This window comes from Lissotriton helveticus, chromosome 8, assembly GCF_964261635.1.
Source record: "Lissotriton helveticus chromosome 8, aLisHel1.1, whole genome shotgun sequence".
In the NCBI taxonomy this organism is placed as follows: Eukaryota; Metazoa; Chordata; class Amphibia; order Caudata; family Salamandridae; genus Lissotriton; species Lissotriton helveticus.
In genome coordinates this window covers 329,480,154-329,552,242 of record NC_136069.1, presented here as the reverse complement: position 1 = coordinate 329,552,242, position 72,089 = coordinate 329,480,154, and positions in this window count along the sequence as shown.

Sequence of the window (72,089 nt, the reverse complement as noted above, 5' to 3'; positions counted from 1 at the left end):
CTGGGAAGGAAACAAGCTTCCGGGGACCGGTTTCTGCCATTTCAGGCGTCTTCGGCCCGGCTTGCTTGAATCCTGATGGTGCAATGAGCAAGGGACTCACATCTGAGTATACCCTTCCACGCTTAGGGTGGACAAAATAATTTACAACAAGGGGTGGTGATGGACAGAGTCTCTGAATTAAGCAGAGTACTCTCACCCCGTCAAGAGATCAGGGCTAGATCCAACACCGTTTTTTAGCTCATTGCACCATCCCAGTTTCAGAACCTGGCTGTATGCAAATTAGTCTGTCCCTGGCCCAGTGCATCATGGGAACAGGGCAGACCAGACTACAAAAGCCAATTCTTACACTGGGAAGGAAACAAGCTACCGGGGACCGGTTTCTGCCATTTCAGGCGTCTTCGGCCCGGCTTGCTTGAATCCTGATGGTGCAATGAGCAAGGGACTCACATCTGAGTATACCCTTCCACGCTTAGGGTGGACAAAATAATTTACAACAAGGGGTGGTGATGGACAGAGTCTCTGAATTAAGCAGAGTACTCTCACCCAGTCAAGAGATCAGGGCTAGATCCAACACCGTTTTTTAGCTCATTGCACCATCCCAGTTTCAGAACCTGGCTGTATGCAAATTAGTCTGTCCCTGGCCCAGTGCATCATGGGAACAGGGCAGACCAGACTACAAAAGCCAATTCTTACACTGGGAAGGAAACAAGCTTCCGGGGACCGGTTTCTGCCATTTCAGGCGTCTTCGGCCCGGCTTGCTTGAATCCTGATGGTGCAAGCACACAGGCTCCCAGACTCCCTCAGCCAAACACCACGCTGCCTTACAGCAGCATTGTGATTGGTCTGAGCGCCGTGGTTAGGCCCTCCGAGAGGGAGTGGGAGCTTGTGCATGTTCTCCACCCAGGCTGTGCATTACAGCCAGTGGAGAGCATACAAAGTGCACATGACTGTTGGGCCGAATCAAGGCAGCCAACGAAACCGTCATGCACACTTTCTAGTGTGCTCAACACTCCTCCCCCTGACCCCTGCTCTAGCCAGCCCAGCCCCGCCCCTCACCGCACTTAAGCAGGAACGGAAAAGAAAATTGATAGTAACTTTGTTTATTATCATTTTAGTTTCCTTTTTAAACTGGTCGCAGAGCAGTGGGGCAACGCTCCTCCTCCTTAATGGAGGAGCCGCCCCTGTAATTAACTAATAGTTTTTTCAGACAAAAACCTCTGATGGATCAACACCACATTCTAGTCCAATGACCTTAGGAACCCACTCCATGTTCCTCCACTCATGACTTAATACCTTAATGGCTTTATCCTTGCCCTTTCTAACTTCACAGGTCCTGATCATTGGATTCACCCTTCCTACACTTATTGGTATCCTTCACTTCCCTGCAGTCTTCAATGCACATAGACCACATGTTAATAACGCTTTACATTTTATCGCATTTTCTTTTGAACCTACTTTACCTTATGTCACTCTTCCTGTCTACATGCTTAACCACAATCCTTCTGTCAGTCGAAAGTTCAACTATCCAGGGCATAAAACAAGAGTAGCCTATGTTACTTGTAATAGTTCAAATGCAGTTATCTCTGCAGTAGATGAGTTCTAGTTCTTAGCCTCCACAACATGGCCTAAGTAGCTTCTGTCAATAAACTACCACTCTTTCTTGACAACTGTATGCACTCTGAAATCGAGTCATTCTTTCCTCCAAGTTACTAAACCTCAGTTTGAGGATGATATAAAGCCACATGTAAATCATTAGTGGCACTTTCACAAATAATTTGCATGAAATAAACTGGGCTGCACTGTCAAAAACAATCTCTTTGCAGAGACTCGCTTGAGCAATTACATCTACCAAAACATTTAGCACAGCCAAGTATGCAAGTTGCAAAGCAAATATTACCTTGCATTTGATGTAGTAAGCTGCCCATAGCTGGATGGGCATAATATTAAATAGACCTAAGAAGTGAACTGCTAATTAATATTTATCCAGCAAAATCAATTCCTTCAACTGAGCCAACAGCATCTATCAACGTTTATCACTGGTGCAACAAGCAATACAAATCTCTACGTCATTAATCATATGGCCACCAATAATTAATCCACAAGTGCCCCTTTGATGGGATACAGCATTAAGGGCCAGATGTACAACGTGATTTTGCATGCGCAAACAGGTTTGCAAACCCTTTCGCGCATGCAAAATCACTGCTGGCATGTACAATTCCTAAATAGCGAGTCGCAATTTATTTGCGACTCGCTATTCAGGAATTGCCAGTTGTAATTAAGAAGGGGTGTACCCTTCCTAATTGCTTCCGCAATGCAATGTACGAATAATTTGTGACCGCAATTGCAAAACACTGGCAAATCACCACCCTCTTCAAGAGGGCGGTAATGGGGTCGCAAAAGGGAAGGGGTCCCCAGGGGACCCCTTCCCCTTTGCAAACACAGCGGAAAATAATTTTTTAAGGGCAGGCAGTGGTCCAAGGGACCACTGCCTGCACTCAAAAAATAAAACGAAAACGTTTCATTTTTTAATTTTTTAAATGCATCCCGTTTTCCTTTAAGGAAAATGGGCTGCATTAAAAAAATACCTGCTTCATTTAAAATCAGCCCCAGACATGGTGGTCTGCTGAGCCCAGCAGGGCACCATACCTGGGAGGGCTTCCCATTCCCAATGGGGTAGCAAATTGCGAGAGGCTCATTAATATTCATGAGCCTCTCTATTTGCGACCCCATTGGGAATCGCAAAACAGTGTAATAACACTGTTGTACATGCATAATAGCGCTTCGCAAATTGCGAGTCGCAAAAGACTCGCAATTTGCGCGTCGTACATCTGGCCCTAAATGACCTTGATGAGCCAAGTAAGCAATCTTGCTCCTACAACAAGAGGAGCTATACAAACTTGTAATTGAATAATGAGCGGCAATTTTTGAATCCCAACTCTTACACCTGATCGAAATTTTGATCACGTAGTCACCTCTTCACAATACATTCCAGTACCACTTCCAATCATTTGCCACAAATCTTGACAACTACTCTTCTTCAGAAAAACACTCCTCAGATTTAATATAAACATGTGCCACTTAACAGTTCACATCTATTATTACTGTTTTTACTCCTTTACCACACCATAGTTAAAATCAACAAGCAGTCCACATGTACATTTCTTCCTTCTGGAATATATTATATATAAAATTGGAAATGCAACAGTATAGAGACTAAACAAGCTAGCTGTTGAATTGCAGTCCGCTGCCCTTTAAATTTATTATAACAAAGGTTAAAGGTCTATCCTGATAGCAGTTCGATTCACCCCACTGTTAAGTGTATCCACTGCATATACAGTCTCTTTTTAATCACAAAATATTGCTTTCTAGGCTTCATGAATCTCTTAACGTCTGGGCCTCCTCCCTCTGCCGCCTCAAATTGCTGTGTCCTTATTTGGCTATACAAGGTATCCATAAGGTGTCCATATAAGGTATCCACACTAAATTTGTGTCCTTTTTTCCAATATCCTGGTGATTCTAAAGGTACTCAGGGTTTGTGGAATTCCCTGGAGGGAACCGCGAAAATAGCCAAAATATTGCTACAATTAGATTTTTTGGGGGAAACATTGAAAATAATTGCTCTGGATAAAACTATCTATTTTACTAAGAGGTAGCCCATTTTTTTCTGCTTTTAACCTACTTCCAGTTTGTGGTGGAAATCAGTGTGAAACCCATGAGTGATCCAGAAAAGCTATATATTTCTGAACAGTGGACAAGATTCCTAATTCAACAAGGAATCAAATGTGTAGATCCCTCAAGGTTTTCCCAAAGAAACTAAGGGGCCTATTATGATGGAGGTCGGAAAGCCTCCGACCTTCGGTCAGAGGCTTTCCGACCCCAATCATTGGTTTCAATTCTAACTGGCTGATTATGTATCAGCTGGTCAGAATTGAAACTGGTCGGTCATTCTGGTTAGCTCCGACGGGCTCAAGGGGCCAGTTGGCCAGTCGGAACTGGTTCGTAATCTCAAAGGGCGGGCCTTTCCGCCCTTGGGATTACGATGCATGGTTTACAGCATAGTTTCCATGCCAGCCTGTCCGACATGGAAACCATGTCGGAAAGCGTGTTTGGGGGCCCCAGCATGGGCCCTTTGTTTGTTCTGCCTCCGGTTACGGGCCAAGGGGGCACCTATGGTGCCCTGTGTTGATCGCTGAGCCCAGAGGCTGGCACCTTGAGGTGCCTGCCAAGGGGTGCAGGTATGAACAACAACACCAATGTCCCTATGGAGCATGTATGCAATGCATGCTCCCTTAGGGAAATGTCGGAATCCTAATGAGACGGTCAGTCCCATTTATGAGATGGTGTCCCCAACATCGTAATCGCCCCCTAAGTGCTGAATTAAAGAAATGTTGAAAATGAGTAGGAAACAATTGCCAATTGTGACACTGTCTTAATTTGTAACTTTGTGTCACAATGACCAATTTTCAAATGCAATTACATTTGCTAGACTTTTTTGCTTGTGGAGATAGATAGGGTTTGTAGGTTCTCCAAGAACTAGAGGTACTCAGAGCCCATGACTGAGCTGCACCCTACAATGGTTTTCATTTTTTACTGAGTATAGACCAACTCTATGGTGATATATGTAGAGACACTAAAATAAATATCAAGGTAACCTATGTATTTCTGGGGGAGTGGCCAAGCAACATGGCCTTCAGGACGTGAGCTCCTGCAGCTCCCGGCCGGCCCAGCCTAAACATCCTGATTTAAACTAGATCCTGGTGCAATTCGACCCGAGAAATTGTGGAACCGGATGCTCGATACCTTGGGGCTCTCTCCGGTGTCGAGATTGGAGGCAACTGAGTCCGGCGGGCCGTGTGGAGTGCCCAGGCTGCGGACACCCGGCGCTTTGGTTGCGGGAGGCCAGTGCTGCGGCCTATCGGCGACCCGCAGACGGAAGATTCCGGCGGTCGCCGCATCTCCCTGGACCGCGGCGGACTGGGAGCTGCACATCCCGGAACCCAGAGCTTAGTGTGATGGTGGGGGTTCTCCTTTGAGGCCCCGGGACCTGCTGTGCCCCGCCGAGTGGTAGAGCCACGGCGGCAGTGAGGCCTACTGCCACTGGCGTGGGAGCGTGGAATTCGGCCTGTGTGTACTGGGGATTGCGGGGGTCCCTATTGCCATCGGGGACCTCCTGCGGTGCCTGGCCCACAGTACCTCCTTGACGGGGTGAACACTTGCCTCCCCGGCCGCCTGGAGTGGAGGGGGCCGCTAGGGGACTACTGAGCACGCCCCGGCACCGACGGGTGCAATCGAGGGGGCGTAAGTAACTGAGGACCGGAGCGGAGCGTCTGAGGGGCCTGATTGGGCCAAAGTGGACTTGGATCGGCGCGCCCCGAGACCCGGGCTTTGGTGCGGCGGGGGCGGGTTCTCCCTGGAGCCCCGGGACCTGATGTGCCCCGCCGCGCGGTGGAACCGCGGCAGAAGTGCGATCTAGCGCCCCTGGTGTGGGTGCCCGGGACTTGGCCGGTGTGCGCTGGAGGTAGCCGGGGTCCCTACTGCCATCGGGGACCTCCCGCGGTGCCTGGGCCCCATCACGTCCTTCAAGGGGCGGACGGTTGCCTCCCCCGGCCGCCGGGGGGGTGGGAGGTCGCTGGCTGATGCCGGAGCACGCCCCGGTGCCGACGGCTGTACCCGGAGTAGCGGAGCTGCATGAAGACGGGAGTGGGGCGGCTGGGGGGCCTGGTGCTGGTCTGCGGCCCCCATTCCCTCGGGGACTATCGAAGTGCTCCTGGCCTGGAGAGGGGCCCTGGCGGTGCGTGGTCTGCCGGCGGGCTCCTGTGGGCTGCCCGTGGCCCCCGCCCCATACCTGTTGAAACCAGAGGGTGGAGGTGGCCACCCGGGGCCGGGCCCAGACCGCCCTTGGCGCTGTGGTTCTGCCCTCGTGGCCTGTGGGGATCTCTTCCGACTAGAGGTGGGGAGACGGCGGTCCCTCGCAGAGGTGTTGCCTGGTTGGCCCCCTCTGGCCGCACCATCGCCTCGGCTGGACGGTGGGAGGATCGCTTCACCCCACGGGCTGGTCCTGAACGAGAGTCGTGGCCCTGAAGAGCTGGACTTGGCGACGGAGGCCTCCCTGTAAGACGGATATTGTACAACTGAAGTGGTGGTGAGTGAGGCCTAGTGCTCTGCAGGATTCGGTGGAACTTCTCCTGGGACTGCCAGGGGCCCTTGGTGATCTGGGGCTTGCTCGAGGGCGCGTTGATGTGAGGGCGCCTGAAGGAGCTTCTCTGGGGCTTTGACAATGCAGAAGAACAGGATGGCCTGCGCCTCGCAGTCTAACACTATCACCCAGTACACCACGCCACGTCTCCCTTCGCAGCGTATCACGCGTCAAACCGGTCAGGAGGAGGAGGGAAATGTATCCGGTGGCCCCGGCGAGCCCACCAGGGCGGAGCTGCTGAAGGCCATACAGGGCTCCCACACTGCCCTGGAACGGCAGATCGAGACGGTATCGATTGACATAAATCTGCTGAGGGCGGATCTCCGCAAAGTCACAGATAAGGTTAATGAGGCGGAGGGGAACATAGTCCAACTTCAGGAGGAGGTGACATCCCTCAAACAGACGGTGACGCAGCTCTCGGCCACGATTGGGGAGCTGGAGCGCAGGGCGGAGGATGCCGGAGGGAGGGCGCGCTGCAGCAACATCAGAGTCCTCGGCATCCCGGAACGGGCGGCGATTGGGAATGCGGAGCGCTTTCTGGAACACTGGATCCGCTCCACGCTCTGCCCTACTGGACTATCCGATGTGTTCCTGATCGAGCGCGCCCATAGAGCGCTGGTCCCGCCGCCACGGCCTGGTGCCCCGCCACGAGCCCTCATCGCGAAGATCTTGAATTATCGTGACAGAGACTGCATCCTGAGGGTGGCGAGAGAAACGGCGAACCTCACCTATGAAAATTCTAAGGTGTCTGTATATCCAGACTACACCCGCCAGGTCCAGGAACAACGTGAATCTTTCTTGGCAGTTAAGCAGAAGCTTCGAGACATGAACCTCCAATACATGTTGTTGTATCCTGCAAAACTTAAGGTCCTCTCCCAGGGCAAGGCTCACTTTTTCGAGGGGCCTGAAGAGGTATGGGAGTGGCTTGAGATCAGGGGCGACGCACTCCCGCCGGCAGAACGGGGTCGATCCAGAAGTACGTGGGGGACACGTCCTGCGAGGAAACGACGATCCAGACGTGGGCGCTCAACTGGCGTCACTGGCAGTGCAGAGCGACGAAGAGTCACGGTGGGGGACGACGGAGCCCTCCGCTTGGAACCTGCAGAGGCTGAGGATCTCCTGGGAGCAAGTTCGGACCACCCACAGAACGATGTGCTGGTTCCGGACACCTTGCCGCCCCCTCTGGACGCTCTCCCGCCTACGGTCGACATGATCCCAGAGACACTTGGAGAATCAGCGGCTGCGGTGGAGACCCGGTCCTGAAGGACATATCCTTGCTTGCTGGCTGGACCCTTTACTTACATTTCTTTAAGGGGTATTGGGAGCCATGTCTGGTCTGGATTGGATGTGTGGGAGGGGTGGCCCTCAGGAGGGGTAGAGTCTCTGGTGGGCGCGTGTCCTTAATACCTAGGAGTTTGAGTGGCGCATGGTTTGTTGAATTGGCTGGCTGTGCTGGGGGCTGACTGGGGGGGAGGGGGTTTTCTTCTTTATTGTTGGGGTGGTTGCTACGTTTGGAGGCATGGGGTCGCTGTGTACATCCTGGCACCAGCAGGGGAAGGGCATTTCAGCATGTTTGGTTGTTGCAGGAATATTGCTGGGGGGAGGTGGGGCCGTTGCGGGGGGTTGTTGGGGGGACTTGTTTCAGGCATCAGTTGTATTACAGATCAGGCACGGACTGGGAGGGTTGCGGGACATAGAGCTGGGGTCCTGGTTGGGCCTTGCGACTGGCCATGGGATATAAGTTTTTAAGTTGGAATGTGAGGGGGCTGGGCACATGCGTTAAGAGACATAGAGTCCTCTCATTCCTCCGCCTACAGGAGACCCACCTAGGTGATGAAGGTGCCCGAAAATTGGGGAAAAAGTGGCGGGGCCAGCTGTTTCACTCTTCCTTCTCTACCTAAGCTAGAGGGGTCCTTATTTGGGTGGCGCCCGGGGTCCCATTTGCTATTCAGTACATGGAGTCGGATATACATGGTAGATACCTGCTTTTGAGGTCAAAACTTGATGGGAGAGATCTTACAATATTGAACTCATACACCCCCAATGTAGATGACCCCGAGTTCTTCCTGACCCAGCAAGAGGTCCTTATGCCGGATCTGGAGACCCCTCTGTTTTGATTAGGGGACTTTAATTGTGTCTTGGACCCTGTATTGGATAGACTCCCGCACCGCGCGGGCACAAAGCCGCGTATGACGAAGCAGCTCCAAGAGGTAATAGGGAACTTGGGGGTTATTTATGTCTGGCGCCAACGTCACCCACCCAAAAACTGTACACATGTTTCTCCCCCACTCATAACACTCATAGCAGGCTAGACAGGGTTCTGGTCGCGAATATAGATGCTTCCATCTCATTGGTGATCACTCGTCAGGCTCGCTTTTTGTCTGACCACTCTCCGATAGCATGCGCATTAACTTTGGAGGGACAACCCTGCCGCCCTCGAACCTGGAGGATGCCGGGGGACTATTTGCAAGACCCGATAGGGAGGGACCACGTGCAGACTGCACTACCAACTACTTAGATCTGAACTGGCAGGAGGGTTCCCTCACCTATTCCACCAAGTGGGATGCCCTGAAGGCAGTGATACGGGGTGAGTGTATGGGCCTCACTTATGGGGTCCGGAAGCAGCTTCTCCGCTACCTTCAGGAAGCGGAGGGCAACCTATTGCACCAGCAATTATTGCCAGACCCAGATGAAGCACAGCGGGAGACGGAACGGGCGGCCCGAGCCTGTGTCCACGACATCCTAGATCGACTAGATAAGTACACCCTAGGCCAATACAGGGAACGGCTCCACAGGGAAGGTGACAAGTCGGGCCGAATGTTGGCCTGGATCATTAGGCGGGAATTCGCCCTGGAAAGGATAGTAGCACTGCGGGGCTCTGCGGGGCAAGTGGTGCACTCTGAGGTGGCCATTCTCCGGGTCCTCCAATCACACCTGTGGGCGGTGTATGCTGCCGACCCCGCGATCACCGAGAACTCATACCTGCCGTACTTGCAGGAAGTGACCCTACAGACCCTGTCGAGGGATGCCTTGGAGGAACTGGACGCAGCATTGACGATGGGCGAGGTGCGGGACGCTATGGCCGGCCTCCCGAGGGCCAAATCCCCGGGGAGTGACGTCTTTCCCCCGGAGTTATACCAGGCATTTGGAGATACCGTTGCCCGTCCCCTGTTGCAGGTGTATATAGAGGCCTTTGAGAGTGGCGCCCTATCGCCTAGTATGAACCAGGGCGAAATCTGCATGATTCTGAAGCCGGGAGGAGATAGGTGTGACCCGGCGGCGTACCGACCCATCACCATGATAAACACTGACGTCAAGATTCTGACCAAACTCTTGGCGGCCCGGCTGGTGCCGCATATGGCCCAATTGATACACTCGGACCAGTGTGGTTTTATCCCAGGACGTAATACCGCCATGAATCTGCGGAGGGTAAACCACATTCTCCATGAAGTCCGCGATAGGGAGGAGCACTTGGTTATAGTGTCAATTGATAGAGCCAAGGCGGTTGATAGTGTTGATTGGGGGTACCTCCTGGAGGTCCTCCGCGTGGTGGGGTTGGGCCCCAATTTTTGTCGTTGGGTCCGACTATTATATACGGCCCCCTGTGCCAGAGTGAGGTTGGGTGTGGGGCGTTCGGAGGAGTGGCGTTTGGGTCGGGGGAGGCGGCAGGGGTGCCCCCTCTCGCCGCTCCTCTTTGCACTGGCGATAGAGCCTTTGGCAGTTCGAGTCCGCTCGGAGATGGCGCAATGGGGTATTCAGGTGGGGGACACATGTAATGTGGTCTCCCTGTACGCGGATGACGCCTTCTTTTATTTAAAGGCTCCATGTGACTTGTTGCCTCTATTGTTGCAACACCTCAACCGCTTCGGGGAGGCCTCGGGACTGAGGATAAATTATGGTAAGTCCTTGATCTTGCCTCTGGCAGGTTACGGTGTTGGACCGCTAACGGACCTGCCGGATCTTGGGCTGCGCTGGGAACAGGAGGCATTTCGGTATCTCGGAATTCAGGTGGCCCCATCAGATGCACAGGTGCTGGCTCGGAATGTCGATCAGATTCTTACGTCCCTACAACGCTAGGTAACCTCTTGGAATACCTTGCCGCTCTCCCTCATGGGACGGCTCGCTGTCGCAAAGATGGTGATGCTTCCCAGGACGCTTTATGTCCTTCAGAACTCGCTGTGCCCTATTCCCCCGCGAATATTTCGCACACTCAATACGCTGCTCACGTCTCTGCTTTGGGCGGGACGTCGTAGCCGGGTTGGGCCACTGAACGAACGTTACAGGTAGCATTAATGAAGGGAAGGGGAGCGGATGCAACCCTACCGTATGTGGTGCGCCTCACGGCCAGAATCTGGCAGCGGTTCGTGGAGAGGGTATTGAGACGTGCCCCCTTTCATAGGGAGTTGCCAGTTTGGATCTTGGCACCTATAGTCACCATGGAGGAGCACATGTCCTTTAGGGACTGGCGGTCGGGTGGCTGTACGACCTTGGCTGACCTCTACCCGGGTGAATCCTTTGTCTCGTATGAAGAAGCTGAGGAGGCCTTCGGACTGGGTGGGGGACAATACTTACATTATTGCGGCCTTCAAGATGTGGTGAGGGCGGCCTGGTCCCAGTTCCCCCGAGACACCCCCGATTTCTCATACCCTGAACATCATTCTTTCCTGTGGTAGGGGTCGTAGATTGATTTCCTTGCTTTATTCAGCCATGCGTCAGGATTCGGATCCACCGGTCCAGCCCTCATGGGGCGCCTGGGAGATGGATCTGGGAACGGCCCTGGACCAGGGGCAGCGCAAGCGTATAGGAAACCTCACACGTAAAGTATCATGCAATGCACGGTTCAAGCTCACACACTTTAATTTTATGCATCGCACCTATTTGACCCCGGTTTCATTGCAGCGCATTTCAGGCGATAGGGAGGACACCTGTCCCAGATGTGGGGCAGAGAGGGCGGGGTTCTTACACTTGGCCTGGGACTGCACCTTAGTGAGGAGCTTCTGGACGGATGTGGTGGGATGTATAGCCGCCACTACCGGCCTTAGGATTGACCTGACACCGCTCCACTGTCTGCTGGCTCTGGTTCCTAGGCCTAAGAAAAAGAACCTCTCCTACAAGCTGCTGCAGCTCATGTTAGTCCTGGCGCGACGTAGGGTGGCCATTACCTGGATGGGGCGGAGGGCTCCGGAGATCTCCACATGGCTTAGGGATGTCCGAGTGGTCCCTGGCGGAGGAGACTCATATGCAGCGTATGCGTAGGGATGAGAAACTACAAGGTGACCTACTGGCCTGGAGGGTCATGTGTACTGCCGGTCTGACCTTGAGTGATTCTGAGGGGACTAGTGAGGAACTGTTCACGCCAGAGGGGTCGGGCGCTGATGGGGAGGGGTAGGGTGAAGGGGACTGTTATATTTGACCTGTCTGTAGAATTCGGCTGCTTCCTCATGTTCATATTCTTTATCCTGTTTATAAAATGTCTTTTTTTACATTTCTCATGGACAAAAATCGCCCTGTGATACCTGTACCCCTAAAGTGCCAAAATGAGGTCATCGCTCTGTATGCAACAGTTTTTATTTGATGCCTGTACATTTTTTAAAACTAGACACTAAGGGGAATCAGGATGGGGTGACTTGCGTGGCTCTCACCAGGTTGTTTTTCTCAGAGTCACTTGCAAACCTCAAACCTTGACTAAGCAAACACATTTCCCTTACATTTTTGTGATGGAAAGTTCTGGAATCTGCATAGAGCCACAAACTTCCTTCTACCCACCATTTCCCTAAGTATTCTAATATAAATGATACCTCACTTATATGAGTAGGCCTAGTGCTCGCAACAGCAAACGGCCCAAAACGCAGCACTGACACTCAAAACTGACTTTTTTTTCGCAAAGTGCGTAGCTGTGGATTTTGGGCCCTAGCTCTGCCAGCACATGGGGAAACCTAGCAAACCTGTACATTTTTTAAAACTAGACATCTAGGTGGTTGCAAGATGGGGTGACTTGTGTGGCTCATCACCAGGTTGTTTTTTCTCAGAATCCCTTGCAAACTCAAACCTTGAATAAAAAAACAAATGTTCCTCACATTTCTATGATAGAAATTTTCTGGAGTTTGTGGGGAGCCACAAACTTCCTTTCACCCAGCATTCCCCTAAGTCTTCCAATAGAAACAATACCTCATTTATATGGGTAGGCCTAGTGCCCGCAACAGGACATGGCCCAAAATGCAACATGGATACATCAAATTTTTTCACTCAAAACGGAACAATTTTTTGCAAAATGGGTAGCTGTGGTTTGACAAAAAAACACATTTTCCTCACATTTCTGTGATGGATAGTTCTGAAATCTGTGAGGAGCCACAAACCTCCTTCCATCCAGTATTCCCCTAAGTCTTTCAATAAAAATTGTACCTTACATCCGTGGGTAGGCATATTGCCCACGGCAGGAAACTGCCCAAAACTCAACATTGATACATCACATATTTCCACTCAAACCTGACTTGTTTTTTGCAAAGTGGGTAGCTATGGATTTTGGGCCCTTGCTCAGCTGGCACCTAGGGAAACCTAGCAAACCTGCACATTTTTAAAAACTAGACACATAGGGGAATCCAGAATGGGGTGGCTTGTGTGGATCTCATGAGGCTTTTGTACCCACAATACCCTGCACACCTCAATCTTTGCCTGTAATCGCACATTTTCCTTACACCTCTGTGATAGAAACTTCCAGAATCCTCAGGAATTCACAAAATCCCTACCACCCAGCATTACCCCACTTATACTGATAAAAATGCTTCCCCACTTGTGTGACTGGGCCTTGCACCTGGACAGGAAGGGATACAACCATGGTCAATGGGAGCCCTTGTGTGGGGACTCCTATTGACGTTGGTTTGAACTTGATTTGCCTAGAGGTAAAAATTCTTTGTGCTCCAAGTTTCCAAACTACCTTTGTTAAAGCTGAAATTAAGATGTCTTCAAATATCAGAGGAGCTAATCATGTGGAATCTCCAATATCCTTTATTCTGCTCCCGCTGAAGCAGTGGAGTCAGTGAGCATTCACCAGAGAGTTTGTTTCAGCTTACAAATTACTCAGTTTATAGATTCAGATTTCTTTATTTGAGTGCACAAAATCAATCATAAAAGTGCATTATTCCAATTAAAACCATATGTAAAATTTCATACAAATCACAGTACATGTCAAAACATGTTAGTTCACATAAAGATACAGCAAAGTTACGTGCAGTAAAAACAATAGAACGAGATAAAAGATATTGAAAGATCACTCAAATTGCATGGTGCTACGTGACTATGCAGCAGATCTCATGAAAAATCCTACATAAAGACAGCAGTCAACATCTGCCAATTGCTGTAGGAAGGCATAGTTGGTCCTCACTGTCTAAAATTGCGTGATCTGATGAATGGGATTAAAAATTGTTTGGTGTATGTTATATAGAATTTACAAAAGAAAAGAAAATGTTACATTGTTTTAGCAGGCACCATCAAAACGACATGGCACATGCTAACACTTTTCTAAAAATCTAAAGGGAAACAAAGTAAGTACATAACAGTGGCAGCCCTAAAGTGAAATAATAAGGATTTTTCCAAGCATCTGTGTGCTTTAAATAGATATTGCACCGGCGCACTATTTATACTCAAGTGGGAGTAAGCAAAGACATTGGGAGCCTTTAGTCTTCAGTAAAAGTGTATTGGTTCATTTTGGTCCATGGGGTATATACATAATGAATCTACTCAGTTGCCTTTCCTGGGACCTCCCTCATAGAAAGAACCTTACTAGGGGTAGTGTCAGGCTGTAGAACTCTCAGTGGACCAGCTGTGTTTGTAGTAGTCCCATCCCCAAACAGTAAGTTGTCTGTAGCCATCTGAACTGTAACATGCATCTGATTTTGCATCTTCATTCTATTTTTCTTTTGTTGTGTTTTACCTTCCTTTATCTCTTGTTTTCATTTGTTCACCTGATCCCTGCATTCTCATACCTTTGGATACAATTAATCTATTCAACTCCTAGCTTCTTCCCTATCCCATCCTCCTTACACAGTCATTTGTTAATTCAGTATCCCATGAAGCAATGCTACTAATTGCTCCTTATCACTATGGTGCCGTCGAGCAAAGAAAAAGGCATCAGTAAGTGCTCGTATCCTAAATCTCCCATCTCATGCGCCACCGCATTAATTGTTCTTTCGTCAAATACAACTAGTACTAAATTATCTCCAATTTAAGGCAAATGTCGGGCTAACTCCCTCCATCTCTGAATCTCTTGTGGTTTCACTCTTCGACTTGTGCCACTCACTTTTTTCCTAATCCTACCTCTACCTTTGTTCCTTTTGACAACATTCTCTGTCTCTTCATCACCTGCCTTCGTCTCACTGTAGGAAGGAGGCCTTCTATCAAAATGTCCCTCTAGAAGTAGGTCTGCCTCCTTCCCCTTTTGTGGTGCCAAAGGCTGTGCCACAAAAGCCTTACTTTCTGCCAAAGCGTCTTCGCTGCACTACTCCTTACTTCAATCAATCAATCAATCAATCAATCAATCAATCAATCCATCAATCTTTACTGTATTCGATTGACATCAGCAATGATATAAGTGCGGTCAAAACAATCATAAAAGTATAATGAGCACATCAATTAATATCATTTCATATAATAAATACCATATGGATTCAGTCTCAAGCATAGGCATGGTACACAGTTATTAAGAATCTCGAGACATACCAGCAAACAGTAAATTATTTTTAAAATGTAGGTATAGTGTAGTGTAGTTCCTATATTCCCAATAGGCTCTATGCATTGGAATAATATATGCTATAAATTTGACGTAAGACTGAGGTTTACTAGGTCTCTATCGAATATACTAGATTTAACTGTGAGTGCCAGCTAGCTCAGAGGTCACTAGAAACTTTCTCGAATAAACAATAAGGGATTAGTTTCTGACAACCGCATAAACATGACAACTTTGTTTCCCAAGAATAAGAAATTTATCTCTAGAGTCGCGGAAACAATAGATAGTTATTTCACTCAGTCAATCGTGCATGCTTCGTTTCACCAGAGGTGCAGAGAAATAGAGAGACGGGCGTTTTCAATAAAAGGTATTTATTGAACAGTCTTCTGTCTCATGCAGGAGAAATGAACTGCTACAATTGTAATACTGTTTGCAAAGGACAATGCGTACAGTACGAAGAGTATTATAAAATAATACTATAAAAGCATGATATGGTTTCAAAGCCATAACATACATGGAATATGTACATTAATAAATAAAGACTAAAAGTACTCAACTGGTGCTTCTAAAATACGCCTACCCCAGTGTACCTAACCTATGTCTAGTACAAGGGAAGAAGTAAGTGAGGTGTAGCTTAGTTTCAGTATTCTTTTGCCAAGAATCTATCCAAGAATTCTCTAAGGGTCTAATCAGCTCCGTACCTTGGTTTTAGAATGAAGGAGGTCTGGTATCTCTCTCTCAGGACTCGATTTCCCAACAACCCGCAAGGGTAGCTTGGAAACACTGGAGCTGGATTTCTCGGCAACAGAAAAGACATCTTCTCTCTCAGTGCGTCTGCTGGAGGGTCGGCTTCCTTCGGCACTTGCTGCTGCGAGTTGTGTCGTGTAGGTAGATAGTCGAACTGCTCCAAACCACTGTGTGTTTGACTGAGCAAGTGTGGGCATATATATACCTTGAAGTTCCCTAGTTTGACGTAAGGTTGGACATAATAACGTAATCAAAGACTCAGTTCTTTGAAAACTCTTGGATAAATCAATATTCAAGCAAGGGGAAGTCCCTGACTGCTAAAGGTGGGTTTTTCCAAGAAATCGTTGTGGATTTTCGGAACTAGTGGAAGTAGCCATGCCATATTTGGACTGATAGGCTAAGTCTAAATACGGTTATGATTTCTATGCCTATATAAGGATAGGATGATTTATAACTATATATGGGCATGAATCGGGACAATTACACTAGGGTCCTCAATTCATATACAACACCCACTCCACTTTATTATGTTTAACATTACTAAATTATAAGCACTAAAGCATATCTAAAGCCTAAAGCATGTGTTTACAATCCCACCCAAAATACAAATAAAAATGCACTTGAAAAGGTTTGCACACGAAAAAATTAGCATTTGACTGTACGCATTTAAGAATAGTGTTTTCATATGAAGTATAAAGCATGAAAGCATTAATACTAACTACATCAATAAAGAAATGTACATTCATGAATTGGCTCTTAATAACAGAAAAAAGTCGAGACCATCCCATAGCAGAATAATATACTGTTTTGGTTATGAGGACAAGGTCAAATATTGTCTCTAGGAAGTATTCAAAAAGGGAATTTCTCGTTCTCGAAGAATAGTTCTACTTTAAGCAGATTACTTTGTGGCAAAAAAAAGAATTCTATTTTCAAGTTCTTTGGGAAAAAGTCAAAATTAGCTGTAGAAAAATAGAGTTCCAAAGCTTTGGAAGGATTGCTATGAAAAGTGAAGGCCAAATTCAGAGTTCATGGAACGCTGTGTGCAGATTTCAAAAGTTATTCTCAGTGTCAGGAGAAAACATCAAATCGTCTAGGCTGGCAAATAAATCGTCTACCACAGTAGGTGAAAGTGGAACTACTTCATTAAGTAGATCAATTGTGCACAGATGAGAAGCATCACTGTCAGCGTCAGCCGCGTTAGCAATGTTCAAATCAGATGGTACCTGTGTGCCTGTCGATCTGCGTATCTCACCTACAGTTGGATTTGTCGGTGAGATCTCAATGAATGCCGTCATCGGGTGTCAGAACCAAACTACGTCGTCCCTTACCTTGATCTGTACCAGAAGTTCTTGGATGACGCAGTTGAATTTCACAGAGACGCAAGGGACCAACTTCCCAAAACTCTAACTATAAACTTGCTGATCTTAATTTACAGCTAAGAGTAAAACTAGAATTTAGGGAGGAGGGCCGGTACTGGACGTTGTAGGTTTGGGAGATTCTTGCTGTCGACCTGCGAACAACAAGTAACAAGGATTTACTTGAATATCTACCCCTTTAGTGTATTACCTTGAAATTCCCTATACATCTCTACTAGACTTTGGTGCTTTAAATTCTAAACTGACTCCTACCTGCGATCAGAGTTGTCTTGTCCTTCGTCCAGTATTTCTTGTCTTGTTATGAAGGGTTGTCGTCTAGAGTTCTTGTTAAGTGTCTTTGTAGTCTTTTGTGGAAATGAATCTTCAATTATTAAGAAAAAAAAGGAAAACACCGTTACTAAATATTCCTTCACAACATTCCTTTTTTGACTCCTCTCAGTACCTTGACTCACTTGCAATTGCTGTCATCTATAGACTTATCCGGGATTCTGTATTCCTTAGTGCACAAACCTGTTGAATACACTAAAAGAAGAAAACACTTCCTATGCTGATAACTAGTTTTCACACCAGACTTCCAACCTTAAGACTTACTTATCATAAAAATATCACAATAACTTCTTGTAATATTCACAAACTCAAATTACAGATTCAGTTAGATTTGCTCATTCAAATGCTGTTGCATTGACAAATGGTCGATTCTTAATACAAAAGTCTTGCCCACAATGTCTTTCTTTTCTTCAGGGTAACTGCTAAGTTTTAATTATTGTCTCAGTCTTTCTTGCGGTGGGCGCCAGTTCAGGAAATAATTAAAATGTACTTAACTTTGTTTTTTCTTGTCTCTTTCAGAGTTCGGGATTGCTGTGAAGGCCTGAAGATGAGTCATGCAGCAGGATTCTTCTTTCCGGTGGGTCTGATGACGGAGCCTTCAGCCGCGATGCTTCCCTGGTAACCGGCAGTAGACAAAGCATCTTCCAGAAGCCTGGGTGCGGTTTAAATAGGAGACCGCACCCAGGAAAGAACGTGCGCAAGGTCACGCAAAGCCGCTGCGAGCAGATGAGCTCAAAGCGGCTTTAGCGTGAAAACTTCTGAGGCATTCTGATTACGTTCTAAGCACTTGAAGGAAATAAACTTCTGAGGCATTCTGATTACATTCTAAGCACTTGAAGGAAATAAAAGCAGCCATCTAGATTCTAACATCAGCGAAATACGATGGAAATAATACCTTACTGAAATAATACTTCAATAGTTTTGTGTGCATTAAGCATTGCAGAATACACAATAAAACAACAATTAGGATACACTATAACTCTAATCAAACACAGGACGTGCAGGTGCACGGGAATGGGGCGGGATTTTTATACATAAACCTGACCTTGCCACTAGATTGGCATGGCGTCAGTTGGAGAGTCATGACAATACTCCCTTCTCAAGATCCCCCCTAAAACCGGTGGGACCGGTTTCGGCTTATCCGGATGGCGTACATGAAAAGTCTTCACAATTTTTGGCGCATGTCTTAAATGATCCAATGGTTCCCATGATCTTTCTTCGGGACCGTAACTCTTCCAATCTACAAAATAGAAAAGTTTTCCTCGAACTCGCTTGGAATCCAGGATTGCTTTTACCTCATATTCTGGGTGTCCTTCTACTATGATAGACGAAGGAGGCTGAATAAAACGAGTTTGAGGATTAAAGGGTTTAATCAAAGAAACATGAAAACGGGATGAATCTGATATTTTGGAGGAAGAATCAATCTGACACAAACAGGATTTATGATCTTTTCGATTGGGAAGGGACCAATAAATTTAGGATTGAATTTGCGATTCCCCTTCAACTTTAAATTTCTGGTACTCAACCAAACCTTTTCTCCAGGTAAATAATCAGGTTGCTTCGACCTATGTTTGTCTGCAGATCTTTTTTGATTTTCTTTTGCTTGTGCTAAATTGTATTTGGCTAGATCTTGGATGGAAGATAATTTGGAAACATATTCCGAAATAGTTGGTACATGATTGATTTCGTTTATTTCTCTTGGAATTTTTTGGGGATGGAAGCCAAAATTACAAAAGAACGGAGACATTCCAATGGATGAATGATCCATATTATTATAAGCAAATTCCAATTGGCTTAACAAATCTGACCAATCTTCAGTTAAATTGGTTAACATACAACGAATAAATTGTTCAATAGTCTGATTGGTGCATTCTGTTAAACCATCAGTTTGAGGATGATAGCTTGAAGATAGTATGACTTCCATATTCGAAAGGGAACTCAAATGTCGCCAAACTGTCATGTATTCCTATCGGTTCTGAATCGATCCCCCTATTCCTGACCCTATTCTAGTTAAACAAACCAACAAGTTAACTAGCAGTCATCCCATGAGGCAGAAAACCCCCATGATGCAGATACCGTTATCTGACGCAGTCACACTACGGCACAGGAACGTGTTATCTGATTAGGTCCTAACGCTTGCGATCTAATTAGACAAGCGATATTCCTCCAGCCCCTGATAAGGCATACGGAGTTCTCATAACAAATCAAACCTATGACAACCTGGGCAAAACCCTGCGGCCATTGTTTTGATTTCACCGAGAACTTTAGTAAAGAATGTGCTAACGAGCAAATCGTATGACATCTTTATTGACGTATCTATGTCCATCCTTACGTCAATCTCGGCACCTTAAAGGTATAAATATTACCGATCTTGCCATATGCACACACACGCGTGGTGACGAGACGGAGCAGCCACACTTGCCGAAGCCGAGAGCAGAGCAGACCCCACTGGCAGCAGCCCCGCCTTCCTGACGCGCTGCTTTCTCCTGCCGAGAATCCAGCACCGGCGTTTCCGGGTAGCCCTCGCAGGCAGCCTGGAATATCGAGACCAGAGAGAGAGATACCATTCCTCATTCATCCTAACTTCCAGGTACAGAACTGAATAACCCCTCACAGAGAATTCTTTAGTTATTCACTTGGCAAAAACAAACTTAACTTAAACTGTAACTTTCTATTCCCGCCCACGCATTAGACTTAGGTCAGGTACACGGGGTAGGCGTATTTAGAAACACCAGTTGAGTACGTTTAGTCAAATGTAAATGTGTATGTAATATATTTTATTCATTTTAAAACATCATATGGCTTAGAAACCATATCAATGTTTTTACAGTATTACTTTATACTATTGCTTTTAATGTATGCACTTTACTTAGCTATAAGTATTGCAATAATATCGATCCATTTCTCTTGTACGAGAAAAGAGACTGATCAATAAATAACACCTTTTTATTGAACACGCCCGTCTCTTCCTTTTCTCTACATTCTGATGAGACTAAGAATGCACGTACTGACTGAGTAAAATAATTTGCCTTTTGTTCACACGACTCTCGAGATTGACTCTTGATTAGGGGAGAGCAAAGTTGTCATGTTCTATGGTTGTCAGAAACTAAATCCCTTCTTGTCTAATCAGGGAAGTTAATTCCTCCTTGAACATTCGAGAAAGTTTCTAGCGAACTCTGAGCTACGCTGGCAAACCCAAAACTTAAGTCTAGTATCGACAGTAGTAGACCTAGTTAACGTCTGGCCTAGGCCTTTACTGCTGTAGGTATTATTCCAATGCGCAGAGCCTATTGGGAAGATAGGAACTACACTACATGGCGCCCAACGTGTTTGGAAAGGGCGATAAAACTAACGTAAGACATTTAGAGTAACTCAGTCGTGCTTTCTCACTCAGACCCCTTTTCCCATTATACTCCAAAGACGTCTGGAGTGGGTGAAAGGTTATATCCTCCAAAACCTCGCAGGAGGGAACTCCTATGTATGGTTCTTGGTATAGTCAACGTTGAAGGATAAACAGTTCCAAAATATTGTGCATCTAATCTTTGTTTCCATAAGAAACCTGATCTGCAAACAAACAAAATAAGCTTCCTGTCGGTAAAATGGCAGAGAGTGATGATGAAAGAGAGGCAGTTAGATTAGCAACTGAACTCGCAGATGCTGATGCTACCATGCAAGCAGCAGACGCGGATATAATACTCATTCCGGTCATCAAAAGGAGATCTATAACTCTAAAACTTATAGAAAATGGACTGACACCTAGAGGTGGCACAGTCATATTCGTAATTGAGGCACACGAATATCGGCAGACAGAGGTATATTATTCATGGATACATTTTCCAGCAGCAAATGCTGTAACAAAGTACTTCCACTATTACAAAATAGAGGAACCTCCTAATGAGTACACTCCTTTCGAGGAGGTGGAAGTACCACTCAAATTCCAAGAGCATTTGCTCTTATTTGATGGCGCCCTAAAACATAACAATCACATCACCAGGCTCGGTCCTTTAGGTAGACCAGGAGCAACGTGGCCGGTCTTAGCCGGATACACACCACACCCAGACATCGAAGGGATGTCTACTGGAGAGCTGTTAATACAGCTAAAACAATTACTAAAAATTCACAGACAATTAGTCCAGTATGTAATGCGGACTTCAACAATTCAGCCAGCGATTAAACTTCCACAGCTGACCCCTCACCAGGGGAACACAAATAAGATTACACCACAGAACATCCAGTCTTGCCTAGGTAAAGTACCGGCTAAACGGGAACAAATACCATTCTGGTTGGCACAGAAAATTACCCAAATAGAGGCGGTGTTTCCTGACACCACCCCGCTAGAAAAACACAGGATTCTGACTATCTGTCTTCCAATGGGAATCGCACCACACATTGAGGACTGTGACACTTGGGGTACAGTCTTTGCTTCCATCTACACAAAAACGCACGGCGTTCCATCCATTTCGGTAATACCAGATGTGCTAAAACAAATTCAAGATGAATACGGTCCAGAACCTGCTTTAACTCTTGGTATGAAATTACTAAAAGACTTCAAGCAGGTCTCGGCTATACTATTAGCCAACATAAAAGGTGAAGCAGCAAACGTGGCGATCCGCCAGAGGTTAAAAGACACAGATATAGCAGACCAACCAGCTGAAATTGCCAGAATCATAGAAAAATCCTATGAGGAACTAGGTAGAGATAGTTTAGGTGGAATACCAGTAAAACCGCAACTGACTGAAAGTCCAGAAAAAATATTTTTTAATAATTCACCAAAAAAGAACTGGGATGGAAACAAACAATCCAATCCTAAAGAAAAGAAATTCCAGTCCAGAGGAAGGTCTCCTAGGCGAAGAGAAAAATCTCCAAACCGAAGACAGAGGTCACCGCAGAGTGACCCCTCTGGGAATAGATATAACCTTAGAAATAGGGATAATATTAAAAAACCTGATAGATATCAAGACATTGATACACGTCCCTCTCAATCTTTTCAGAATTCCTCGCAGAAATCGGAAAGAAGAGGACGATCAGAACAAAGAGAAGAGCACGCCAAGTCCAAAGACAAGGAACCTGCTCAACTAAAAAAGAAATTACAATTTCCAAAAAAGAAGGTAGCCAGTATCAAGGTAGTTAACAATGCCGAGAATACTGAGGACACAACTGAAAAACGGAGAGTGGGCTCAGACAATGCTAGACAGTGCAGCAGAAGTAAGCATAGCTCGCAAAGTCCTTATGAATCATCTGGAGACAGTGGACACGAATGAATATCTTCAAGTGGAAGCTGCAGACACCAGGGTTAGCAAACCCCACAAGATATACGAGATAACATTACGTATAGAGGGAGATAAGACTAGGAAAATAAGGGGACTATTTTGGGATAATCTCTCCAAGGGCTATGATATCCTTCTAGCTGAAAAAGACTGGCCACCAGAGTTTGTCAGGGAGTGCCCTCATGGCGAAGAAGTAATTATGCCTGCCTTCTCAAATCAAATTCCAATTCATAAAAAATACACACTTGCTAGAAAGTGGGCAGTGGCTCTAGCACCTGCTTTATATAAAAATCATGTAGGATGGGATGAGGATTCTCCTCCTCACAAAATCCAGTTAAAATCACAACCTACTGCACAAAGGCAGTACCCAATTAAGCAAGAAGCTAAAAAAACTGGTAAATGAAATACTAGATCAGCTAGAATACCAGGGGGTGATTGAAACTTGCACCTCACAAATGAACAATCCTTTGTTTCCGGTCTCCAAACCAGACAATTCATATCGTCTAGTTTTGGATTACCGACACCTTAACACATGTTGCAAAACTTTTGCAGTGCAAAACTCACACAGTGCTGCACTAATGAATAACATAGTGCACAAAAAATACAAAACAACCTTGGACATCTCCAATGGATTCTTTTGTCAAAACATAGCACCAGAGAGCAGATATTTAACTGCATTCTCAGTAAATGGCACTCAAAAGCAATTCTGTCGGTTAGCCCAGGGGTACAAGAACAGCCCAGGGGTATTCTCAGCGAGAGTAACAGAATTACTACAACTACATGATGATGAAGCATTATCTTATGTCGATGACATTTACTTAACAGATGATGACTTGGAGACTCACTTGAAAAGAGTGAACACCATAATACTTGGGTTCGCTGCAGAGGGTTACAAATTCAACTTTAAAAAATCCAGAATTGCCCATCTGGCAGTCCTGTTCGTAGGATATGAATTATCAAATATAGCCTGGTTGACAATTTTCTAGAACTAGAAGAATTAAAAAATCTAGAATATGAAAAAACATATCCTCTGCCAATCGACATTCTGCCTCTACGACATTACGCCTGTGTAATCTATACAGACGGACATGCTCAACCCCCCGTTTGGGGAGAACAGGCATACAACCCCACATGTGGGATTACAAAAGAAGTGTGGCGCGGAGGTAAACTGAAACCTCTATTAACAAAAACACACTCAGTAGAAACTAATTCGGAACAACAAACTGAAATAGTAGCTTTGAAAATGGCGCTAGATAATGCGGATCGCGAATTCCCGACACTTATAGTGTCAGATTCATATTACTGCGTCAAATCATATAACAGCGATTTGCAGACATGGATTCAAAACGGTTACAAAAATGACACAGATGCACCAATAAAGCAGAAACTGCTCTGGGAACAAATAGCTCTTTTGAAAAAAGAACTACCAAAGACTCACGTGACACACTCACTGAGTCATCAGCGTGATGGCGTTCACGTTGCAGGGAATTCATTGGCTGAAACAGCCACAGCGGCTGCCACTAAATCGGCACCCGTAGTTCGAAAAAAGCGTACATTAAAATACATTGACGGTGAAACAATGCTGGCGGTGAAAACGTCATCAAAAGGCGACTGCTCAGCATTACCGATCAACTATCCACTCAATTACACATACATAATCGATGCAAACTCCGTCCCTTTTGCTCGAATCCCTGGAGTGGGGGATAGAGTGATTCCAAACATGGACAGGAGAAACTTGTTAATCGCAGACGCACATATGGGCGAGGGTCTCAGACACCTCAAACTAAAAGATTCTCTGGAAGAATTACAATCACGGTACTGGTGGCCAGGCATGAGCCTACATCATACCATGTTTGTAAAAAACTGCCCAAACTGCAACAGAAATCGCAGTGGGGAGAGAAAAAATATAATACGGTGGAATCTGACTGCAGATAATATCACCAGTAAAAAGCAGGGCTTGCGATTAACATATACAGGCTAGTTCCACTTATAATGTAGATCACCAGCACTCGGCTGACGTCCGGACTGTTATACAAAGATTTGCGAGTCTAAATGGCATATACGCTAAGAGCATGCTACGTTCGACCATTGTTTTCACTCAGGCCCACCAGCCTGGGGGGAAACATGGCCAAATGAGCACAGCCCAGCGTGAATCTTCTCACTTCCTTCCTGAGGGTACGGGATGGTGTAAAGAAAAAACCAAGGCATAAAGCAATCTATAGCGGAAAGGATATTAGGTTCGGGAGCTGGGTGGGTCAAACATCTAATAAGTGTCCAACGTAGTCTCAATAACTTGCCAAGAAATTCTCTGAAGGGATTCAGTGCGTACGAATTATTATTTGGAACTAGGATGATTATCTCTGACATTGATAGTCAGACTTCAGTGGTGAAAGAAAAAAGCTTTGATATCAAAGACCGTTTGGCTATTTTGCAGGACTTAAACAAAACAAGAAAAGACCTGAGCAACATAAAGTTGAAACAACAGCCAACAACCACTGAAGAACCACCACCTGTCCCAGCAAGACCTGCCTGGATTCCAAAAGTTGGGGATCTAGTCAGGGAAAAGATCGCGGTAAAGAAGGAATTTGGGCCTTCTTACAGAAAAGCAGTTCCTGTCTTGTCTGTCAACGGGACAAGATCAGTTGTACTACCGCCACTTGCTGGTAAAAAGGAGAACCGAGTTGTATCCATCGACCTGGTAAAACCACAACATGTGGCCGATAACAAACAGTAGGCCAAGTGGACTCCCAATAAGTAGCAGAACACCAAGGTTTGCTACCAGTACAGAGGTCCTAACGAAGAGGCTCATCACATTTGAAACGCCTACAGAAGAATAACAAGCACTATGCAACAAAGCAATAGAACTCAGACCTCTGAAAACCCAAATAAAAACATTTAGCAGAGACACACCAATCTATAATGAAGTACCAAGTGAAAATGCAAGAAACAGAAATCCTGAACCAATTGGAACAATTGACAGAACTGCATCCGGCTACTTCATCAACTTCGATGATTCCTCTGAAGGCTTCAGTGAATCAAAGACACAGCCATCATCAAAAACCTTTAAAGACAAAGCGAAGGAACATTTGAAACAACTGAAAGAAACATATCTGATTTCTCCATGGATTGAATTTTGGGTGGGTTTTGGTGCATTTATCCTCATACTTTGGCTCATCATGGTACTTACTTTGGGACGCTTCATTGAGGGAAAATATGCTAAAATGGACACAGCAAGTCAGAACATCAACTTGATCCTCAAACCACACACCTCTTCACACATCGAGAAAAGAGAACTTTCTTCAGCTAACTTCACAGCCAATCCGATACCTGGTGGGGTAGCCTGGGACAACACTGACTATGAAATTTATGGTCCGGTCGAGATCCTGAAATATCCACACCAAATTAAGATCTCATTGAGTGACTTTGCAAAACCAAACTCTTTTGCTGATGATTGGGACTTCGAAAGCATTAATAATATGATGTCTGACTTAGTAATGTCTGCTAAATTTACCAAACATGATTATTTGCAGGGTTCTACAAATTATGACAGTATGTATTGCTATAACCACTATGGTAATCACTTTTTACATAGGTCTGCACAACCTAGAAATGTTTTAAATTATAATCAATGGGAACATTGTGCAACACCTCCAAAAGGGAGCTCAAGAACCGTCTACGACAAATATTCATATTTTTCAGGTTTTAACACTAGTAATGCTGAAACATTTTATTTTAAATTGTCAAACAAGACAGGAACCAAAACCATGATAACCAACACAAAATTGATATATTCAGACTCATTTTTTGCACAAATGAATACTTTTGGATTTGATTATTGGGACAAAAATGTTGAAATGAAAAGTGTTTGGGGTACAAAAGATTGGCAAGTACAGGGTATAGAAGCTTTGTTTAGAGCCTGCATGATCCCAGAACAAATGATATTTTTAAATGACACTGTTCAACAAACCACCTGTCTTGGCCTAGCCAAAATCAAAGATTTAAATAACCCGTCTATTCCAAAGCCAACAATGTTTAGCAATAGCTCTGATACAGATGAAGAGATAGACGTAACCCATATATTAAACCAAAACAGAACACATCCTGATTGGAAACAGTGGTTGATCTGGCCCACAGATACTAATAACTGTCAAGACAGATTCCTGAACAAAACACAGGGTTTCAAAATGACCAGGCCAGACCCTAGATATCCTCAAAGACATCACCCAGGGATAATAACCACCTACAGTGTGGGCAAATTATGCCTTCAATGGCTACAAACTTCCACACTGGCAGAAATTAAGCAACACCTAACTTTACTTACTGATGGTGCTGACTTGCGTGATTTCACTTTGGGACCACGCAAACAGCGTCAAAAGCGTTTCATAGCAGCCTCTGTATATGCAGCATACAATGAGGCCTGGAAGGTTAATCAAATTGAAACAGCAGAAAGAATACGGGAAATTGACCGTATCAATTTGGAAAAATCACTTTCTGTAGTGGACAATGGGTTAATGACTCTGTCCTCCAGAATTTTTTCATTGGACAGCATTGTGTCTTCAGCAATCGATATATTATCGCAAGACTTACTGTTATTACAACATGGTCAGTCACAATTGCGTTCTATTGTACAGCTTGGCTGGATGTTACAAAATCTGCGTTCAGGCTATGTGCCTTGGCGTTTAATCAACACAACGTCACTATTCCAAATCTTTAACCTTACTGATAGACAAATCGGTATGGCGCAAAAGGGTGCTGATTATACAATCTTGAGCATTGAAAAACTAGAAAGATTACCAATGACAATGTCAGAACGACCTGTCAGTGAATGGATAATACACGGAATCATAAATATTCCAATCTCAACCTTCAGGTTTCAATACTGCCAAAAATATATACAGGCTGGCATGTACGAGAAATTGGGAAAGGGGTACCTTAAAACAACTTGGAACCTGCCCTATTCACATGCATGTGTCAGTAATAAAGGACAGAAAGTGTTTCTTAGTGGCAACAATTGTGCGATGTCACTAAGCGGCACGCTTCTGTGTAACGGAATTAGTTTGCATGGAGCCTGTGAAGGGAATTCATACAACCTTTCATGTCACCAGCAAGGCGCACCTGCAACTGAAATAGAACCATTCTTTCAAAGACTCTATAATGTGAGTTACATTCTTATTGTAGACCGCAGATGTTGTAGTCTTATGCCCGGGACTCCTTATCTAGTTACTACGACTGCGAAGGTCAAGTGCTGTGGACGCTCATTGTTCCCCAGCTCCTTCCCAGACAGGGAGGCAAGGGCATGGCCCGATTTGAAAATTACTTCTATTCGAATAGATACTTTAAGCAGAATGAAAACAGTCCTTCTTCAGACGCCTACCAGGCTCTCGTCATCAAAAGAAACGTATGATCTATAAGTCGCAAGGACGACTGCAGAGATACATACATTATTATCAACTAATTCCCCCGTACATTTCGCGGAAATCCTGAGTGAAATCTTAAATATTTCTGATACCAATGGGGTCTCAAAGGTATTTAAGACAGTATTTTCGATGGCATTAACACCATTCAAAGCCATACTGGGTATTTTTCCAGATTTCGTCCATTCGATTTTTGGCGGACTTCCCCTGATCCTGGGACTAATTGCAGGAATCCTATTCTTAGTCCTGATTTTTCGTTATGGCAACCCATGTCACAGACAAAACTCTTGCGACAAGGGAAGAAACAATCCTAGCCATTGGATACCGAGACCGGATATCAAAAATCCTGGGACTCTCCCGGCTTAGAGACCTGAACATGACTTGGTTTCTATCATTTCGACCAATGTGGCAAAGATGTGTTTTACCTGTATTGAGGTGTCTGCTATGCGGAGAAGAATGCGTGTTAGACACCTGTCTGACGCTACAATCGGATGCGCCGATGGATGCAGAAACATTGTTGAGCCCGATCAAGGTTCATTCTTTGTGCTGCCCTCAAAGGCTACCAATCCTGATGACGGCATTCGTGGACGCTTCACCACTACGATTGATGGGTAGTGAAGTTCAAGATGAAAGCAGCATCGAACAGGTACGACCTTCTGTCAGTAATGCAAATCAGAATGTCAATGGAGACAATCATGCGCATGAATGCATGATTACACCTATTTCCGAGTTAGTGGAACTTTCCCAGGAAGCTGTTGACAGTTTTTTCGAAAGCCTAAATGATATGATGTTCTCACCCGAACAGAAATAGAGACTTTTGAGCAAGCTCGCACACGGCGTTCCCTGAATTCGGCCTTCAACTTCAAAAATAAAGTCACATGAACATTTTCGCTCCAGTTCACGGACAGCAGTTTTTTCAGCAGCCCCCAAATATTTTTGCATATTTTCCGGGACACTATCTTCTGCTTAAAGTAAGAACTATTCTTAGAGAACTAAGGTTTCTGAATATTAGATAGCTTATAGACATTAGCTGCCCGCTGGCATGTTCATAAAGATATTTTATTCTGTGATGGAATGGTCTCGAAACTTTTTTCTGTAAGAAATCATTTCATGTGTAATTCTCATATACCAAATAAGCAATAATGTATACAAATGCGATTACTTTGGCATTTTTCTACAGCTTGAGTGCATACAATATATATGTCTGCAATTTTTCCGTATATTTGAAAATTTCAAAATGCATTTATGTATTTTGGGGTGGTAAGGTATACACACTACTCTATAGTATGTTGTACTATGTTATACTATGCCTAGATTAGTAAATATGTCCATAGTTATCGTGGAGTGGGTGTCATGTATTCCTATCGGTTCTGAATCGATCCCCCTATTCCTGACCCTATTCTAGTTAAACAAACCAACAAGTTAACTAGCAGTCAGCCCATGAGGCAGAAAACCCCCATGATGCAGATACCGTTATCTGACGCAGTCACACTACGGCACAGGAACGTGTTATCTGATTAGGTCATAACGCTTGCGATCTAATTAGACAAGCGATATTCCTCCAGCCCCTGATAAGGCATACGGAGTTCTCATAACAAATCAAACCTATGACAACCTGGGCAAAACCCTGCGGCCATTGTTTTGATTTCACCGAGAACTTTAGTAAAGAATGTGCTAACGAGCAAATCGTATGACATCTTTATTGACGTATCTATGTCCATCCTTACGTCAATCTCGGCACCTTAAAGGTATAAATATTACCGATCTTGCCATATGCACACACACGCGTGGTGACGAGACGGAGCAGCCACACTTGCCGAAGCCGAGAGCAGAGCAGACCCCGCTGGCAGCAGCCCCGCCTTCCTGACGCGCTGAGAGACGCACTGCTTTCTCCTGCCGAGAATCCAGCACCGGCGTTTCCGGGTAGCCCTCGCAGGCAGCCTGGAATATCGAGACCAGAGAGAGAGATACCATTCCTCATTCATCCTAACTTCCAGGTACAGAACTGAATAACCCCTCACAGAGAATTCTTTAGTTATTCACTTGGCAAAAACAAACTTAACTTAAACTGTAACTTTCTATTCCCGCCCACGCATTAGACTTAGGTCAGGTACACGGGGTAGGCGTATTTAGAAACACCAGTTGAGTACGTTTAGTCAAATGTAAATGTGTATGTAATATATTTTATTCATTTTAAAACATCATATGGCTTAGAAACCATATCAATGTTTTTACAGTATTACTTTATACTATTGCTTTTAATGTATGCACTTTACTTAGCTATAAGTATTGCAATAATATCGATCCATTTCTCTTGTACGAGAAAAGAGACTGATCAATAAATAACACCTTTTTATTGAACACGCCCGTCTCTTCCTTTTCTCTACATTCTGATGAGACTCAGAATGCACGTACTGACTGAGTAAAATAATTTGCCTTTTGTTCACACGACTCTCGAGATTGACTCTTGATTAGGGGAGAGCAAAGTTGTCATGTTCTATGGTTGTCAGAAACGAAATCCCTTCTTGTCTAATCAGGGAAGTTAATTCCTCCTTGAACATTCGAGAAAGTTTCTAGCGAACTCTGAGCTACGCTGGCAAACCCAAAACTTAAGTCTAGTATCGACAGTAGTAGACCTAGTTAACGTCTGGCCTAGGCCTTTACTGCTGTAGGTATTATTCCAATGCGCAGAGCCTATTGGGAAGATAGGAACTACACTACAAAACGCGATAAATAAATTGAGATCCTCTGTCTGAGATTACCACTGAAGGAATTCCATGTAAACGTATGATGTTAACCATTACAAGATGTGCTAGTTCCAAAGCAGTAGGTAATTTTTTAATAGGAATGAAATGAGCCATACGAGAAAACTGGTCTACTATAGTCAAAATGGTAGTATAACCTTTCCTTGTGACAGGTAGTTTTACGATAAAATCTAAAGAGATTGTGTGCCACGGGTGAGGTGGAATAGGTAGTGGAGTTAATAAGCCACTTGGAGCCTGATGAGAAGGTTTATTCTGGATACAAACGCTACACGTTCCTACAAATTGTTGTACGTCTTTAAACATGGAAGGCCACCAGAAAGACCTTTTGATTAAATCGTAGGTCTTGACTATGCTAGGGTGAGGTGTCAAAGAAGTATCATGATGAAAATGAAGAATGTCTTTTTTAAATGGATCAGTAGGAACAAAGATGAGATCATGCATAACAATCAAATCATCCTTTTCCTGCAAATAAGGATGTTCTTTCTTCCATTCTTCCACATCTTTCTTTTCCATTTTTTTTTATTTCAGTTATAACATCACAAATCGAGAGACTGGCTTGAAATCGAGATGTTGGAATTACAGGATGTACTTCTAAAGATGGTTCTATTAGGTTTTCACCAATTCTTGATAAAGCATCAGCTTTTAGATTTTCTTTCCCTGGTCGATATGAGATTACAAAATTATAATCGTTAAAAAACATTGACCATATCAATTGTCTAGCTGATAAAGCCTTCACAGATCTTAAAGCTTGAAGATTCCTGTGATCGGTATAAATTGTTACAGGATGTCGAGCACCAAGCAAGTAGTGACGCCATTCTTCAAAAACTGCTTTTATGGCCAAAAGTTCTTTGTCTGCAATTGCATAATTTAATTCAGCTTCTGTTAGCTTTCGGGAATAGTAAGCTATTGGATGCATTTGACCTATGTTTACATTTCTTTGTGACAAGATCGAATTGCAGCCCGGGCCGCCCAATTGTTTCGGGCTGCAATTCGATCTTAAAGCCCCTTGCTCAGTACTCTGATTATTTTATTAGACCTTTTGCAATTGCAATTGAGTGTACATCATATATTAGAGACACTACGGCTGTCATTAACGAAATAGAGAAATTCCAGTTCGATCTATCTACCGATATACTTGTTTTTATGGATATAGAAAGCTTGTATACTAACATGCCTCAGATAGAGGTACTTGACATTCTTAATGCCCTTTTGGAGTCACGACCAAAACCTCATGCTGTCCCTACATCGTTCATATTGGAATGTGTGAGAATTCCTCTATGCGAAAACTTTTTTCTCTATCAAAACTCCTTCTATCAACAACAGAAAGGAGTTGCTATGGGGGCAATTTTCACCCCAGATATAGCCAATATCTATGTTGCTTGCTTCGAAGATAAATTTATATGGCAACCCTCTAATCCATTTATTGTTAACATCCGCAAGTGGCTACATTATATAGACGACGTTTTCATGGTTTGGCGCGGTACAGTTGACCAACTTATTGAATTCCATCTGTGGTTAAATACCAGAAACATCAATTTACAGTTTACATTGGATCACAGTATTAATGAGATGCCATTCCTGGATATTAACATTAAAATAGACACTGAACACCAGCTATATACCACTTTGTTTACAAAAAAAACAGCCAGAAATACCCTTTTGAGGTACACAAGTCATCACCCCCAGGCGTTGAAGGATGGACTCCCCTTTGGGCAGTTTCTCCGTCTACGTCGAAATTGCACGTTTAAAGATGATTACTTCTGTGAGGCAAGAAAACTGAAGGACAAATTGCAAATTCGAGTTTATCCATCCAGACTCCTCAGAAAATCAATGAAAAGGGCCTGGTATAATAACCGTGAGGCTCTCCTAACTGTTAATGAACGAAAAAATAAACCTAACATTGTATGTGTATCCACTTTTGGTACTCATTCCAATGCAATCAAGAGAATGGAATTTACTTCAATCCATTCCTGAATTTACGCAAAAACCACTTTTTGCATTTAAAAGAGGTACCAACTTGCAGGATAGGCTGATTCATGCCTACCAAGATACTTCCTGTGAAAACACCGTTGACAACATGAAGCAAATAGTTCCATTAGTGGGGCATTATAAATGTAACAATTGCACAGCCTGTGCTACTACCAAGGCTGTAAAAACCTGCAGAATCAATGAATTCAATTTTACAGCTAAGACCTTTTCGAACTGCAATACCACAAATGTTGTTTATTGCATTCAATGCCCTTGTTCGTTACACTATTTAGGTAAAACCATTCAGCCAATCAAAAAACGTATTCTGCAGCACCAATCGCGGATTAGGTGTAAAAAAGAGAACGCACCTCTAGTTGAGCATTTTCTCCAACTGGGTCACAAAGAGACCGATATGGTGTGGTGGGTTTTAGAAGTCATTAAACCCAATAAACGACAGAATAACATTGACAAAGTTCTTTCTTTAGAAGAAGGCAAACTCATTTGCCTTACTGACACTGTTAAACGTGGTCTCAATTCTGCAAGTGAATGGCATGCCCTGGCATGTCCGACTTAATCATTTTTTGACAATATACTGGTTAAGTTTGTGCATCTTATTCTCTATTCAATGCGACTGGATCATATTAGAAATATGCTTACAATGTATCAAATCTATTAATAATTGGAATATTGATTCTGTTTTAAAATCATGTTTTTGAATTTTGATTATATTTGTATGGAATTATGATTGTATTTTTACGACAAGAGCTCTGATGTATTACAGTTGTTTCTCTAGTCAAAGTATGCACATTGTTCTATTAAGATGCCCCTCTGATGACTCATAGATATCGTTGTAGAGATCCCCTCTCCAAGATGGCAGCCCCTGTATGGTTTAACATATTTGATGTCTCGAGTGACATAAATTGATCGCCATTCATAATCTATGGTCATTTGGCTGGCTTTCATTTACCCTGTTCACAAGAGACTTGTTAGAACTAATTAGTTAGCTGTTTTGAGAAATCTTCACTTTTTACAATAAATCATGATTTGACTCGAAATTCACCTCCCGATACCTATCCAATATGGCGGCTACTGCTTAGTCCTATTTCGCACTCCAAACGGCGCTTTAAATAGGAATGGATTCGGCAACCTCTTGCTTGCTGCATTCCACTCGCTTCCCGTGATTGATACAATAGGAGATATTAGGTAAGCGTTTTCTTTAGGCACCCTTAGTCTAAACTCTACCGGGTACAAATCTGTGAAATTGACAGTTTCTGTCTCTTTTTACAGAGTAATTTTACTTCCTTTTCGAAATTCTTCACAACCTCAACTGACTCTGTGGTTGTGGCCAGGTAAATAGTTTTGCCTCTCTCTTCAAATACCTTTTTAATTTTGGCTTAGATCAATATGTGACAAGGTTTCAATTACTTTTATAGATTATTCCTTAAAAAATCACTACACCTCCGTGACCGCTGATGTAAACCGCTACGGATATCTATCTGAGAGTTATCTAATACAAGGCGGTAGGTACGTTTCCTACCCTTCCTTTTCATACCTCAACCCTGTGGTTTATAGACTTGAAACGATTACATGGTGGATAATTTCTATATCCTTATTGTTTTTAAATCCGGGTCTTATTTTGTAGATTACAGACGTTTGCCATCGATTTTCATGACTCTCGCTTGCCCAGAAGTGAAACTACAGGCGTCTATAACATTAGGTATCTTATTTATTACTTGATAAAGATAGCGTTTTGTTGGTTATTTCGAGGCCTATTCTTGATCGATTAAACGGTTCTCGTTTAGGAGCAATACAGACTCACTCTCTCCCTTTCGGAAGGCTCATATTTGAGACCAATAAACTTTTATATCACTCCACTTGAGGTAAATAGCCCGTACATATTAAATTTCTTTCCTTTTTTTGTTATTAAAACATCCGTACTGATTTAAGCTATTGGCATTACTGTTTTTCTGCATAAATATGCTTTGCAGTGAGGAAACTAATTGAAATGTGATCTCTCTATATTAGTGTTACCTCTAGGGCCATCTAAAATCAGTAATAACAACAAGGCCACTTTCTCTTGATTACAATTATGTTATCAATGATGCATATGTTGAATCACTGAACCTGTCAAAAAAACGAAAGATTATCCCGGTTTGATTGTATATCATTTAGCTGATATCCTTTTGTATTAATTGTCTTTGTGTATAAATATTTCCAACTAAGATGTTCTTTTTGATAAACTTTTGTTGTTTGCATAAATGAATCGCAATGAAACATCCGGTTCTATGTTGAATCCCTAGCATACTTTCAAATATTTCCACAATGAAGTACGAAGTTCTTTTTTCTAACCTTGATGTTGATAAGAGATAATTTTCAAATGATTTATTGAGTGATTCGCAACATTCCCTAAATGGCTACACAAGATGGGCTTCTATTTTGAAAATGTAATTAAGGTATGCTCTCAATGAAACTAGGGTTCATTATTGTGTGATGCATGTTTTTTGTTATTGTTCTTTGTCAATGTAACTTGTCCTTTCACCAAGGTGTTGTAAACCTGTACATAGTAACGATAGATATGTAATTGTAAATATTTTTATTTCAGATTACATTGGTCTTTTTATACAGTTCACAATTGACAACTGTCCTGAAGATGGTCTCGCAAAGTCACATTTAGGAGACCGAAACGTCGACCTCCACCTCATCCATCTCTTGTTGCATTTAGATTTATATTGATTTTGGATAGGTGTATTTAGGTTCTGTTGAGTCAACTGTCAATGTATTTCTTGTTTGACCTGCAGTCCTAATTATCTTTGAACCAATTTTATCTGTATATCAAATTATTGACTTTTCATTTTTTTGATAAATTCCTTTTTCAGTACACCTTGGTGTTTGTTATTTATGTTTTGTGTATGTTGTTTCTGATCAATGACTATATATCAGTTATTTGATTTCTGATTAATTAAATTCACAAAAGGATTATTTACTCATCCCATTAAGTTAGCTCAAATCCCCAATTGTCATTTAAACAAATTCCCTTGACGGCAATGGTAGGAAGCCAAAGTAATTGTCTTATTAACCCAGTCAATATTTGGGTTGTGTTGTATCAACCAAGGAATTACTAAAAATAATTTGAATTGAGGGGCGTCTATTATGTCAAATTGAATCTTTTCTCTGTGAATAGGTGAACAGTCCATTTCAAGAATTTCAGATTGTCTGTTGATTGGACCTGAAGTCAGTTCCTTTCCATCTACTGCCCTTACAATTTCAGGATGATCTTTAAGGAGAGATCTAAAACCTAATTGAGAAAAAAAGTAAGTGTCTATAAAATTACCCGTAGCTCCTGAATCTATAATTGCTTCAACTTTCCTAGTTTGAGATGTTAGTTGTAAATTCTTTAATTCTACTATGATACTAAAATGTTTACAACCAATGGGTGGTGCAGTAGAGGCCAAACTTGAAATTGCACTTGATAAACTGACCTCATCCTTCATCGATTATTCTAGTTTTCCAACTGTTCTTGAGTTAAGGCAATATCTAGGTCTAATTTTATTAGGTCGTGTAGGGCAATCTTTTACAAAGTGGCCTGTCTTGCCACAATAAAGGCATTGATTCAATTTTCGCCTTTTGTCCTTCTCATCCTTAGATAAGGGACCCCGGATTGAACCAATCTGCATAGGTTCTACAGGATCTAGTTTAGGATTTGTCTCTCAAGTAGTTACATTTCTTTCTTTTACAAACAAAATGTTGTGATCTCCTTTACCATTTTCTCCTTTTCTCTCATTTAAGCGATGATTCAATTTTACTACTAAATCAATGAATTCATTGATGTCTTCAGGAGGTTCTAGGATTTGAGTAACCATATCCTTTAAGTCCTCACGTAAACCTCTATAAAAAATTGAGACTCTTTTGTCATATGGCCACTTGGCTTCAAGAACCAAACGATTAAATTGAGAGATTTAATGCAGCAAATCTGAAGATCCCTGCTTTAAATTAAGCAAGTCATTATCAGCGGACTGCACGAAAACATGTTTAGCAAAGATCTTTTTTAAAGCTTGCTCAAAATTCTTGAGGTTATATAAAATAGGATCATCCTTTTCCACTAAAGGAACAGACCAAAGAGCTGCATCACCGCCAAAGTACGATAACATAAAAGCTACCTTGGAGGAGTCATCAGGGAAGGCAGATTTTTTGGCTAAAAAATGTAAATGACACTGTTGCAGAAATATAGAAAACTTGTTACAATCTCCGTAGAACCTTTCAGGTTGAGCTAAAGGAGTAGAGACGGGAGTGACGACCTGAATTTGGGTCTGGGATTCTGTCTCAGAAGATGAGCCAAAGAAGGTTGCTGGTTTCAAAAGTGGTTTTTGTTGAATTGCTATCTGTAAAGCTGACATATCCCTACGTAATGAAGCATTTTCATCTCTTAAGTCCTTAAGCACTGAAGCTATATCCTGTAAGGTAACTTGGTCCATTGCGTCTCGGCGAAATTATTCTCGTGGGCTTTGTCTTCTGTCAGAACCAAACTACGTCGTCCCTTACCTTGATCTGTACCAGAAGTTCTTGGATGACGCAGTTGAATTTCGCAGAGACGCAAGGGACCAACTTCCCAAAACTCTAACTATAAACTTGCTGATCTTAATTTACAGCTAAGAGTAAAACTAGAATTCAGGGAGGAGGGCCGGTACTGGATGTTGTAGGTTTGGGAGATTCTTGCTGTCGACCTGCGAACAACAAGTAACAAGGATTTACTTGAATATCTACCCCTTTAGTCTATTACCTTGAAATTCCCTATACATCCCTACTAGACTTTGGTGCTTTAAATTCTAAACTGATTCCTACCTGCGATCAGAGTTGTCTTGTCCTTCGTCCAGTATTTCTTGTCTTGTTATGAAGGGTTGTCGTTTAGAGTTCTTGTTAAGTGTCTTTGTAGTCTTTTGTGGAAATGAACCTTGAATTATTAAGAAAAAAAAGGAAAACACCTTTACTAAATATTCCTTCACAACATTCCTTTTTTGACTTCCTCTCAGTACCTTGACTCACTTGCAATTGCTGTCATCTATAGACTTATCCGGGATTCTGTATTCCTTAGTGCACAAACCTGTTGAATACACTAAAAGAAGAAAACACTTCCTATGCTGATAACTAGTTTTCACACCAGACTTCCAACCTTAAGACTTACTTATCATAAAAATATCACAATAACTTCTTGTAATATTCACAAACTCAAATTACAGATTCAGTTAGATTTGCTGTTGCATTCACAAATGGTTGATTCTTAATACAAAAGTCTTGCCCACAATGTCTTTCTTTTCTTCAGGGTAACTGCTAAGTTTTAATTATTGTCTCAGTCTTTCTTGCGGTGGGCGCCAGTGCAGGAAATAATTAAAATGTACTTAACTTTGTTTTTTCTTGTCTCTTTCAGAGTTCGGGATTGCTGTGAAGGCCTGAAGATGAGTCATGCAGCAGGATTCTTCTTTCCGGTGGGTCTGATGACGGAGCCTTCAGCCGCGATGCTTCCCTGGTAACTGGCAGTAGACAAAGCATCTTCCAGAAGCCTGGGTGCGGTTTAAATAGGAGACAGCACCCAGGAATGAACGTGCGCAAGGTCACGCAAAGCCGCTGCGAGCAGATGAGCTCAAAGCGGCTTTAGCGTGAAAACTTCTGAGGCATTCTGATTACGTTCTAAGCACTTGAAGGAAATAAACTTCTGAGGCATTCTGATTACATTCTAAGCCCTTGAAGGAAATAAAAGTAGCAATCTAGATTCTAACATCAGCGAAATACGATGGAAATAATACCTTACTGAAATAATACTTAAATAGTTTTGTGTGCATTAAGCATTGCAGAATACACAATAAAACAACAATTAGTATACACTATAACTCTAATCAAACACAGGACGTGCTGGTGCACGGGAATGGGGCGGGATTTTTCTACATAAACCTGACCTTGTCACTAGATTGGCATGGCGTCAGTTGGAGAGTCATGACATCGGGATAGGTAGCCGTTGGGGGCAACACAACAATGTGAGCCGTTACCGGACCCAGTAATGCGTCAGCATCCGTTGGCAGTGCTGATGGAAGTGTAAGACAAACGTCCAACACGCATTCCTCTCCACAAAGCAGGCATCGTAGAACAGGTAAGATGCAATCTTGCCAGATTGGTCTGAACGAGAGAAACCATGTGGTATTCAGATCTCTTAAACGAGCCAAGCCAAGAATCTGTGTAATTCTGTCACGGTACAACATGGCTAGGAGAGCATTCTCCATGGTAGTCTGGGTATCGTCGGTGACTGGACTTGCCATATCGGAGCAGAAGAAATAAAAATAGAATTCCTGCTACGAGTCCCAAAAGAAGAGGCAGGCCGCCGAACACAGAGTACACGAAATTTGGAAAAATGCGTTAAGATACGACCTAACATTTCTGCGAAATGTATTGGACAGTTTTTTGATAATAAGGTATGTATCTCTGCAGAAGTCCTTGCAACTTCCAGATCATACTTTTCTCTGGACGAGGTCAGTGGCACAGTTTTTTGCAAAAGAATGGCTTTCATTGTGCTTAAAGTATCAATTTGTATAGAAGAGATATTCAGTGAAGGCCATAACGCCGACTCCCTGTCTGTCTTGCTTTTTGGAAACAATACTTGCATACAACAAGTGACCCTGGCTGACACACTAACTAGATAGGCTTTTCCTTGCAACATGCCACAACAGCTGTGATCATTCAGCATTATGTAGCTACCATTGGATAGCTGCCTAAAAACTGGATCTATCACTGCTGCTGGTGAACCGTGCAGGTGGCAAGAAAGGTTATTTGAAGAACCCTCACAGGCTCCGTGTAAATTAATATCCTGACACAAAAGTGTACCCCTTAGTGAGTTCTTACAATTTTTTCCACTAAGAAATACATCCTTTCCCCCACTCCAACATTTGTGTGTGTATGGTAAATTCCAGGTTGACTTAATGTATTCTTTACCCAACCTTTCATACAGGCCCGCTGGTATGTGTTTTAAGCAATACTGAAACTGGAAAATCGTCACTGGTATCGTGATGGTGCCATGTATTATCCATTCCACGACTGGTTTCTGAGAAACAGTTAATGGTAATCTTTACAGTTTTTCTATGCTCAGCACCGTATAGTCTGCTCCTCTTTGTGCCAAAGAGATTTGTTTATCTGTAAGGTTAAAGACAGTAAACAATGACGTGGTGTTGATTAGATGAATGAATGAATGCAAATATTTGTAGAGCGCACGATGGCCAAACGGCTTCCTGGCGCTGAGAGCTCTAAGGAACAGAACAGACCGGGCCAGGAGGTTTAGCGGGGTAGATACCATGGCACGTAGCCTGAACGGAGATTTTGTAATGTTCAGCCTAGCAGCATTATAGAACGTAGTTGAGACTGCCATGTTGTAACATTAGCAAGTCTTGTTCTATTATGTCAATGGCAGATGATACAATGCTGTCCAAAGAATAAATTCTGAAGGACAGAGTCGTTAACCCATTGTCCACTACAGAGAGAGCTTTCTCTAAATTAATACGATCAATTTCACGTATTCTTTCTGCAGTTTCCATTTGCGTGACTTTCTATGCTTCATTGTAAGCAGAGTATATACCGGCGTATATGAAACGTTTTTGACGTGGTTTACGAGGTCCCAGTAAGAAGTCTCTTTAAGTAAAGTTAAGTGTTGTTTAATTTCTGGAAGTGTGGATTTCTGTAGCCACTCAAGGCATAGTTTTCCTACACTGTATGTTGTAACTATCCCTGGATGTTGTCTCTGGGAATATCTTGGGTCTGACCTAGTTACTGTGAACCCTTGTGTTTTGTTCAGGAATCTATCTTGACAGTTATTTGTGTCTGTGGGCCAGATTAACCATTTTTTCCAATCAGGATTAGTTCTGTTCTGTTGTAAAATCTATTTTACGTCTACCTCCTCATCTGCAGTACCATTACTGTCAGGTGTTGCTTTAGGTATGGACGGTTTGTTTAAATCTTTTATCTTCGCTAAGCCAAGACATGATTGTTGAACAGTGTCATTTAAAAACATTATTTGTTCTGGGATAATGCAGGCTCTGAATAAGGCTTCTAAACCTTGCACCTGCCAGTCTTTTGTGCCCCAGACAGTTTTTGTCTCAATGTTGTCTTTCCAAAAGTTAAAACCTAATGTAGACAGCTGAGCATAAAAGTTTGCAGGGTATATTTGTTTAGTATCAGTCAGCATGTTTTTCATTCCTGTCTTATTCACATTTTTTAAATAAAACTTTTCTGGATTTGTGACTATAAAACCAGAGAAGTATGGAAACATTTCATAAAATGTTTTTGAGCTGCCCTTTGGCGGCGTTGGACAATGTTCCCATTGATTATAAGTAAAAACATTTATAGGGTTTGCAGATTTGTGCAAATATTGGTGACTATAATGATTAAAACAATACATTTGTTCATAATCTGATGAACCTTCTAAGTCATGGGTACTCACAAACTTTCTCTCAGGGGCCAAATTTACAGTGTGGTTTGTGGCCGAGGGCCTCATCAGTGGGGGCGGGGTCAGTGTAGGGCGGCATAATTGCAAAGTAGTGGCTGGGTCAGCTTTGCGCAACTCCAACTAACTTTAGTAAATTTCCAAATTAGGTGGCTCAAGGGAACAAGGGAAAAACGGCCACTCACGTCCCCAAAATCCTCTGTAGAAACACGCAGAATGCAAAAAGAGATATGTTGTCCGCGAGATCGGGGACAACATATCTCAGTGTAGGGCGGGGTCAGGGCTAGAGAGGGCGGGACTAGAGGAGGAAATGTGTGGTAGCCCAAAAAAGTATACAGAGCAGCAGAAAGGTAGTGAGGTAGGTTACTCTGCATATGCTTATTTTAATCCGTTTTAGGCATGTACAGCACAAACAGTTATCAGTTCTTTTCTTGGACTGCATTTCATAACACTTTCACTTTCAGCACAAAAATGCCACAGTTTTGGTTCTACAAAGGCATCAGGGTTCTGCAGCAAGGGTTTTTTTAGTCGACATCTGAATGGCGCATAGTTTTATGTATTGATGAAGGGGAGTTTAGTATTGGGTGAGCAGGATGGCTGTATTCACCGTAAGATTACACAGCCTGACCTACTAGCTTTTGTCAAGGTTTTTTCCCTCTATGACAGAGAACAGACGCCGGATTTGAACAAACACCTGGTGAACGTCAACATAAAACACTTTCCTGAGATGTCTTTTTAGGCAGACCTAAAGCAAAATATACTACTCGGACCCCAGCCTAGCTGGAAAAGCACTGTATGCACCAGATAGGTCTTCAAATGCTGCAGGACAGGTTGCACTGCCAGCAGGGCGCCCCAATGCATCCACTCGCATCCTTCTGTCGTCAAAGGCATTTCTTCATGAAATATGTTTTAAAGAAAATGCGCCATGATTTATCTACGTGGAAAACGGCAGTGTTATCATAAAACATATTCAAACGAAAGAGACGTGGAAATGAATCCTCCTTTGGTAAACTGAAGCTAACTTTAACGTTTTTCACTTTCTTCGGTAAGCTTCTTCTGTGTGCAGTTATGCCAGTGTTTTAACCATCCGGGATGTCCACTCTGTCTGTGCTCCCGGAAGTGCCTGTATTTCTATGCTTCTCCTGAAGCTGGGAGGTGAGCCTTAGAAGTGCCCCCAAATATTCGAGGCGCGAATTATTTACTATTCTAACTCCAGGCCTTACATACTTAGGGAAAGTGTATGAACATTGCTTATTTTTGGCAAACGGGGAGATTAAAAATACATAACGTCAGTACGCGTGCATTAAATACTAGGGCACTGTGATCCTCAGAAAATGTATCAAAGTTGATGAAATAGCCAGAGGCAGTTCTGTCAGTTGTTGGGATTGCATCTGGATTGTTTGGAATCGTTGGAGCTGCTTCTTCCTTTGTCATATTTGTATAGTCAGTGGCTATATCATTGTAGACAGGTGTTTCTTGACGAACTGTGATTTGGGTTTTAAGAGGTACAAGTTCCATGGCTTTGTTGCATAGTCCTTCTTTTCTTACTGCAGGTTTATCAAAGGTGATAAGTCTTTCAGTTTGAATCTCTTGGATTGTAGCAAGATTTGGTCATCTGCCACATCTTGGGAGTCCACTGGGCCTACTACTTATTATCGTCCACATGATGTGGTTTGACCCGGTCGATGGACATGATTCTGTTTTCCCTTTTTCCAGCAAGGGGCAGTAGTAACACTGATCTTGTTCCGTGGATAGCAAAGACAGGTACTGCTTTTCTGTAAGAAGGCCCAAATTCCTTCTTCACCGCGATCTTTTCCCTGACTAGATCCCCAATCTTTGGAATCCAGACAGGCCTTGCTGGGACAGGTGGTTTTTCTTCAGTGGTCACTTGCTTCTGTATTGTGTTACTCAGACTTCTTCTTTTTTCATTTAAGTCCTGTAAAACAGCCAAACAGTCTTTGATATCAAAGGGTTTCTGTTCCACCACAGAAGTTTGACAATCAAGATCCTGGATGATCATTCTAGTCTCAAATAGTAATTCATATGGAGTGATTCCACCCAGAGAATTTCTTGGCAGATTATTAAGACTACGTTGGACACTTATTAGATGTTTAACCCACCCGTCACCCGAGCCTAATACCCTAGCTGTTATAGATTGCTTTATGTCACGCTTTTTTCGTTCCACTACCGCATTTCCCTCAGGATGGAATGGACTTGAGTACCGCAGTGCAAGGCCCAAGCTAGCCATGGCCCCCTTGTAAGCTAGAGAGCTAAACGCAGGACCCTGGTCAGAATGTAGCGTGCCGATTGCGTATGTGCCGATAAAGACGTGCAAATCTTTTATAACAGTTAGGGCGTCAGCCGAGCGCTGAGGCCACAACCAAATGAATCTTGTGCAGGAATCCACTGCGACCATGATATATTTATAGTTGCTCTCCCTTTGTAAGGGACCACAGTGGTCCAGGTAAACACCCTCTAATGGTTTATCTGAAATTAGAAGGGGCATCTGGGCAGGTCGGTTCTTTGTAGAAACTTTAATTTTTTGGCAGATCTCACATTCTAGAACTTAGTTCCTAGTTTGTTTACTCATGCGCGGCCACCAATATCTCTGTTTTAATAATGATATTGTGGCAGGAACTCCTGCGTGTGCAGAGGCAAGCCCTTCATGTGCTGCTAAGATTAGTCCTAACCTATGTTCCATGTTTGGGATTGCCCTATCCCCCACTCCAGGGAGTCGAGCAAAAGGAACATTATTTGTATCAGTTATATATGAGTACTTTACTGGAAAGCCTTTTGGGAGTGTTTTACCACTGTCTTTTACTGAGGCAGTGACAGCTTGCATTATGTTGCTGTCTATTTTTTTTTTAACGAGTGATTGCAGCTACGGAAGCCGTTTGCACAGCTGCCTTCGCGGCTTCATCAGCCAATGAATTCCCTGCAACGTGAACGCCATCACGCTGATGACTCAGTGTATGAATCACGTGAGTCTTTTGTAGTTCTTTTTGTAATAGAACTACTTGTTCCTAAAGCAATTTATGCTTAATTGTGCCGCCTTTTACATCTTTGAAACCGTTTTGAACCCAGTTCTGCAGATATGAATTGTAAGACTGGACGCAGTAATACGAATCGCACACTATGAGTGTGGGGTATTCGCGATCGGTATTTTCAAGTGCCATCTTGAAAGCCTGTAGTTCAGCTCGGTGAGCTGTACAGTCTCCGAGTGATTGAGTTTTAGTGACCATAGGTCGAAATTTACCTTCGCGCCAGCGACCTTTAACAGTCACGCACGCAGCACTGTAGGCTTGTTTACCCCCAATTGCGGGCTGTGCTGATCTGTCTGTATAGATTATACATCCGTAATGTTCTAGAGGCAGAATTTCGTCAGAGGACATTCGTGTTCGTATTGTAGAAATTCTTCTGTTTTCAAGTAGGGGTCAAAAACGTATTCAACGTCTGTTGCAGCAAGAGAGTTAACCCATTGTATCCATCTCGGATGTAAAGCCTTAGCATTTGGAATGCTCGCTTTTGTCACTGCCTCTAAAACAGGTACAGGTGTTACGATCATTATGCGTTTACCCTGCGCTAGAGCGCTCTCTTTTGCTACTGCAGTTTGAACCGCTGTCAGAATCTTTTCTGTAGAAGTGAATTTCATTTCAGCTTGTGTGTACAAGTGTGATTTGTAAGCTATTGGTACCTTTTCACCTTCATTAAAGATTAGGTATGTGAATCCGCATCTTCCTGGGATGATCCGAATCACAAGGTTGCGTACGTTGTCGGGTGTCTGTAATTGTGTTTTTGCTAACATGTCTGTTTGCACTGAACGCAAAATTTCTGTGTGTTTTTGAGTCCTATTAGTTGATATGAAATCAGGTTTTATTAGTTCGTAGAGAGGAGTAACCCTTTCTGCGTAATTTGCAACGTACGTTCTTCCAAAATTCAGGAAACCTAGAATTGACTGTAAGTTTTTCAGCATTTTTGGAGGTTGAAGCAGCGCACATTTTTCTAGAAAGTTGGCTGCCAGGCTTTTGCCTTCACTTGATAACTCGTATCCTAAGAATAGGACGTTGAGGTGGGCAATTCGTGATTTTTTAAATAAATTTGTATTAACTCCATAGACAAAACAATGGAGTACATCACAGTGTAAGCATCTTTTGCATTTTCGTACCAGATCAAAGCAGGGCTCAGCGCATGCAACAACAGATACAAACTTTACAGGGAGCAGGATTACATCAAGTATACTGTATTTCGAGTGGATCGGCAACCCTAGGTGTCACTGGGGACTCGCAGATGTGTCCTCTGTACTCATTCCAGCTGGACAAAATGTCAGCCTATTTCTGTGGGCAGCCCCTCGCCACATAAACTGTCTTCTCCTGAAGCTTGCACCAATCCATGTCTTTTTTCCATGGATCAACCTTTGGTGGCGCACCAGCCCCCAAAGTCTTGCTACATTCCGTTTTGCGATCACAAAGCCAAGTGTAGCCCACGTCTTACCCCGTACAGACAGATCGGTTCCCATATATTCAGCAGGCAACGTTTAGCCTCCACTCGCAATTGCACCCCCCAAACCTCATGCATGCATTGATGTATTTTACGCCAGTAAGGCTGTATGAGAGGGCATTCCCACAAAATATGGAAAAAGGATCCCGCCTCCCCACATCCCTTCCAGCAAAGCCCGTCAGAGCCACGGCCCATCAGTCGCAGCCTTGTGTCTGAAATGTACACTCGATGAAGTATTTTAAGTTGAATAAGACGGAGTCTGGCCGATATAGCCACCTCCCTAGGAGATGCCAGTGCTCCATTCCATTCCTCTTCATCGATTTCCAACCCGTCCGCCTCCCATTTCCCTTTAAGAGTATGCAGCAGCTCAGGGGAGTTATTAACGATCTTCTTGTAAGTGAGGGAGATGGCGTGGTCAGGGATGGGGCCATCTAGTAATCTGTCCTCTATGGGGGAGGCCGCTGGAGGAAGGGTCCCAGGAGGAATGTTGGATTGAAGGGAGAGGCGAACCTGCAAGTAGCGATAAAATTCCCTAGGGGCAAGCTCATAGGTCTGCTGGAGGTGTTCGAATGATACAACCCCTTTGGGGCCCCACAAGTCTCGGACGTGAGAAATCCCGATTAGGTCCCAGCCACGGAACCCTTTCGTGCGGTGCAGGCCGCTCAAACTCTCAGAGGCCCATAGTGGAGTGGACATGGTAATGGTATTTGCCCAACCCAACTTCTTCTGCACCACGTGCCAGAGTTGCACAGAATGTTTGGTGGGCCCGGTAAGGGGGAACCTACCCGGCTTAGAGTAAAGCGCCCTTTCATAGTCCCCCCCCCCGGATGCAGCCAACGGTCCATCCCGTATCCGGGTTCACCTTCAGCACAATACGTGCCTTGGTTAATGGCGGAGAGGTGTGCTGCCCAGTAGTACTTGGGGATATCAGGTAAGGCAATACCCCCATCAAACCAGCCAAGCGTTAGCTTTTGAAGGGATATGCGGGGCGCTCCTGCCCATAGCAGCTCACGGAGTGAGGCTTCGAGTGTAGCAAAGTAGGACTGCGGCACCAGATCCGGGTGGTTCTGCAGTGCATACAAGAATCTGGGCAGGGCCATCATCTTAAACAACGATGCCCTACCCAAAAGGGACAATGGGAGCCTGCGCCACGCGGCCGAGTCCCTTCGGAACCTCTGCAGGGGGGGGGGGAGATTCATCGTATAGCATGTGCTCGCAGTCTTGGAAATATAGACCCCCAAGTACTTGAACCCGTCTTCAGCTATAGAAATCGGGCACCCACGGGGTACAACCGGTGGGCCCCCTTGGAGGACATACAGGATCGGTTTAGTAAAAATGTCCAAGGCAACAATTAGAGATTTACGGGGATTAGTCAGGTATAGAAGGATGTCGTCCGCATAAAACGAGATCCTGTCCTCCCAGCTGTCAGCCCAACGGATCCCCTTTATGGAGAGGTCCTGTCGGATCCAAGCCGCTAAGGGCTCAAGGGACAAGGAAAAAAGCAGCGGTGAGAGTGGGCACCCCTGTCTCGCTCCCTTCTCCAGGGCGAACACCTCAGATATTTTATTGTTGACAGTAACTCGGGCGAGTGGCTTCGAGTAAAGGAGGCGGACCCATCCAATGAATTCGGGTCCAAAACCCATCTTCCGGAGGACCACCATCATGTATGGCCATTCCAGAGTGCCGAAGCCCATGGCCGCATCCAGGGACACTAGGACAGCGGCCTCTCGGAGAGTATGGCAGCGCCCCACCACTCCCTGCATGCGGCGGAGGTTAAGCGCAGTGTTCGGCATGGCATAAACCCCGACTGGTCCGGGTGGACCAGTGTCGACAAGACTGGTCGGAGTCTATTGGCTAGGACTTTAGCGAGGATCTTGGGTTCAGAATTGGGCAGGGAGATCGGCCTATAGGAGGCACAAAGGTTTCTAGGTTTGCCTTTGTTTGGAATAGCTACTATGGTAGCTATCCGTTGATCCCTGGGTAACATGCCCTGCTCCTTACTGTCCTCCAACATTCTCTTAAGGTATGGACTAAGGCCGCCAGCTTTGATCTTATACAGCTCGATAGGGAGTCCATTAGGTCCCATAGCCTTTCCAGACCGCAGATTGGATATGGCCCTGCTCAGCTCCTCTACCGAGAGAGGGGCCTCCAAAAGCTCCCTTTCCACCTCCGTAAGGGTAGGCATGTGGATGTCTGCCAACAAATCAACAGAGTCCTCCTCCGGCCGGTCAGACCCTCTACTGTACACCCGTCGGTAGTGTTTCTCAAACTCCTGTACCACCTCCCTGGGTTCCGTTACCACCGTGCCGGAGTCCGTCAAAATTTCCGCTACCACATCACGTGACTGCTGTTTCTTGTTCAGCCATGCAATAAGTTTGCCTGCCTTGTTTTCTTGATCGTAAATCCTCCTCTCCCTATCTCTCAGGGTGGTGCGCGCCGCATCGTATTCGTGATTTCTTAAAATTGAATTTGTACCCTTCAGAAGCGAACCCAAGTATTATGATGTTCACTCTTTTTAAGTGCACGTCCAAATCATCGTCTGTAAGATAGATGTCATCGACATAAGATAACGCCTCATCATCATACTTTTGTAGTACCTCTGTTACTCTGGCTGAAAATAACCCTGGACTATTCTTGAATCTCTGGGGGAGACGGCAACATTGTCACTGTGTCCCCATTATTGAGAAAGCGGTCAAGTACCTGTTTTCTGGTGCAAGGTTTTGACAGAAGAAACCGTTTGAAATATCTAAAGTGGTTTTATATTTTTTTCCGCACGATGTTATTCATCAGTGCTGCACTGTGTGCATTTTGTACTGTAAAGGTTTTGCAACAAGAGTTTAAGTGTCTGTAGTCCAAAACAAGACGATATGTATTGTCTGGCTTGGAGACAGGAAACAAAGGATTGTTCATAGATGAGGTGCATGTTTCAATCAGCCCTTGTTATTCAAGTTGATCTAAGATCTCCCTGACTTGTCTTTTAGCTTGTTGCTTAACTGGATACTGCCTTTGTGCAGTAGGTTGATTTTTTAACTGGATTTTATGATGAGGAGAGTCCTCATTCCATCTTACTTGATTTTTGTATAATGCTGGAGCCTGGGCTACAGCCCATTTTCTGGCATAGGTGTATTTTTTATGAATTGGAATGTGATTAGAGAATGCTGGCATAGTTATCTTTTCGCCATGTGGGCACTCCCTGACAAATTCAGGTGGCCAGTCTTGTTCAGCTAGAAGAATGTCATAACCCTTAGATAGCTTCTCCCAAAAGAGTGCTTTTATTTTCCTAGTTATGTCCCCCTCCATCCGGAGTGTTATTTCATATAACTTATGGGGTACACTAACCCTGGTGTCGGCAGTTTTAACTTGAATGCATTCATTCAAGTCCACTGTCTCCAGATGATCCTTCAGGATCTTGCGAGCTATGGTGACTTCTGCTGCGCTGTTGTCACAATAGAAGGTTCACTAACCTCAATGGCCGGATACAACAGGAGCGATGCTAATATACCAATGCCCCTTCCACGGTAAAACCTGTGAGTCTATTCATAGAACTCTACAGAGAAACACCGTAGCCGGGGAAGGGGTAAAAAGGGACAAAGGAAACAAAAACGTTGGTGCAGTAAATCAATCAGGCGTGCTACACTGGGGTGATAGCAATCTTCGCTTCTCTAGGCGCCCTTGAAGTCCTGCATGTAACGAGAACAAACAATTTGTAAGTGACCCCTCCCTTCCCTCATGTATAAGATATCAATGTAGCAAGAGAAGGCTAACTACACACTTACATTACATACTGCCCCACTTGCTCCAAGCAAAAACAGTGCAAAATAGAAAAATAAAGAAAAGGAAACAAAAGGTTTAAAACTTTCTCAGGTTCCTGGAATCATCCAGGAATACACAGCGTATCCTTCCAAGTTAATATCCAAAACGTATTAAGGACAATGGAAAATGTACTTAGCTGCCCTCCTCTCATATAGTGTATGCAGGTGAAGTCTATTAATCACAACTTGCAGTCCTGCTCCACTCCATTTCCGCAAACGGCAATATCAAGGAAACGACGGTGCGTGGCTGTCATTACTTCATGATATGCAACCCCTCGATTCCTTTCCGCAGACAACCTTACGGACAAAGTTTTATGTTCTGTCCCTCGTCGGGCATCCAAACAATCCAAAAATCCAATGAAGTCACCTACGCGCCTTCGCGCTGATGCGAATGACAAGGCACGCAGTAACTGCTGAGCAATCCAAACGCGCTCCGGCGCTTAATTCATGAACACAACGAAGCACTTGTCTAATATGACGGAAGTCACACGCGCACAGCGCGATAGAGAAAAAAAGTCTCGAACAGCAAAACAGAATCCTGGGGAATGTACAAACAATACTCGGCCGAGTGAAAATCCAGGAAGTCGACAGGTGACAAGCACCGGGGAAAGCGAGGAACAGGTTTAGATAGGAAAACACAAGAAAGAAAGGTAGGACAAAACGGCAGGCATTCTGGGAGATGTAGTTAATTCCTTGCCCTAGCATATTCTACAGTGTAATCATGACAGAACCCCCTCACTACGTCCGACGTCTCGGCGGACCACCAGGCTTGCCAGGATGCAAGACATGGAAATGTTGCAGTAGACGCAGACACCGCAAATTACACTTGGGTTCCCATGTACGTTCCTCAGGGCCATACCCCTTCCACCCCCCTAGATACTGTACACCAGCTCTCACCCTCATAGAATCTAAGATTTTCTCAACCTCATATTCATCTTCACCATCTACTTCTATCGGAACTGGTCTCACAGGCACTCTCGACCCAGGGAGGCAAGGCTTGAGAAGGGATACATGGAAGACTGGATGTATTCGCCACAGGGAAGGAATCTTCAACTCCATAGCTACAGAGTTGATAATCCGTACAATGGAATAAGGACCCACGAATTTAGGTTGGAGACGTGTATTACCCTTAATTCTCAAATATTTAGTACTCAACCAAACCCTGTCCCCTAACTGATAAATTGGCTTGGGAAGTCTCTTCTTATCGGCATTAGCTTTGTCCCTTGCCCTAGCTGCCTCCAAGTGTGCTTTAGCTTCCACTAAGACCTGTTTCAGGTGTGTATGGTGTTCTTGAATAGTGGGATTAACCGAAGTTCCAGGCAATTCCAATGGCAACATGTTGGGATGACAACCATTAATGCAAAAGAATGGGGAACAACCTAGGGACGAATGCTCAGCGTTATTGTAGGCGAACTCAGCAGTCCATAGTAATGTTCTCCATTCTTCGCCATGTTGCAGTGTGAAACATCTCAGATATTGTTCTAAGGTTTGATTTAACCTCTCTGTTTTCCCATCAGTCTGAGGGTGGTAACTGGTCGAAAGTCTAGCGTCTATTTTCAGGATGGCACACAAGGCTTTCCAAAATTTAGACGTGAATTGAGATCCCCTATCGGTGATGATAATGGAAGGGATACCGTGTAATATCACTACGTTTTGTAACACTACAACAGCTAATTCACCTGAAGTGGGAAGTTTCTGTAATGCCATAAAATGACCGATTTTAGTCATAGAAATGGTGTGCCACGGAGCAGGAGGAGTGGGTATTGGCCTAAGTAGTCCACTGGGTCTTTGATGTGAAGATTTAGATTGAGTACAAACAGAACATTACGAAACATACCTTTCAGTGTCTTGTTTCATAGAGTTCCACCAGAAATATCGCGACAATGTTTGGAACGTTTTCTGTTGTCCTAAATGCCCACCCAAGACTGAGTTATGAGTCCATTCAAGAACCTGTTGTTGCAACTCCCCATTTGGCACATAAAGCTGTTTATCATAAAACAACAATTTGTCCTTGCTAGTTTGATGGATGGGATTCAAAGCGATCCATGCATTGGTGTCTTGTGATTCCAGCTGTGTCTTCACTGCATCCAGAAAATCTGTGCTCGAGACAACTGCCACTTGTTCTCTCAAAAAAGACGACTCTGGCAGTATAGAAGGAGGTTCTTGGGTATCCATAGTCTGTTCCAATGAATTTGGAGGAATCCGAGATAAAGCATCAGCCTTGCCATTCTGAGGACCTGGTCGAAATTTAATCAAGAAATCATAATCAGCAAAAAACAAAGACCACCGCAGTTGTCTCGGGGTTAAAGCTCTGGCACTTTTCAAAAAGAGTACATTTCTATGATCTGTATAGATCACTACCGTGTGTCTAGCCCCCATTAAATGATGTCTCCATTCTTCGCAACCTTTCTTTATAGCCAATAGCTCTTTGTCTGTTATGCTATAGTTGACCTCACTGGTAGTCAGTTTTCTAGAATAGAAAGCTACCGGGTGAAGTTGTCCCGTGTCTGGATGCCTTTGGGACAATATGCCTCCCACAGCATAGTATGAAGCATCAGTCTCCATCAGAAACGGTTGACTCACATCCGGATGGCGTAAAATGGGAGCACTCATGAATTTAGTAGGTATGGGCGAAATTTGCGAATTCAAGTTCCGCGAATTCGCGCGAAAACGAATTCTCAATCCGCGGGTTTTTTTCGTGTTCGCGGGTTTTTTTCGTGTTCGCGGGGCTTTTTGCGTGTTCGCGGGCCGCTTGCATGGCGAAGTTACCCATGCAGTCGTGTATGGGCACAGCACACTCTGGTTCACCACTGCCACCCTCTGGTTCATCACTGCCACCCTCTGGGTCACCACTGCCACCCTCTGGTTCACCCCTGCCACCCTCTGGTTCACCCCTGCCACCCTCTGGTTCACCACTGCCACCCTCTGGTTCACCACTGCCACCCTCTGGTTCAGCACTGCCACTCTCTGGTTCAACCCTGCCACCCTCTGGTTCAACACTGTCACCCTCTGGTTCACCACTGCCACCCTCTGGTTCACGACTGCCACCCTCTGGTTCATCACAGCACCTCTGGTTCACCACTGCCACCCTCTGGTTAACCACTGTCACCCTAAGGTTCAGCACTGCCACCCTCTGGTTCACCACTGCCACCCTTTGGTTCACCCTTGCCACCCTCGGGTTCACCACTGCCACCCTCTGGTTCATCACAGCACCCTCTGGTTCAGCACTGTCACCCTCTGGTTCACCACTGCCACCCTCTGGTTCACGACTGCCACCCTCTGGTTCATCACAGCACCTCTGGTTCACCACTGCCACCCTCTGGTTAACCACTGTCACCCTCTGGTACAGCACTGCCACCCTCTGGTTTACTTCTGCCATTCTCTGGTTCACCACTGCCACACTCTGGTTCACCCATGCCACCCTCTGGTTCCCCACTGCCACCCTCTGGTTCACCCCTGCCACCCTCTGGTTCACCCCTGCCACCCTCTGGTTCACCACTGCCACCCTCTGCTTCAGCACTGCCACCCTCTGGTTCAGCACTGCCACCCTCTGGTTCAGCACTGTCACCCTCTGATTCACCCCTGCCACCCTCTGGTTCACCCCTGCCACCCTCTGGTTCAGCACTGCCACCTTCTGGTTCAGCATTGTCACCCTCTGGTTTACCCCTGCCACCCTCTGGTTCATCACTGTCACCCTCTGGTTCATCACTGCCACCCTCTGGTTCACCACTGCCACCCTCTACCGAGACCTTTTGTGACGCAGCGGCAGCACAAAAGATGCGCCATGGTGCTGGGTATTAACAACGTGACGCATCTCTCTGTGAGATGCGTCACGTTGTAAAGCCCTGCGCCATCAGGAGGCGTTCCGACTCAGCCTCCTAAAAGTGGCTGAGTGAAATCTACAAGATTTCACTCAGTCACTTTTAGGCCAATGCTGCGTCAAAACACTTCGCCTGCTTGAAGCAGGCGCAAGGCTTGATGCAGCATTGGGGAGATAGGGCACCCCCAGAGCATTGCTGGAGCTGTGTCGCAAGCGCGACGCAGCTCCAGCAATGCGCTGCTTTTACGGCACAGATGCGTGACGCATCTGTGCCGTTTTTGCCACATGGTGCGCCGCATTGTAAATGCGGCACACCATGGGTGGCGGACCTGCGGCGCACAATAACTGGCGCATCCCTGGGGTTGCGCCAGTTATTGTAAATCTGCCCCTATACATTTAGCCAACGAGTGAGCACTTACTGATTAGACAGTAGAAAGTACTCCAGTTGAGTAGAGGTATTGCACAAAAAGGTGGCATCTTCGTGGACAAACATGCAGTTGTTTTTCTGCCCTTCTGTCCTCTGTTAGACTGTTTTTTTGTGCCCTTCTGCCCTTTGTTAGACTCGTTTTACCCTTGTTTTTCTGCCCTTCTGCCCTTTGTTAGACTGCTTTTTGTGCCTTTCTGCCCTCTGCATCACCACATCATCACTCAGCGCTACCCCAGCATCACTCAGCTCCACCACATTATCACTCAGCATCACCACATTAACACTCAGCACCACCACAGAACCACTCAGCACCACGACAGCATCACTCAGCACCACCACAGCACCACTCAGCACCACCACTGCATCACTCAGCACCACCACATCATCACTCAGCACCACCACAGCATCACTCAGCACCGCCACAGCACCACTCAGCACCACCACAGCCTCACTCAGCACCACCACAGCACCACTCAGCACCACCACAGCACCACTCAGCGCCACCACAACATCACTCAACGCCACTACAGCATCACTCAGCGCCACCACATTATCACTCAGCACCACCACAGCATCACTCAGCACTACCACAGCATCACTCAGCACCACCACAGCACCAATCAGCACCACCACAGCACCACTCAGTGCCACCACAGCATCATTCAGCACCACCAGAGCATCACTCAGCACCACCACATTATCACTCAGCTCCACCACAGCACCGCTCAGCACCACCACAGCATCACTCAGCACCACCACAGCATCACTCAACACTACCACAGCACCACTCAGCACCACCCCAGCATCACTCAGCACCATCCCAGTATCACTCAGCACCACCACAGCACCACTCAGCATCACCACAGCACCACTCAGCACCACCACAGCACCACTCAGCACCACCCAGCATCAATCTGCGCAGTTATCTTGACCGGTGGTGACCACCACCGGTCAAGATAACTCCAGGAGCTTGTACAATTACCCCCTGTCTCCTTGGAGGACGAATTTAACATACTGACCCCCCCACCCCCATTTTTTGTCATCCCTGTTCTCACTATATATATTGTATATATGTGTCACTGGATTGAATGCACTGATCACTTTGTTCACTGACAGTCACGCGCACCACATGTTTTTGTAATGATTTTACCATTTATTGAAACTTGTGTTATCACAGAATGAAGTAATTCCTGTGTACCGTGAATACTTGTTAATATAAAGACTTTATTTTTTTATTGGATTGTTTTGAGAGGGTTTACTTTACATATAGATTGAACTGAATTAACCATTCTTTAAAGCAATTTCTCGCTACCCGACAGAACCACTTTGTATTCAACCAAGCTTACCCAGGTTCTGAGGGACACAGGGTCACCCCTTTTATGTAAACCTCTCTTCTGTATTGGCCACTCTGTTTCAACCACCAATCTATTAAAGTTGGTAATGTATGATAATAAATCAAGAGAGCCTTGTTTTAGGGTAATCAATTCTCCATCCAGAGAAAGGAGATGAGCTCTCCTATCAAACAGTTTGCGCATCTCATTGCAGAATGCAGTAAAGTCATTCAGGACCGGGTCATTCCTCTCAATTAAAGTAAATGACCAACTAGCAGCGTTCCCCCCTAGATACGACATCATAAAGGCCGTTTTAGTTTGATCATCGGGAAAGACAGCGGGTTTACACATAAAGTGTAACTTACAATGTCCTAGAAATATACCAAACTTCTTGGGGTCCCCTAAGTATCTCTCAGGAGGTGCTAATGGCAACGTATGTGGCTGTATCACTTGAACCACAGACGTACCCACAGCGCCATCTCTTGCAGGAGAACCAACGGAGGAAGAAGGAGGAGGCAAGGTCCAACCCCTAATATACGGTTGCCCTCCACTACTAGTAGGCACAGTACGTGACATTCCAGCTATCTCAGTCCTCATAATCCCCATCTCATTCCTCATCTCATGATTTTCCCCTCGTACTGCATCTACCTCTACTCGCAAAGCTGTCATGGTTTCTAGCAATGCAGTAAGCACTGCGTTCGTATCCATCGCTCAGGTTGTAAATCAGCTTGGGCTTGTCACTCTGTCACAATGGAAGGTTCACTAACCTCAAAGGCCGGATACAACAGGAGCGATGCTAATATACCAATGCTCCTTCCACGGTAAAACCTGTGAGTCTATTCATAGAATTCTACAGAGAAACACCGTAGCCGGGGAAGGGGTAAAAAGGGACAAAGGAAACAAAAACATTGGTGCAGTAAATCAATCAGGTGTGCTACACTGGGGTGATAGCAATCTTCGCTTCTCTAGGCGCCCTTGAAGTCCTGCATATAACGAGAACAAACAATTTGTAAGTGACCCCTCCCTTCCCTCATGTATGAGATACCAATGTAGCAAGAGAAGGCTAACTACACACTTACATTACATACTGCCCCACTTGCTCCAAGCAAAAACAGTGCAAAATAGAAAAATAAAGAAAAGGAAACAAAAGGTTTCAAAGTTTCTCAGGTTCCTGGAATCATCCAGGAATACACAGCGTATCCTTCCAAGTTAATATCCAAAACGTATTAAGGACAATGGAAAATGTACTTAGCTGCCCTCCTCTCATATAGTGTATGCAGGTGAAGTCTATTAATCACAACTTGCAGTCCTGCTCCACTCCTTTTCCTCAAACGGCAATATCGAGGAAACGACGGTGCGTGGCTGTCATTACTTCATGATATGCAACCCCTCGATTCCTTTCTGCAGACAACCTTACGGACAAAGTTTTATGTTCTGTCCCTCGTCGGGCATCCAAACAATCCAAAAATCCAATGAAGTCACCTTCGCGCCTTCGCGCTGATGCGAATGACAAGGCACGCAGTAACTGCTGAGAAATCCAAACGCGCTCCGGCGCTTAATTCATGAACATAACGAAGCACTTGTCTAATATGACGGAAGTCACACGCGCACAGCGCGATAGAGAAAAAAAGTCTCGTACAGCAAAACAGAATCCTGGGGAATGTACAAACAATACTCGGCCGAGTGAAAATCCAGGAAGTCCACAGGTGACAAGCACCGGGGAAAGGGAGGAACAGGTTTAGATAGGAAAACACAAGAAAGAAAGGTAGGACAAAACGGCAGGCATTCTGGGAGATGTAGTTAATTCCTTGCCCTAGCATATTCTACAGTGTAATCGTGACAGCTGTCTAGCATTGTCTGGGCCCACTTCCCGTTCTTGAGTTGTGTCCTCAAGATCCTCTGCATGTCTGATCTACAGACTTGCTACCTTCTTCTTGGTGAATTGAGGGGCATATTATCAAGGACCGGTGTTAGAATTATCAGCGTTTTATCGGCAGGAAACTGCCGATAAAACGGCGATAATGGGCTTGATAATACGCCCTTGTTAATTCCCTTAGAAGCCCATGTTCCGATGTTAACATGGGCTTCTATGGGAATTAACAAGGGCGTATTATCATGCTCATTATCGCCGTTTTATCGGCAGTTTCCTGCCGATAAAACTGCGATAATTCTAACACCGGTCCTTGATAATATGCCCCTGAGTTTTCTTATTTTTTGGAACGTGCTGTTCCTCTTTGGACTTCACGCGTTCTTCCTTTTGTTCTGATTGTCCTCTTCTTTCGGATTTCTGCGAGGAAGTCTGAAAGGTACGAGAGGAATGTGTATCAATATCTTGATATCTATCAGGTTTTCTCAAATTATCCCTATTTCTGAGGTTTTACCTTTTTTCAGAGGGCTCCTTTCGAGGAGACCTACCTCTGGACTGAGAGCGTTTCTCTTTAGGAAGCGTCTGTTTACTATTTTCCCACTTCTTTTTAGGATTAGTGAGATTATTTTTAATAAAAACCTTTTCAGGATTTTCTGTTAGTTCGGGTTTTACTGGTTTCCCCCCCCAACTATCTCTTCCTAGTTCTTCATAGGATTTTTCAATAATTCTGGCCAGTTCATATGGTTGCTCAGTAATATCTGTTTCTTTTAGTTGTTGGCGGATCGCCACGGATGCTGCTTCACCTTTGATGTTAGCTAATAGTATAGCCGAGACCTGTTTGAAATCTTTTAGTAACTTCATACCAAGATTTAAGGCAGATTCTGGTCCGTATTGATTTTGAATCTGTCTTAGGACGTCTGGTATTACCAACATAGACGGAACACCATTTGTTTTTGTGTAGATTGAAGAAAAGACTGTACCTCAAGTGTCGCAGTGTACGTGTGGTGCAATCTCCATTGGCAGACAGATTGTTAGAATCCTGTGTTTCTCATGAGGTGTACTATCAGGAAATACTGCCTCTATTTGAGTAATTTTTTTAGTTAACCAGAACGGAATTTGTTCCCTTTTTGCGGGCAATTTACCAATGACTGATTGTATAGTCTGTGGTGTAATTTTGTTTGTGTTCCCCTGGTGAGGGGTGTGCTGTGGAATTCTTACAGAAGGTTGGACTGTTAAAGTCCGCATTACATATTGAACCAAATGTCTATGTATTTTAATTAGCTGTTTTAGCTGAGCTAATAGTTCTGGACCTGTCATTCTCTCAATGTCAGGATGTGGTGTATAGCTGGCTAGTACCATGTACCATGTACCATGTTGCTCCTGGTCTACCTAGTGGACCGAGCCTGGTAATGTGATTTTGATGTTGTAGGGCGGCTTTAAACCAGAGCTGATGCTCTTGGTAAGTTAGTGGAATTTCAACGTCCTCGAAAGGAACGTATTCCGCTGGAGGTTCCTCTACTTTGTAGTAGTGGAACTCGTGTGTTACTGGATTTGCTGCAGGAAACAGAATCCATGAATAGAATACCTCTGTCTGCCGATATTCAGGTGCCTCTATAACAAACATTACTTTACCACCTCTCTATGATACTCCATTTTCTATAAGTTTTATAGTGAACATTTTCCTTATATTTACCGGGATGAGTATAGCATCCGGGTCATTTTGTTGGAGAGTTGTGTCGTCTAAAACTGCCTGAGCTGCTGCTGCAGCTCTCTCCCTTTCGTCATCACTCATTTTGTTGACCGAAAGTTTGCAGAGCGAGTTTCAGAGAAACCAGGATTAGGTGCACAATATTTTGGAACACTGGATCCTTCAACGTTGAAAAAAACAAAAACTAATACATAGGATTTCCGTCCTACTCAGTTATGGCGGATATTATATCCTTTAACCCACTCCAGACATCTATTGGAGTATTTTACGGGAAAAAGGAGTCTGTGTGTAAAGCACGACTGAGTTACTCTAGTATCTAGCGTTAAATTATCGCCTTACCAAACATTGGGCGCCATGTAGTGTAGTTCCTTTATTCCCAATAGGCTCTGTGCATTGGAATAATATATCCTATATATTTGATGGAGGACTGAGGTCTACTAGGTCTCTATCGAATATACTAGACTTAATTGTGAGTGCCAGCTAGCTCAGAGGTCAATAGAAACTTTCTCAAATAAACAAGAAGGGATTAGTTTCTGACAACCACATAAACATGACAACTTTGTTTCCCGAGAATAAGAAATGTATATCTAGAGTCGCCAAAACAATAGATAGTTATTTCACTCAGTCAATCGTGCATGCTTTGTTTCACCAGAGGTGCAGAGAAATAGAGAAACGGGCGTTTTCAATAAAAGGTATTTATTGAACAGTCGTCTGTCTCATGCAGGAGAAATGAACTGCTACAATCGTAATACTGGTTGCAAAGAACAATGCGTACAGTACGAAGAGTATTATAAAATAATACTGTAAAAGCATGATATGGTTTCAAAGCCATAAAATACATAGAATACATACATTAATAAATAAAGACTAAAAGTACTCAACTGGTGCTTCTAAAATACGCCTACCCTGGTGTAGGTCTAGTACAAGGGAAGAAGTAAGTGATATGTAGCTTAGTTTCAGTATTCTTTTGCCAAGAATCTATCCAAGAATACTCTAAGGGTCTAATCAGCTCCGTACCTTGGTTTTAGAATGAAGGAGGTCTGGTATCTCTCTCTTAGGACTCGATTTCCCAACAACCCGCAAGGATGGCTTGGAAGCACTGGAGCTGGATTTCTCGGCAAGAGAAAAGACAGCGTCTCTCTCAGTGCGTCTGCTGGAGGGTCGGCTTCCTTCGGTATTTGCTGTGGCGAGCTGTGTCGTGTAGGTAGATAGTCGAACTGCTCCAAACCACCGTGTGTTTGACTGAGCAAGTGTGGACATATTTATACTTTGAAGGTGCCTAGTTTGACGTAAGGTTGGACATAACGTCATCAAAGACTCAGTTCTTTAAAAACTCCATGAGTTCTTGGATAAATCAATATTCAAGCAAGGGTAAGTCCCTGACTGCTGAAGGCGGGTTTTTCCAAGAAATCGTTGTGGATTTTCGGAACTAGTGGAAGTAGCCATGCCGTATTTGGACTACATAGGCTATGTCTAAATATGGTTATGATTTCTATGCCTATATAAGGATAGGGTGATTTATACCTATATATGGGCATGAATCGGGAAAATTACACTAGGGTCCTAAATTCATATACAACAATAGGAGAGCGGGTCACGCTTGGTTAAAATTCCTATATACAATCAATGGGCTGTAAAGAATTGGGCAAATATACTTTTGTTGCAAATTGGCCCATTTAGGACAAATTAATACAATATGTCAAAGGTCCAGCGCAGAGAACTCAACACATGAACATATGGGAGGGTGTTGTGGCTTATGCCAGCCTGCTACAAGTTGCGTAAACATGTTCAAATGAAAATATGTTAAAAATCATGATTAACTAGCATGTCCAATGTTAAATACAATTCCATTTTATCAATCAATTTGACCATAGCATAGTGTGTACAGCAAAGTTTATGCTATGAGACTAGCATTCTCGCTTCTCGGGTAAATTTATAAAAACCTCTCTTGACTCCTGCAATATCCGATTTGGAAATTTGCTCTGGCAAGTTAAAAACATGTGATAGGCCCAGATTTGACAGGGCAGTTTTTATGTAGCTCAACCATGGTACGCAAACTATAGTTCAAATTCAAACAATCTCTTAATATTCCGCCCCACTGCTTTCTTGCAGTGTGAGAAGCAGAAACATAGAATTGTATTTTAAATACCATTTTATCTTTCTGCTTCTCGCGCTGCGAGAAATTAGAAGGCAGGGTATGCCTGGTTGGGGGTAGGCGGGTCGGGGAGTAGTGGCTTGCCCACTGTTGTGGTCGGCTCTCTGGGGCCGACCAAACCAGTCATGCGCACTCTACAATTTCTGTATGTAGGCTGCATGCGAGGAGAATGGAGAATATGACCTCCCTACCAGCGCCCGGCTGGGTGCTGTCCGCACCAATCACAACGCTGCCATTGCAGGGTTTTGATTGGCTTACAGGAGGGGAGGGAGCATGCTTGTTCCTGTTCCTGTTCAGGATCAGGAAAACTGCAAATGCGGGACCCAGCACAGGAGCAGAAGCAGCGTGGGACCCGGTCAGGTAAGTTTTCTTTTTCTTTTAAACCCCTTCCCCAGCGTGAACCCCTGCGCGACCACCCCGCCCGCGAGTATTGCGAGCCGCGACTGTAAAATCTAATTATTTTTTTGTCCATATGCAGCACCATAAAAGTATAGGGCCGAAGCGTATATAGTCAGCCATGTAACCTGCCCCTAGCTCTTCATGTGCTATTTCTGCAGGGACTTTCTGTAGGATTCGTAATAATTTCCTTAGATATTTATTTTCTGCCCTATGTGTTGAAATGGCTGTTTTATATCCCCAGATTTCTGCCCCATAAGTAACAGTTGGGACACACTTACCATCACAGAGGCATAATATAGACTTTATGTGACTATAGCCTAAATGCCTAGAAAAAGCATCAATTATATGATTGTAAATGTGATTTGAGTAAGGGCCCCCAGGATGATCTATTATCCAACAGTATACCTAAGTAGCTGAATCTATCCACCTTGCCTATAGTATTATCTTTTACTACATATTTTCTAGTCTTAGTGCCTATGGGTCCTAATGTCAAAGTATGTGATTTAAAATATTAAATGTTTAACCCCAAATTTTCCAAAGAATAATGAAAATGGGTTAGCACACGTTGCAGGCCATTTGCTGTTCGGAAATAAGAACGGAATCATCCGCATACAACAAAGTGGGAACCTTCCATTCCTAACAGGGAAACGGAATCCCATGGATCTTTACTTGATCCAAGAAGCACTAAGTTATTATTCCAGGAGTCTATGGCTGCCATTTTGCAACCATTGGAACCTGATTACGGAAAGTATTAATGTCATATTCAAAAGACTAAATACACTTGAGCCATAGCTAGCAACCACATAGCCCCTACCAAGGAGGTACACCCTGAGCTAGGTGTGGATGATTGTCTAACTGTAGCCAAGAAGGCATACAAGAGTGCTGTTTTCCACGACTAGGATAACAATGTGTTTTGTTTAGATCGGAGTCACCATAGCCAATCAACCCCTTGAGTTACTGTCCTACATCGTGCCCTGCGACTGGCACAGACCAGAAAGGGAGGTCCATCACATAGGACAATGAAATTGTGTAACATAAATGCGGCCACTCATAACCTTGACGGGTACACTTTACATGGTAAAATGACCATCACCACGAGCAATACTTACCTACAACTCCCACCGCAGGCAACTCATTTGTTATTGTCCTCAAGGACAAGCCCCCTAAAGAAAGATCAGTATGAAGGGTTGTATGAGTTGTGGAATAGATTTAAACATTGGCTGGGTGCCATCTGGGGAATGGCCAAGTGATTCTAAATGGTATTTATATGGTACGCCATGTTTCATGGATTAGCAACAGCCTAAAAACCAGTCAGGGTGATTATGTGGTGGCGAATTTCAAATCCGCAACCTACACTCAAAGAGTATTGTCTACCCTGGCTTCACATCCAGAACGGCTTAGCCATCATTGGCCTTATAACTCCTGTCTGGCAGCTCGTTACATATTTGTCGCCAGTGTTACAATGAAGATGGATACTTGTAGATTATGAATATAGGTTTATTTAACTTGGATACAGGTTACAGGTAAAGCCCCACCAGGAGCAGCATCCTTGCTGCTCAACCCATCTACTCCAACTGAGCTTATCCAAACACAACCACTCTCAACATTCTAATGACCTTACACACTGGCTTAGCAGCAGGGAAGAGAACATCAATAAACATCAATGTGAAGGATGTATCATACTCAACAGTATATTACACCAACATTATATTCCAACATATAATCGTTTTGCTCCTCTGAGCTCATTAGAATGATCAGGACTGACAGAGCTCAACAGCTTCACCATGCCATTCACCTGAGGAAAAGGATTACTTCCTACCATATTTTCCTTACAATAATTTCATAAGTGAAATTGACAAAATATTGCAATGAATGAATCCAAAGTATGTAGGGCGTAGGCAAAATGTAAAAAAAAAAATCATGTTTACTCTTTCCTTTTATTTTTCCACATTGTCATAGTAAACTAGCAACTGGCTCAATGCAATGTACAACACCTCCTAACAGTGCAGATATTTTAACAAAAGCACTTAGCCTGTTGAAAATTTAGAGCCCATTCTTAAAATGTGAAACTACAAATCCCAAAATGCAATGCACTCCTAGCTAAACTATCAGTACTGGCTAACGGTGTTTCACAAAAACAGAAACAGAAATGGGGGGCAGTGGTGAGTCTTTGACGCCTTCTCCTACCAAATATGCTAGAACCCCGTTCAGGGGGCCATGGGGTAAGCAGAAGCAACTGGGCCCATACATGGGGGTTGAGTCAGTCCCAGTGGTAGTGATGGTTGTACTGTCCATGGCTTCTAAGGTGGGAGGTAGATAGAGGGGGTGAACACAGACTCCCAACTCAAGAAAACATTCAGTAGCAACAATAAATGATTGTCCAGTCAAATACTTCCTTTTATGAAACAAGCAGTGGCAAAGCCAATAGGTCTTGCCTATGCAAGAACTATTGTTTTAGCCAAGTTGTACATCAGTGTGGCTGCTGTTTAGCATGACTAAAAGTTAGTGGTGTAGAGGAGAGGAGCGTGTTGTATCGCAGAGTGGAATGCCAAAGAGTGGAGTACAGTGTTATGTATTGGAATGGCATAGACTGGAGTCGTGTGGAGTGGTGTACAGTGGACTGGCGTAGAGTGGAGTGGACTAGTGTAGAGTTCATTGGCGTGGAGTGTTGCAGAGTATAGTGGTGTAGAGTGCAGATGCATAGAGTGCAGTGGCATAGAATTCAGCGGCGTACAATGCAGTGTCGTAGCATGCAGTGGTGTAGATTAGAATGTTGCATAGGTGAGTGGAGTGATACAGAGTAGAGTGCAGTAGCGCAGAGTAGAGTGGTATAGAGTGCAGCGGTGTAGAGTGCTGCAAAGTGAAGTGGCATAGAGTGGTGTGAAGCAGAGCAGAGTAGTGTAGAGTGAAATGGAGTAGAGTGCATCGATATCGAATGCTTTAGTGCAGAGTAGAGTGATGTAGAGTTCAGTGGCATAGAGTGCAGTGTTGCAGAGTTGAGTGCCAGTGAGTGCAGTGGTGTAGAGTGGCATAAAACACATAGGGGTAGAGTGAAGCTGCACAGAGTAGAGTGGTGTTGAGTAGAGTAGCATAGAGTGCAGTGGAGGTGAGCACAGTGGTGGATAGTAGTGAGCTTTGGTGTACAGTGGTGTGGGTAGAGTGCAGTGGCATATATTGCAGCATGGTAGAATGCAGTGGCATCGATTAGAGTGGTGCATAGTAGAGTTCAGTGACATAGCGTGCAGTGGTGCAGAATAGAGTGCAAAAGAGTGCAGTGATGTAGAGTGCAGTGTTACAGACTAGAGTGGCATAGAATGGCAGAGAGTGCAGTGGTAAACAGTGACGCAGATTGGTGCACAGTGGAATGGGGGAGAGTGCAGTGATGCAGATTAGAACTGCGTAAAGTGCACTGGCATAAAGTGCAGTAGAGCAGAGTAGAATGGCAGAGAGTGCAGTGTTGCAGAGTAGAATGGCGTAGAGTGCTTGAATTGGCTTAGAGTTGAGTGGCATAGAGAGTAGTGGCGTAGAGTACAGTTTTGCAGAGTAGAGTGCAGTGCCATTGAGTACAGTGGTGTAGAGTGCAGTTGCAGAGAGTGTATTGGCGTAGGGTGTAGTGGCATAGAGTACAGTGGCGTAGATTAGAGGGCCATACAGTGGAGTGATGCAGAGTGGAGTAGAGTGGCATAGAGTACGTGGCATAGAATGCAGTGACGTAGAGTACATTGTTTCCGAGTAGAGTCAATCGGTGTAGAGTAGAGTGGAGTGGTGCAGGGTAGGCTGCATTGGCTTAGATTTGAGCGGCATAGAGTACAGTGGTGCAGAGTAGAGTGCAGTGACGTAGAGTACAGTTGCGTAGAGTGCAGTTGCGTAGAGTGTATTGGTGCAGTGTGCAGTGGCATAGAGTATATTGGTGTACATTAGAGTGGAATTCAGTAGAGGAATACAGAGTGGAGTAGAGTGGCATACAGTGCGGTGGCATAAGGTGCAGTGGCGAAGAGTACATTCTTTCACAATAGAGTCAATTGGCGTACAGTGGAGTGGTGCAGGGTAGAGTGCAGTGGCGTAGAGTAAAGTGGCATATACTGTAATGGCATAGAGTAAAGTGGTGGCGCGTGCAGTGACATAGAGTGCAGTGGTAGAGAGTAGATTTGAGTGATGTACAGTGGATAGGTGTAGAATGCACGGGCAAAGAGTTGAGTTGTAAAGAAAAGTGTGCATTTGCATATAGTGCGGTGGCATTGAGTGCAGCATTGCAGGGTGACGTAGAGTGGAGTTGTGCAGAGCAGAGTGGAGTGACTTAGACTGGAGTGGTTTAGATTGGATTGCCATAGCCTGGAGCGGTGTGGAGGGAATTGGCATAGAGTAGAATGATGCAGAGTAGAGTAGAGCGTGTAGGCAAAAACAGTTCCCAACAGGTATTATGTAGAGACAATTTCAAAATTGTATGCAACCAGCATTACAAAAGGATCAGAGACAAGGAGTCCATTGATTTTTAGAAGAGGTGTATTATTTACCAAGAGGCAAAGAGGAGAAAAACTTTCATATACACAATACAGTGTAGACAGCACTGTAAAGACCGGATCTTGTGACAACCCAGTGACACTTGGTGCAAGGTGCTATATACAATAAGTGAAGTGAATGTGCAAGTGCTTTAACAACAGCATTGGCGGCGCATTGAGCAAATTATATACATCAGTTAAAGGCTCCGGATAACAAGTTACAGTCACTTGGAAAAACAAATATTTCTACAGGAGCACAAGACGTGGTATGCGTCGTATAATTCAAGCTGTACAGTCGACGGCGTTTCGATCCCTTTTAGTCGGGATCGTCATCAGGACAGGGTTGTCGATGGGTACAGTGAGTTAAGCCAGGCAGGTCAGCGTGGCTAAGAAGGACTCCGCATCCATTGCCGGTAGCCCCTACGCCAGAAGAGCCCCATCTTGCCTCTGGCCGCCCTGCGTTAGTCAGACGCAGCAAATCCCGTCCACTGGTCAGATTCAAGCGAAGATCAGCATCCGATGATTAATTGACTTTGCGGAGTCCTTCTTAGCCACGCTGACCTGCCTGGCTTAACTCACTGTACCCATCGACAACCCTGTCCTGATGACGATCCCGACTAAAGGGGATCGAAACGCCGTCGACTGTACAGCTTGAATTATACGACGCATACCACGTCTTGTGCTCCTGTAGAAATATTTGTTTTTCCAAGTGACTGTAACTTGTTATCCGGAGCCTTTAACTGATGTATATAATTTGCTCAATGCGCCGCCAATGCTGTTGTTAAAGCACTTGCACATTCACTTCACTTATTGTATATAGCACCTTGCACCAAGTGTCACTGGGTTGTCACAAGATCCGGTCTTTACAGTGCTGTGTAAACTGTATTGTGTATATGAAAGTTTTTCTCCTCTTTGCCTCTTGGTAAATAATACTACCTCTTCTAAAAATCAATGGACTCCTTGTCTCTGATCCTTTTGTAATGCTGGTTGCATACAATTTTGAAATTGTCTCTACATAATACCTGTTGGGAAATGTTTTTGCCTACACGATACACCCATCCCAACGAGGTCTATGGGTTTTCTCCTGTTATTCCTATACGAGTAGAGTAGAGAAGCATAGAGTGAGTACAGTGGTATAGAGTGGAGTGGTGCAGAGTGGAATAGAATGCAGTGGGATAGACTGAAGTGGCACAGAATGGTGTAAAGTGGAGTGGTACAGAATAGAGTGCAGAGGCATGGAGTGGTGCAGAGCAGAGTGGAGTAGTTCGACGGAGCGGTCAGCATACTACATTGGTTCCCACACACACCCAAAAACAAAATGTCGAGTAAATTCATTGACATGGACCTAATCTTAGCGAAGAGGGAGCTGACCAAGGGATGGAAATCGAGAACGGGGCCGACGCACCGGAGATGGTTGAACGAATTTCTAAAATGGGCGGCAGCCGAGAGCACGATCAGGTACCAACTAGCCCGCCGTGGCTCAGACGAGCGTGCCCAGGAGGCAGCATTGGCATGGGAAGTGATGGTGCAGGCGCTACGAGATAGTTCAGTGGAGGAGGAGAGGGGGGTGGACCCTGAGGACCCGACTGAGAGTACCACGTTGCCGGCCCCCTCACCAGACACACACACACAGTAAACACTAAAATGCTTCTGCCCATCACCACAGGTTCGTGCTACTCAGAGCTAGGCGAAGGCGGGGACACTGAGGGGAGGGTGAGTTCAGGGATACAAAATTGAAGAAACTGGAGGAATATTGCCTGACGATACTGGGGGATGGGGAGAACAAGTTGAAAAGCAGACAGCAGATTGCCTCATACAAAGACTATGTGTAGTAGAAATTGTAACATGCACCAAGAATGCAAAAGACGCCGCCCGGCCTTCGGGATGTGGGCTGAATGGCTGTGTGTACTAATCAGGTGCGGGAATGAGTGGAGGAAAAATCTGTACTGAAAAGATCCCGTAATGCTAAATATACTGTGCATTTTGTACTGCAATAAAAAACGTTTACACGAAAAAAAAAAAAAGATGTGGTAGCACACTACACTTACAGACAACACATTTTCAGTTGAAATGACCATTGCATGTGCACAAACATACAGTTTTACTAATAAAACTATACAGCAAAAAATGGTAATGTGCGGAAATGGCATCACCTGGTGTATTGATTTAAAAAAAAAAATCTTTTTATTAAAACCAAAGAAAAACAATACAAAAAAATAACTCTCAGGTGAATGCATTTGGTTCCAACACATGGGCCGACATGGCACAATACAGAATCAATAAACTACAATTAGCACTAGGGTCAAGGGAATTCCTGTGCTCCCAGGTCCAAACCTGGCGTGGGTGGCTAGCAGAGTCCCCCGCGGCGGCTATTCCATGCCCCCCATATCTTCCCCCACTTCTGCGGGCAACCCCTGGCAACATACACTGATCTCTCTCTAAACATGCACCAATCAAGGTCCTCCGCCCACTTGTTGAATCGGGGCAGCTGGCTGGCTCCCCAGAGTTGAGCTATATTACGTTTGGCAACCATGTATGCTAGTGTGACCCACTGGTTCTGGTACACATTTAAATCGGTTGGCTCCCACACATTCAACAAACATCTCCGGGCCTCCGGCCGCATCTCCATCCCCATAACTTCCCCCAGCTCATCGTGAATCTTTGACCAATATAGCTGTATCGCTGAACAGTGCCAAGGGGATATGCATCAAGGTGCCAACATCTCCACACTCTTCCCTACAAACTCCACTCTCAGCTCGCCCCATTCGTACCAGACGAGGCCCAGTTATGTAGGATCTATGCAATATCCTCAGCTGCACCAATCGGAGCCGCATCTGGATTGCGACTACCTTGGGGGACGACACCGCCTCCGACTAATCTTCATCATCCAGCTCTAACCCATCTGCACTCCACTGAGCTCTAATCCTCCCCAATGGGTTTTCTGAGTTGTTAACCAATTTCCGATAAATCAACGAGATGGTCTTCTCAGGAATATGCCCATCCAGTACATGGTCCTCAAGAGGAGACGCCTCCGGGAGTTCCGTGCCTTTGGGGACATGGGTGGTGAGATCATGTCTCACCTGCAGATATCGAAACTATTTGCTGTGGTATAGACTATATTGCTTTACGAGGGACTCAAATGTATGTACAGAGTTTTTCCCCACAAATCTTTTATCCGAGTAATTCCGATAAGGTCCCATCTATCAAATCCCTTAGTCTTCCACAAACTGCCCAACCTCTCAGAGTTTAATAAGGGGGGGACCAGTGTCAATCTGCCCTCTCACCCAATAATACCTCCGCAAATCTGGGAGTCCGATCCCGCCATCATACCACGGGAGAGTTAATTTATTAAAAGCTATACGGGCCCCACCATCCCACAGGAGCTGCCTCTGAAGAGCCTTTATCTCCTTGAAGTACGTGGCTGGCACTGGATCCATCGAATTCCGCAAGGCATACAGAAACCGGGGCAAAGCCATCATCTTGAAGAGAGCTGCCCTTCCAAGCAGGCAGAGCGGGAGTGTCTTCCAGCGCTCCACATCTTTCTTACACCTGTTCAGCCGAGAAGCTAAATTATTATCATACCGCAGCTTCGGATCTAGCGTGATAAATATACCTAGATACTTAAATCCTGTCGTCACGATGTGGATGGGGCACGACTTCGGGACTGCCGGCGGGTCGCCCACCAATACAAAAAGCACCGATTTAGCCCAGTAAATGGCCAATCCAGAGTACCTGCCAAAAATAGCGAGCACATCGATAAAGTTACGGAAGGATTCCTTGGGGTTAGTGAGATAAAGCAGCACGTCGTCCGCATATAACGAGATCTTGTCCTCCCAGTCAGGTGTCCATCGCAAGCCTCGTATCGATCTATCCCATCTAACCCAAGCTGCCAATGGCTCCATCGCGAGTGCGAAGAGCAGTGGAGACAGCGGACATCCCTGTCTGGTGCCTCTCCCCAAAGAAAAGTCACCAGACTTACAATTGATAACGATCACTCGTGCTAGGGGGTTCGCGTATAATAGGCGCACCCAACTGATAAACTCACTTCCAAAGCCCAGCTTCGCCAACACTGCAAACAAATATTGCCACTCCACTCTATCAAAGGACATTGTGGCATCTAGGGATGACAGCACCGTCTGTTCATGGATCCTCGGGGAACCCCCGAGGACACCATGCAACCTGCGTAGATTTAGCGTCGTGTTACGACGCGGCATAAACCCGGATTGGTCCGGGTGGATTAAGGTCGTACTGACCTTGACTAGCCTATTAGCCAGGAGTTTCGCCAGTATTTTGGGCTCTGCGTTGAGAAGCGATATGGGCCTATAGGAGGAGAATAGTGTCCTAGGCTTGCCCGCTTTATGTATGACCACTATGTTTGCCACGCGCTGATCATAAGGAAGTTCCCTTCTCTTGCTGCTTTCCATGAACATGGCGCGGATGTGGGGGGCGAGTCTATTCGCATTTAACTTGTACAACTCAATAGGTATCCCGTTGGGGCCTGTCGCCTTACCGGATTTTATCTGCCTAATCGCCTGGGCAACTTCGTCATCTGGCAATGCGGAATCAAGATAGCGCTTATCCTCCTCTGACAGACGTGGCATGATAATAGCCCTAATCATTTTGCTATTCTCCATTTCCGTAAAGTCACAACCAGCCGTATAGACCTTCTGGTAGTATTCAGCAAACTCGTCCGCCACAGCCTGTGGATTCGTGATCCCCTGCGACCCCAGCCCCTCCAATTCAGGCACCAGCCTAGACGCTCGCTCTCCGTGTTCAAGCCAAGCAATCAATTTACCAGCTTTATCGCCGTGTTCATATATACGGCTCTGGACTGCATTGTGTTGGGCCACCGCTCTATCCCTGATGAGGTTTTTATATTCCTCCTCCCGGAGTCTGAACAGATGGAGCTCCGCCGGCGCATGTGATCTAGCTACCCTCTGTTCCAAAAGTATAACTTCCGCCTCCTTTTGAGCTACTTCCGCCTGGCCTTTCTTCTTCTTACTCGACACTAAGGATGATACCTCTCCTCTTGCTACAGTTTTGTATGCTTCCCAAAGGGACCAGGCAGAATCTACCGACCCCTCATTCTCCATAAAATAATGGTCTGACATCTGGAGAACCTCCTTCTTAACCGCCATGCACTAATGGGAGCCACCCTACCTACTGTCGGCAATTCGAGAGCGAGGGAAAGCCACAGCGGGGAGTGGTCAGAAATTCCCCTTCCAAGATAGTTAACTTCATGGATCATGGATGCCATCGCCGCCGGAAGCAGCATATAGTCCAGCCTAGACAGGCTGCCATGAGCAGCCGAAACATGGGTGTAGTGGGTCGACGTCGGATTACGTACTCGGATTACCTCTACCAGCCCTAGTGTGTCCAGGAAATCAGAAAGCCATCTCTGCGTCTGTCAGAGTGCTTAGGGTGGGCTACGATCGACCTCCCCATCTAATACAGAGTTTAAATCACCACAAGGTCACCAAGGGGCAGCGTAAGGAAGATAGTAGTCAAATCTCGAAAGGTCTCGGTCTGGAGACCAGGTGTGAATCCAGCGTGTACCACTAATTTATACCCTCCCTTATGGAGGGCCATGCATCTGTTGCCGACTAAGTGCGTCTCCTGCAGTAATATCACACCCGGGAATGTTGACTGATGAGTTGACTGACCTTCCCCCTCTTGATCTTGTCACCCAAGCCATTCACATTCCAGCTCAGCACTCTCATCCCCGACTCTTGACTATTCTGTGTCGCCGAACCCATGTAAAGAGAGTGTCGCTACACTTTCATCACCTGAGACGGAAAAATGATAACAAAAAAGACCACAAACAAACAACAACCACCACAACATTCCCCTCCCCCCACCCTGCACCCCTGCTCATGGCAATTGCCAACCCCCAACTCGCAGTGTGCCTGTCGCCGCATACTCTAACTAACCAACTATCTAAAAGTAGTTCTGAGGAGGAGTTCGGCACTCCAAAGCCCCGCACCGCCCGTAGGATATTGTTACGCCTGTTTTAACTCTCCCTCTCAAAAATGTCTCGTACATGACCCCCCACCCAACAAAATCTTATTTCACAGAAGACAGTAGTACTCATCATTCCTGTTCTTGCGAGCCCTCTCCGTCTTCGCCGCTCCGTCTCTGAGGCTCTCCCCGGGAGGGGAGACTCTCGACCCAATCTGAGGCAATTGCCGGATTGTCAAAAAACCAAACCTTCCCTTCAGTCTCAACTCGCAACTTAGCAAGGAACATCATGGCATATTTAAATCCTTTGTCACAAAGCCGCTTCTTGACTCCGAGGAAACTCTGCCGCTGCCTCTGA